This window comes from Xenopus laevis, chromosome 4L (assembly GCF_017654675.1).
Source record: "Xenopus laevis strain J_2021 chromosome 4L, Xenopus_laevis_v10.1, whole genome shotgun sequence".
NCBI lineage: Eukaryota > Metazoa > Chordata > Amphibia > Anura > Pipidae > Xenopus > Xenopus laevis.
The window spans coordinates 93,429,337-93,501,199 of record NC_054377.1 but is presented as its reverse complement, the minus strand read 5'-3'; the positions used below and the strand labels follow the sequence as shown (position 1 = coordinate 93,501,199).

Here is a 71,863-nt window from a genome sequence, read left to right as displayed (position 1 = left end):
TGGGGATACACTGTAATTAAACAGTGCAATGTTCTCCTTGGTGCAGGGGTGATTAGCATAATTAAAAAACAAAACACTGCCATTACTAATGTATCTCTTGTTACTTGGAAAATTAAAAACATTTTCTCATACTTAACTTTGAATTGATTTCCATTAAATTCAATGGCAGGAATCAATTTCAGGCAAAATCTCTCCATTGTGCTGTACATCAAATACCAAGGGTTCTGACAGACAAGGCACCCTACTTCCTATGTGCAAATTGAATTTATTGTCAGCAAGGGAAAGAGTAGAGGCTCAGAAGAAAATTTAAATCCATTTAGGTCCATAAACCATTGATGTTAAAAGGCCTGCTGGTACCTATATCCAGCCATTCACAATAATCATGCTGGTCAGCTGATGCCGATACTTCAAACTGATTGGATATTTTTGCCACAGCAAATACCATTGGTCAAGCTGTTAGCAATTGCATTTTGTTTGGATCTCCTCAATCCCAGCCTCCTTATTCTGGCTTTGGATAATGTAATGTTCCATGCAGGATGCTGCCACTTTGCAGAGTCATTTTTCTAAGTTGGGAAACTGGGCAAAAAACTGGAAAATGAGGTTCAATGTTGTTAAATGCAAGGTTATGCAAAAACACTAAAAACACAAAAACACTAAATGGCAGTGTGTTGGGAGTTTCCGTAAATGAGAAGGATCTAGAGGTTTTTTGTAGATAAAAAGTTGGCTAATTCTGGGCAGTGTCATTCTGTGGCTACTAAAGCAAATAAAGTTCTGTCTTGCTTAAAAAAGGGAATTAACTCAATGGATGAAAACATAATTATGCCTCTTTATAGGTCCCTGGTAAGACCTCATCTGGAGTATGCAGTTCAGTTTTGGACTCCAGTCCTTAAGAGGGATATAAATGAGCTGGAGAGAGTGCAGAGACGTGCAACTAAATTGGTTAAAGGGACGGAAGACTTAAATTATGAGGGTAGACTGTCAAGGTTGGGGTTGTTTTCTCTGGAAAAAAGGCGCTTGCGAGGGGACATGATTACACTTTACAAGTACATTAGAGGACATTATAGACAAATAGCAGGGGACCTTTTTACCCATAAAGAGGATCACCGTACCAGAGGCCACCCCTTCAGACTAGAAGAAAAGAACTTTCATTTGAAGCAACGTAGGTGGTTCTTCACAGTCAGGACAGTGAGGTTGTGGAATGCACTGCCGGGTGATTTATTGGACAGACATAATATCAAAGGCTATTGTGATATTAAACTCTATAGTAAGCATAGATATGGGTATATATAGTTAATGTGAAAGTATGGAAAGGTGTGTGTGTGTGTGGATGCTGGGTTTTCATTTGGAGGGGTTGGACTTGATTTAACTATGTAACTATGTAACTAACCAAACCTCTAATCAAAATACATGCAATAATGCCCTCTCTTCAACTCATTATGCCATGCACTCATTTCTCAGTGACTATTCATTATCGATTAATTTACAAGTATGAGGAGTGTTTGCCTAAGATCAGTTTAACATGTGCATGCTCTGAAAATGCAAGTATATACAGATAAAGGCAACACTGTTAAATATCTAGAACAGTGCTATCATAAGTCCAACTAGAAGCCTTTTGGCTGCATGTAGCCCTGTAGCCCTCCAAAAGGACCTCTATTTTTACCAAAGTCTCCATAAACATCATTGCATGAATATTAGCAATACCATCCAGCCCATGAACATGAGGGTTACTAAATTACTGACCCTCTACATGGAAAACGTTCGACAGCACTGATCAAGTGGGTGCTAGCAGCGTGGACTCTGGTCCTTTGGAAGCTACAGGTATACTGTATTTCAAAGTACAATACAGCAAATATCTTTTAAAAAACAAAATACTATAAAATGGCATCAGTTCAGAGCCTCGTGTTGAACCAACTTTATTTCTTCTTAGTTTAAGATGATTACTAGTAAAGATGATTGGAATCAGAGTCTGCAGTAACCCCAGCTCTCAGTAGTTCAGTCTGCAATGAATAGACTTAACACAGCCATCCTCTTTTATGCTGACATAACGGTGAAATCACTTTCTAAGTGCTCCTATTAAACTTGGACAGGCCACACACTCCAAGCCAACACCATCTCAATTGAAGGCAAGTAGATTCCATATCTGTACTGATAGGGAGGGATTTGTGTATTAATTTACCCTCTAATATTCCAGAATACAGTGCATGAAGAGACATTAAGGGGGTTATTTACTAAACCTTGGTTTTTTCAGGTAAAGGTTTTGAGCAAAAACTCGAATTTTTAGAGGGGGGAAAAAAAATTTCTAGATTTATTTTTCCCTGAAGCTGCAAAAAGTCCAAATCCGAAAATCCACAATCTGAAACTTGACAAGGTCATGTATAAGGCAATGGGAGATGTTTCGTCCAATAATCCAAAAAATTTGAGGTTTTCGTGCAATAACCTGGTAAAATCGAGTGATTCAGGTGTCAATTCTGAACAATTCATATGATTCAGGTTTTCGCTCGATTTTATTGAGTTTTTTCCCGACCTGACTTTTTTTAGTTATTTTATTAATAAATAAGATAAAATTGTGGATGTGAGTTTGGTCGAGCTTGGTTTAATAAAAATATGAGATAAATTCAAGGTTTTAGTAAATAACCCACTAAGTGTTATTTTTTCCAAAAAAGATCAGCATGAGACTGAATGAAAAGTAGTAAAAAGAACAAGCTGGGGTTTCTGTATTATATTACCCCAGACAGGCAACATAAAGTACATAAAATACATACTGTACACTGCACAATTTAAGTATCATTCCTTTTTTTCCTTTGAGACTGTAAGATCTTTAGAGAGGCAGAATGCAATAAATTACATTGGTGAATGATAGGACCAAACAAATAAACTTCTACATGAGATGGATTAGTACCTTATATTCATAAAGAAGGCATTGTAAGCGATATTTATTTAGCAGAATACAATAATACCCCAAAGAAACAAAAATAGAGTACATAAGGTGAGTTTTAAGTATTATATTATCCATGGCTGAGATAAAATCAAAGTGATACACGCCATACTGCATATGTTCTTACAGTGCACATACTGCCTAAAAACAAATATATCCACTTACAGCATAGAAAGATAATGCATTGTATTCAGAATTGTTTCTGAGCATTTCATGCTGCAACGCAAGGCTGGCAATCCATGCAGTAAAAATATCAGCATGTAGATCAATACGATAATTCCTTTTATCCAGAATCCTCAGGACCAGGGGTTTTCCAGATAAGGGAGTGTACTGTAAGTTTGATCTCCATACCTTAAGTCTTCTTAAAACCATTTAATCATTAAATAAACCCAGTAGGAATGTTTTGCCTCCAACAAGGATTAATTACATCTTAGTTAGGATCAAATACAAGATACCGTTTTCTTATTTCAGAGAAAAAGGAAATGATTCTTACAAATTATAACTGATTAAAATACTGTCAATGGGAGATAACCTTTTCATAATTCAGAGCTTTCAGGATACTGATTTTATGGTAGGGATGCACTCAATCCCTATTTTTGAGATTTGGGCAAACCCCATTTGCAAATTAGGGAACAGAAGGGGAAAGAAAATTGATTTTCAAGATTTGGTTCAGCTAGGCTCTTGGATTTGGGCAAATTCTGCTGATTCAGATCCAAAAGGAATCCAAAACTGAATCCAGGTTTTGGTACATCCCTATTTTCCAGAAAAACAGATCCCATACCTGTAGAATATATGCACTGTGTACAACTGAAGGCATGGGGTGCCTAATTTCAGATTGTGCTGTGGGGATTGTCTATTTATGTCCTGATTAAAACCAATTTAGTAGATATACTGATTAACACCAATCCTTTGCAGCATATTTTATTTAAGCGAATCATTTGGTTTCCAGTTAAGTCAAACACTACATCATTCCAGACAGCATTGTGCATATGTTGTTTTTATGAAGCCCATTTTTTATTTTATCTCCATTATGGAAACTTATGGTATGCAGTGCTGTGCTACTGTAATGGTTTCAGGATCTCCTGCGGATAAATGCATCTCTAGTTTCACACTGGATATATGTGCAAGTTGTGTAACAGTAGTGGATGGAAATACTGAATTCTGAAGTTTGGAATCTTATGAATCCAATGGGAATACTTTATGATTTTGGCAAGTTACCATTATTCGTCTATTGCTATAAAATTGTTAACATACGTAAGCGCATATGGAAAACAATTTTAAACGGTGTTTAACCAGTTATTTTATCTTAAATAGGTAACAGAATATTAGGGCAAAGTTGAATGTGTGATTAAAACATTACAGGGCTTATTTATGATTGCGTGGCACAGTGCTAGGTGGAAATATTGGCAAAGAATTACACGAGTCAAAAGCCATAAAATAACATACTTGTACCAGTCTATACTTGCACCAAGCACTAAATACTGGTTTTGCCTGCTGAGCAGAATAGGGACAAAGCAAATCACACTTCAATTTAATTTGAGAAAGGGCCCATGTAACAGTAAATCACCGAATCACCGAATCCTTCATGAAAGATTCGGCCGAATGAACCGAATCCAAGTCCAAATTTGCATTCGCAAATTAGGGACAAGAAGGGAAAAAGTGGAAAAAAATTGACCTCCTTGTTTTGTGACAAAAATGTATGTGATTTTCCTTCAAATTAGGATTCAGATTCAGTTCAGACAAGCACAAGGATTCTTGGGAATCCTCGCATTGAATCCTGGATTCGGTGCATCCCTACTATTAACAGACATTCTGCTTTCTTTTTTACATTCTGCTTTCTTTTTGTGCCATATATTAAACAGATTTTAATTATACTGAAAATAAATTATAGGAAACAGCTTTATATTTGAAACCGGACATATTCCACAATAAAAACTTGATACAAAATTGTTATTTATAGTATTTACATGTCATATACATGCCATATCTGATCTTCTGTAGAAAATAACTAATGCTGCACATATGGACATTCTGCTTTCTTGCTTGCTTTATTGCTGGAATTACTCCGTCAAACTGCAATGATTTCATGTATCTGCAACACTGTTTTGACTAAAGGGGCACTTATTAAAGGTGTGGTTCACCTTAAAGTAAGCTTTTAGTATGTTATAGAATGGCCATTTCTACGCATCTTGGTTTTCATTATTTATTTTTTATAGTTTTTTAATTATTTGTTTTCCTCTTTTGACTCTTTCCAGTTTTCAAAGGGGGGGTCACTGACCCCAGCTAAAAACAAATGCTCTGTAAGGGTAAAGCCACACGAGGAGATTCGGGGAGATTAGTCGCCTGGCGACTAATCGCCTCGTCTTTTGCGCGACTATCTCCCCGAACTGCCTCAGCGTTTTTCCCCATAGGCTGCAACGCAAAGTCGCCTGCGCTAATGCACACATTATAGAAAACACATCGCCGTGTGTGCATTAGCTCAGGCGACTTTGCGTTGCAGCCTATGGGGAAAAACGCTGAGGCAGTTCGGGGAGATAGTCGCGCAAAAGACGAGGCGATTAGTCGCCAGGCGACAAAATCTCCCCGAATCTCCTCGTGTGGACTAGCCCTAAAGCTACAAATGTATTGTAACTGCTGCTTTTTATTTATCATCTTTCTATACAGGCCCTTTCCTATTCATATTCCAATCTCTTATTCAAATCAGTGCATAGTTGCTAGAGTGATTTGGACCATAGCAACCCAATGGCTGAAATTGCAAACTGGAGAGCTGCTGAATAAAACGCTAAATAACTAAAAAAAACACAAATAATAAAAAAATTAAAACCAACTGCATATTGTCTTAAAATATCACTCTCTGCATCATACTAAAAGTTGACTAAAAGGTCAACAACCCCTTTAAAAGCTGTCCTATAAAAGGTAACAAAGTTTTCTCTATATTGATACTGTTATATTTATTTAGTTTATGTTCGATGTTCCCTAACTGTGGGTTAATGGTGGGTTGTTCCTAATGGTGGGTTAAATAAAGAGGGTCCATTCCATGATAACCAGATAGAAAATATTTAGAGAGAATAATGGCAGATTTAACTCTTGAGTTTTGCCCCATTAATAAATGAAGCTTCTATAAATTCCAATTTATGGAATGGATAGGGATTGGTGAAACTTTACTGTGGTGAGCTCTAATTTTCACGGTCTTTGTGTCGATCATATGTTATCTGTTATAACAATCTTTCTACAAATAATAATACTGTTAAAGGGATTATATAATATTCAATTAGGTCATGTTGAAAATGACAGGAAAGATTACAGCTACCACCAATGCATGTAAATACAAATACATTGATAGAGAAAGTTATATCTTAACCACAAACATAAAATGTCAATGTACAGTATTAAGGGAATAATCTAAACAGTGTACACCTTAGTACAGAGTAACTACATGCTAACCATTACTCTTGCACAAATTCAAGTTAAAAATGTACTTTATTACACATCTATTAAAAACTACACCGACCCTGTACTCATCACTTTTTTTAGTTTAGGTACAAAATATGGTGCATACAGGGGCAATTTTTAGAGTGTTAGAAAATAGCCTATGATTAACGGATTTCTTTCCCGAAACGCGTAAGGCCATGTGGATCCATCTCCTGTTGGAATAAATTTTCTATATTCATTTTTATCCAGAGTGCCGCCTCTCTGTTTTCTATTATTATAAGGCACAGCTGAGGCAGTGGTGGCAGAGCACCCGGTACTAAGGTGGAACGAGTGGAGGAGGAAAACCCGCAACGGGTGAGTTTGGATCGGCTACTTATTTTGACAGTGTTAGAAAAGTCTGATTTAAATAGAAACATAATGCTGTAAGCGGTTGACTGTCAGATCTTTAAGGTAATTGTTGGCCAGAGATCAGGTTGCATTTGAGTGCAAAAAATCCATGCATAAACATATTAGAGGTTGTATTGCCAAACATTTATAGAAGCACTGCCAGGATGGATGGACAAAACAAAGTAAATATGTAGTGAGAACACAAGCAGAATTATAGGCCCATGTGATGTAATTATGAAAATGATGCCTTTGTGCAGGATTTTTAATGGACTGTATATACTCAAGCTGAATACAAAAAAATACATTTTAGAATGTACTATAACCCATACTACTTATTGTGATATCTTGCTTATCTCTGATCCAAGGATATTTCTGCTTAGCTGCTAGATGCATTGATACTGCCCTAAATTGTGAAGCCTAAAACACGCACAATGCACCAGCAACCTTACACATTCCTGAGGAAGCTGTTCTTGTCATTCCGAAAAGTGATTCTAAATAGCATAAAAGAGAAAACTGTTGGCTTCCCAAGCTTCCCAGACTTCTGGGTTCCCAAGTTGAATCCTTATTAAAGTGCAAGAACAGGCCTATTCACTGAAGGGTGACAAAATGTTAGGCACATCCCCAGTTAATAGAATGGCTAGGTTTGTTCTTGGGGTTGGTATTCCTGTTAGGAGAAAGATGCTCTTGGCCAGGAAGTTTGAATTGAAGTTTGAATTGTGATGCCTTGCTCTACTGTTTCCCAGACAACCCTCTACTCAGGTTTAGTGCTTTTACACCAGTGCAGTTTTTTTCCTAACAGGAGCACTGGCCCATGAACAAACATAGCAATTTTATTCCTTGGGGGGTGCCTACCATGTTGACACCCGCAATGAATAGGGTTTTCCTTGTCCCTTAATTTTTTTAAATTTTTTTGGAATAACCTTTCTACTTTGTCATTCTGCCTAAATTGTACGTATTTCCACTTCTGCAACAATATATTTGAGGCTACATATTTACAATGTCATGAAATATAGTTTATCTCCCAAGCATGCCAGTTACAGAGTTAGGTCGATCCCTAACCCACTACAGAAGCACTATATAGAATAGGGTTACAACCTCTCCAGTTTTCACCTAGACAGCTTGATTTTTGGAAGGGCTATCCAGGTGAAAACTGCCTGTCTGGATTTTTAAATAAGGAAATTCAGACAGAACTTTGAATTGATTGGGTGGCAATCAGCCAATTGCTGATCGCCATATCATAACTTTACCCCCTGACATCAAAGACCCACCCCAAAATGTCACCCGCTCTGTCATTATCCATCTGCCCCTGTGACGTCACTTGCCTGCCCAGACCTGAAGATGAAAAAGGTGGCAAATCCTATAGGAATGAATAGAAAGTGGGTGGGTTTTTGGTGGTCTTGGATAAATCTGCTCCAAAGTTAACCCATGCAGTCCTAAGTATGCTAATGAATGAGTCGAACCGGTCTCATGTTACCCAGTGGGGCGAGACCCATGAAAACAAAATTAAGTTCTGAATGCAATAAAAAGTGAGCAAGACCAATTATAATTATTAGTGCATTCAGAGCTGAACTCCATTCTCACTAGTGCAAACACACTGGCAAACAGGAAATCAGTTAACTCATATGGTAAACACAGAGAAGCGCACTTACAAATACACCCAAGTAAGCACTGTGTATACGTGCCTTTACTAATCACTTCTGTGTATACGTGCCTTTACTAATTACTCTTGCATGAAGGGTGTTTTAGATGCTCTACAAATTCTTTCTCTGCAAAACATTTGTGCCCAGCACAAGTCTTCGTTTTTCTTTGTTCTTAGTGTGTAATATTGTCCACATGTGCATACAGGATGGGGTGGAACAAGGACCTGCAGTTTATTATGTGTTTCATCAGATGTGTATATCCACATCCATCTTTGATTTCTTCAGCTTTGCGACAATTACACACTACTTCAAACCACACATAGCCAAGTTTGTGGCTTCCTTCACAGACATTTTTTCTCTTACTGTTTTGAATATATTATTTAGATTTGCTTCCAACTAGAAGACAGAGGAGAATGTGGTATTAGCAAGCAAATGTTCCTAAAACCACAGATTTACTAGCAGCACTTATTAAGAAGTAAATATATGCAACAAGCATGTAACTAAGCTAGAAAATGCACTTAATGATGAACCAAAATGGATTGAAGATTATTATGTGACTTTATAAATATATTGGGGATCCCCTAATATTTAATACAATCCCCAAATTAAAACAGATCATTTGAGAATGGGGTGCTAATTGCAGAGTTAATAAACTTTCTGAAACCTGCTTTTTTGTTTTTATCCGGCAAATCAAGTTGTCACTCAGCATACTTGGCAGTAATGCCAACTAGCAACCAGGTAAAAAACAGTCAGACTGTGATGTCAGCATGGTATGCGTAGGCCCCTTTTGAATGGATACATTATAGATTTAGGCTTCAAAATGGGACCAAAATTAGACACAGTTTGCATTTCTTTTTCACCATTTTTATTCACCTTGATGTCAATGAAATAAAAATGAACAAAAACATGCACAAAAGCTTCATGCAGCTTGCAGTTTTCCCAAAAACAAACGGCAAATGAAAAATGGGCAGTTATCTCTCACAAAAGGTATTGTTTTAAAACAGTAACCCATAAATAATGACTGTATTCAATTGTATTTAATTTTTTTCTCTTCTTTTTAGACTAAAATGTCTGGGCACGGTCTCCAGGTCTATAAATGGTTAAATTTTATACGTTGGTTGCTATCATTCCTCTAGACCAGGGCTGTCCAACTGGTGCCTCCCCCCCCTTGTGTGGACCCCCACATGAATGTCTGCCTGCTGTGTCTGTTTACCATATGTATGATTTAAAATATATCACTAGAGAGATTAACAGAGATGAACTGGCCCCTGCATTGTTTAAACCTCAAATTCAGACTATACCATTTTGCATTGTTCACACATGTAATCCCTCCTGTATTGTTCACACCTGTAACACCTCTATTGTTCACACCCTAAAGCCCTGTACTGTTCACACCTCAATCTGAGATTGAAACTGCCCAGATTATTCACCTGTTCACCTCATATGAAGGGGCACCAGCACTCTGTCACTGTATGTAGTACATCTGAAAGTGGTCCTCATAGGTTTCCCTGTCTCTTGCTCTGTTCTACCTTCCCTATGCTCCCTGTGTGTATCATACTCTGCCTGCCCTATGTTCCTTGTGTGTGCCATACCCTGCCTGTCCTATGTTGCCTGGGTGTGCCTTGCTCTGCCTGCCTTATGTTCCTTGTGTGTGCTTGAAAAAAGGCTCTGTGAAGCCTGAAACGTCGCTTATCCAGGTCCTGCCAGTGTTCCAATAAAGGCATTTTTATCTATAGAAAAAACTTGTAGTGCTGTACTTCAATCAATGCTTGTGTGTGTTTGCCATACGCTGCCTGCCCTATGCTCCCTTTGTGTGCCATACTTTGCCTGACATACTTTGCCTGTGTGTGCCATACTCTGCCTGCCCCATGCTCCCTGTATGTGTCATACTCTGCCTGCCCTATGCTCACTAGGTGTGCCATACTGTGCCTGCACTATGCTCCCTGGGTGTGACATACTCTGTCTGCCCTATTCTCCCTGTGTGTGCCCTACTTTGCTGCCCTATGCTCCCTGTGTGTGCCATTCTCTGCCTGCTCTGTGCTCCTTGTGTGTGCCATACTATGCCTGCCCTATGCTCCCTATGTGTGCTGTACTTTGCCTGCCCTATGCTCCCTGTCTGCCATACTATGCCTGCCCTATGCTCCAGGGCAGGCTGTAGCTGTGGGGCCCAGTAATATCTAGTTATGCCACTGAGTGGCAGAATCCTTTTATACTTTCACTCCTGCTTGCACCTGCTAATTTTGTGATGTCAGAGAGGGGCAGGTGTATAAATATAAGCACTTTTCTGCCTTTTATTTAATGAACTATGGGGACGTGAACTGTTTTGCAGCATTGCCACTAGACTAAATTAAGATATAATTATAGATCAGCGCCACTGGCTATGGAAAAGAAACACATAACAGAATGCAATAGTGCAATATTGTTAATATTCAGTGCAGTCACCAGGGTTTTGCAACACTAATCTGTGTGTGTCTTGAACCATAGAAAGTCTATGCACAGACTTTTCTTGTGTGTTCTAAAGTGCTAGTGTCATTTCTACAAAAATTTCCACTAGACTGGTTGAAGCACCATATCTAGCAGTCATTGCTTCCTCAACTACTAAAACTTGTGCATTCTACATAGGATGAACAGCTTGATGGGTAACACAAACTGCTTCTCAGTTTGGCATATAAAGACTTGTGAGGAATTGTTATGACTGTACAGGGTCGGACTGGGCTGGCGGGACACAGGTAAAAAACCCTGTGGGCCCCAGGCTCTTATGGGCCCTCTGGCCCAGATCCGCACCCTGAGCTTCCTTTTCCTGCAGCCGGCGACTGTACCAACACAGTGCGCTCATGTGCTTACATGCACGTGCATACGCGTGGCACTGGGCGGCGCACGGTAAATCCGGTGTTGGTGGAGGTGCATCATGGCAGTGGAGGGGGCCCTGCGACAGCAGCCTGGTGGGCCCCAGGCCCCCCAGTCCGACCCTGTGACTGTACATCATATACTCATACATTCTCATCATGTTTTTTAATGTTTTATCACATGTGTACTTGGCTTGCAGGATTATTGAAATTCAGCATATTTATGCTAGATATGTATTTTAGATTCATGAGAATTAGGATTTTTCATTAATATTAACATTTTTTATCAACAGTTGTATTACCATGTTTTTCCGATTTATTTCACTCTGTGTATATGTAGGGGGACTAATAAATGGTGTCCTCATTTTTAATGCATTCCCCTTAAGTTTGGCCACAGAAGGGTCTCTTAGTTATACAGGAGCTAGGCTCATTTTACTGGATCAAAGCTTGACCCCTAGCCTTCCCCAGTTTGGCCACTAGATGGCAGTGTGTTATAATACATACATGTTCCCAGGGTCCACTTTGCCAGTCCCCTTGAGCATACAGGATGGGTTTGCACTTAGAACCTAAACAAGATCAGGTCTAGCTAGTGATAGGCTACTCACTGTAATAGGTCACTCTAGGAGTGATAAATAGTTAGGGCTATTTATCCAAGCAGCACAGGCTGCACCGAGGAGTGTTGAGTGGGACTAGGGTCGAGTCTGGAGCAAATATTGGGGTAAAGTTAATAGTATGAGTAATGGTGCAGCTCAATTTACTATAGCCATACATATTTAATAGTTTTTGCACTTTTTCATGTTTACATATACTGCATCTCATGGATATGATGTTATACTAACATCACCAATGTTTTTTCTATCCACTAAAGGTTTATGGGGGTTTTGTTTATTTGCACATTGGGAAAGGCTGGAGTGGAAGCCAAAACATTGGCTTTGCATTAAATTAGTATTTTTGACCAAGAATAGGCCTACAAGTGCAGATTTCTTGCAACACATGTATATACATATGGTGAATCCTCTGTATATTTATAAACATATTAAAAGTCACCAAGGAGATCTGTAACTAGAAGCCAAACTAGAAGCCAAACTAGAAGCCAAACTATCATATTCACTAAATTGCTCATCTAACTCCATTTGCATCAAAACATAAGATGTATTTTGAGGGCAATATTGCATATTTACTTAAAATCTGCTGGAGTAAACACTTTGTGTAATAGGCTTGGGCGAATTTGACCTATTTCGTTTCACCTAAAACTCGCTGCCGGCAAAATGTCGCCGACGCCCATTAAAGTCTATGGGCGTAAAAAAAAATTATGTGCGGCAATTGTTTTTTTGACGCACGTCATTTTTTTTGACACATGACGCCAAACAAGTCTATGGGCGTTATTTTTGCGGCGAAAAAAGCTGAAAAAATTCACCCATCCCTAAGGCCAGTGTATGATTTATATAAAATTGTACAGGGGAAAATACACTGGTGAATTATTGACATATATATACTCGAGTATAAGCCGAGTTTTTCAGCCCCCAAAATATGCTGAAAAACTCTACCTCGGCTTATACTCGGGTCAAGCGCAAAAACGGTCGCCGGCATCTAAGAATAGTCACCGGCGCCCAAGAATAGTCTCCAAGAATATTCGCCGGCATCCAAGAATGGTCGCCGGCATCCAAAAACGAGATGCCGGCACCTCCAATGGGAGCAGAAACCCTCAAGTTTTTTGATTGAAACTTAACAGAAGCTGCTGCATTTCTCACCCTAGGCTTATACTCGAGTCAATAAGCTTTCCCAGTTTTTGGAGGTAAAATTAGGTACCTCGGCTTATACTCGGGCGGCTTATACTCGAGTATATACGGTAACTGATGGATGGAGGATATTAGTAGGATATTAGCATTGATGTTAGGACACAGACAATGAGATGTAAAAGTGGCTGATGTGTCTTTATAATGATAATTCACCAAACTGGACCTGACTTAATTACTTGTGGCACAAAAAAGGCATGTTTCATAAGCATAAATACACCAAAAGATGCAAATGTTTGTGAATGTGCAGTTAATAGACCAAAATGTGGCTCATATTAACTCACATTTTAGTCAATTGCAGATGTTGAGGAAAATTTTTATTTTTTTGTGAAAAATACATCAAATTTAGCTAATTATTCCCCAATTTTTGTGGTCTATCCACTTGATTGTGAAACATGGCTTGTCTTGCACATACTCTCTGTTCTGCAGCCAGTGGCATGACTACTCTCACAGTGGCTAGATCTCAGGGAAGGGTTTGGACAGAAAACCAAAATCTTTTGGCACCCTTAAGAAATAAGAGAGAAACAGTCATCTAGACTTTTTCTTCATCTGCTGTCACACAACATAAACCAAACTTCATAACCTTCCTATACACTTCATTTCATGCACAACAACCCTATCTACAAACTTGGAGTTTGCTGCCATCTTCTACACATCCATTTCATGCTACATCAGCTAACTATAATTTTCCTATCCCATTATAACTATCCCATAAGCCATAATATTTCTGTGACAGTTCCTGAACATGAATGCATGCTTAACAAAAACGGCTGGAAATTGTGCATCTGTGGATATAGACAGTCTATTACTTATTTGCATCAGCAAGTGTAAATTGTACATTGTCCATAGATTTCACCTAAAGCTCATACATTTGGGCAGAGGACTATTACTCAGTAGTCTTCAATCTGCTGTGTATTATAGACATCACAGATGATGCCAGAACAACACCTTTCAGCATCTATTGCTTGTTTTATATCTTTACATGAACAACAATATATGATTCTGTATAATATGTAATACGATCAGATTCATTATTAACTGGGGAGATTGTTATTGCTCTGAAAACAAAAATGTTCTACTATGTCTTTGTTGATTCCTTCCCCAATCAGTATTTAAAACGATTTGGTTCATATTACTCTACAACAAAGTTTCCAAAGTCTGTAAAGCCCACTATCTGGAAATAAATGTATTTTACATTTTACTAGTGGTGAGAATGCAGAAAACACATACGTGCGTTCACATCTGATAAACAAATCAAATGTTGAAATTGCAATGATAAAATTTATAGATTTGTATTATTTTTAGAGGACCTTTCTCCTAGATGTGTGCAATTTCTTTCAGCAAAGGTACAGAGGGGATTAACCCAGTGCAGAACATTATCATACATTATTAAACAATCCTACTTACTGGTCTTGACCATGCAACAAGAAAATGTTCCTAATTAACCTACAGACCTTAGGTAAGCTTGCAGACCTTATCATTAACTTTTTTTTTTGGTTTTTAAATTGAGTTTTTTGTTCAGTGATTGTCCAGTGTGGCATTTCAGCTATAGTTTAGCTTACCTTAGCAACCATGAAGTGGTTTGGATGAAAGACTATAAGATAAAAAGGTGTAATAGAAATATAAGTAATAAAAAGTAACAATAAATTTTAGCCTTATATAGCAATAGATTTCTGGAGTAGATGTGATTCTCCTGTATGCTAAGGTACACAAATGTATGCAGCATTCAAGTATGGCAGCCCAGAATGACAAATCTGACTCCCCATAGTTTCGCTGATCAGGAAGTTATATCCTGTTAAAACACTGGGCTTGGGGGCAATTTCAACAGTGTATTTAGGTCCAGTGCTGCCGTAGGCACCAGGCCTTTGAGCACCCCCATCTGCACACATGCTTGACATCAGTGCTGCACTGTTATAGGGGCCCCTCCTCTGCTGCTGCCGTTGGATTTTATAGAATAGTATCTGGCAGCAGGGGAAGCGGGCTTTTTAATTTTTAGGAAGATAGGTTTTTTTTGTTTTTTACTTCTTTTATTTTCGATTCCACTAAGCAGTTGCAGCACAGAGCAAGCATTAAGGAATTGGACATAACTTTTTTTGAATTTGGTACTGACCACCAACCCCATCTCTTCTATTTGAACAACTCTAAGGGGCATAATTATCAAGGGTCGAATTTCAAATTGAAAAAACTCCAAAATTATATTTCAAAAAGACCAACCGAAATTAAGTCGAAGTTTTCTTGGGACAAATAGGTCCGTTTTCAAATAAAAACTTTGATTTTTCAAATTCCACCAATTGACTCCAAATAGGTTCTAGGAGGACCCCCACAGCTGAAACAGCAATTTGGCAGGTTTTAGATGGTGAATGGTCAAAGTTGAATTTTTAAAGAGACAGTACCATATATATTCGAGTATAAGCCGACCCGAGTATAAGCCGAGGTACCTAATTTTACCTACGAAAACTGGGAAAACTTATTGACTCAAGTATAAGCCTAGATACAACTACAGCCCTGTCTCCCAGCAGCGCACATTCTGCCAAAGCGACCCCCCAGCGATCAACCGGACTTCTTTGCAAAGTTGATGGTGACAGAGAATTTCCAACCAGATTACTGTGTGCATTGTCCCACTGTCCACTACCATGTGCAGAGGGTGCTGTGTGATATTGCCATCACTGTTAATCTTTCGAATAACCAACTGAGGACGTTGTGTGATATTGCCATAACTGTTAATCCTTCATATAACCTACAGAGGGTGCCGTGTGATATTGCAGTCACTGTTGTTCTTTCATATAACCAACAGAGGGCGCTGTGTGATATTGCAGTCACTGTTATTCTTTCATAAAACCAACAGAGGGCACTGTGTGATATTGCAGTCACTGTTAATCTTTCATATAACCAACAGAGGGTGCTGTGTGATATTGCAGTCACTGTTATTCGTTCATATAACCAACAGATGGCGCTGTGTGATATTGCAGTCACTGTTATTCTTCCATATAACCAACAGAGAGTGCTGTGTGATATTGCAGTCACTGTTATTCTTTCATATAACCAACAGATGGCGCTGTGTGATATTGCAGTCACTGTTATTCTTTCATATAACCAACAGAGGGTGCTGTGTGATATTGCAGTCACTGTTATTCTTCCATATAACCAACAGAGGGCGCTGTGTGAAATTGCAGTCACTGTTATTCTTTCATATAACCAACAGAGGGTGCTGTGTGATATTGCAGTCACTGTTATTCTTTCATATAACCAACAGAGGGTGCTGTGTGATATTGCAGTCACTGTTATTATTTCATATAACCAACAGATGGCGCTGTGTGATATTGCAGTCACTGTTATTCTTTCATATAACCAACAGAGGGCACACTGCTATTCTTTCATATAACCAACAGAGGGTGCTGTGTGATATTGCAGTCACTCTTATTCTTTCATAAACCAACAGATGGCGCTGTGTGATATTGCAGTCACTCTTATTCTTTCATATAACCAACAGAGGGCGCACTGTTATTCTTTCATATAACCAACAGATGGCGCTGTGTGATATTGCATTCACTGTTATTCTTTCATATAACCAACAGAGGGCGCACTGTTATTCTTTCATATAACCAACAGAGGGTGCTGTGTGATATTGCAGTCACTGTTATTCTTTCATATAACCAACAGAGGGAGCACTGTTATTCTTTCATATAACCAACAGATGGCGCTGTGTGATAATGCAGTCACTGTTATTCTTTCATATAACCAACAGAGGGCGCACTGTTATTCTTTCATATAACCAACAGAGGGCGCTGTGTGATATTGCAGTCACTGTTATTCTTTCATATAACCAACAGAGGGCGCACTGTTATTCTTTCATATAACCAACAGAGGGCGCTGTGTGATATTGCAGTCTCTCCCCAAGCGAACTGTTGGTATAGGAATGATTAAAAGTTACTGCAATCTCAGCTACTGCCTGCTGACTCGAGTATAAGCCGAGGTTGACTCTTTCAGCACATTTTGGATGCCGAAAAACTCGGCTTATACTTGAGTATATACAGTACATGATAAATTTAGAGTTCTCAAAGTTTTTGCAAATTCTAATGAATTTGGACTATTCCATAGTTGAAGTTCACAAAAATAGCTTGAAATTTGAATTTTTCAATTTGAAAATTCACCTCAGCCTTTGATAAATCTGCCCCTAGGTCTAGGCCATGTCTAGCTAGAATTGAGTTACTGTGCTTGACTGCCTCTTTAGCTTGCAAATCTTGTAGCTTTGCCAGTTCAGGATAGTTTGAGAAGTAGTCCATAACTGCTAGATATTATTGTCCACTAAAAGTGAAAATGTCCATACCAATTTTCTCCCAAGGAGAAACTGTATATTCTATATCAAGGTACGAATTTGTTGGTTGTTTATTTTGATACTTTTGGCAAGCCTGACACTGACTGATAAATTGCACAATATCTTCACTCATGGTTGGCAGTAAAGTCATGTGCATGCTCTTCTTTTAACTTTCTCTATTCCTACATGCCCTTTGTGAAGCCTTGATAAAATCAATTTGATCATTGATAAGGGAATAATAATTCCTAGAGCCTTGGATCAGGACACCGACTTCAGAAAATTCATGAAGATATTGGAGGGATGCAACAGGAACACCTGATGCTGCATTATGGTTCTCAATGGCATGTTTGACTTTCATCAGTATTTCATCTTGTTCTGTGACCTTGGCTATTTGAGACCATAGGGCATGACTTAAGTTGTCGTGCAGAAATGTCATCATTAAAGGTATTTTCTGAGGTGTTCCCACTCCAATACACATAAGGGGTTATGTAATTAAAAGCACTAAGTTTGCCCGGGGCAGTAACCTATAGCAACCAATCAGCAGGTAGAATTTCCTGGTCACATGTTTAAAAGCAAACATCTTATTGGTTGCTACTGGTTACTGCTCCTGGGCAAACTTAGTGCCTTTTATTACATGTGGGGGATAGTGTGTTACTACTTGAAACTCACAACCATGCAAATATTCATGAAATTTTTCGCAGCCAAATATGAGTGCAAGGGTTTCCTTGCATAAGCCATGGAAAACCTTGCACTCATATTTGCATGTTTGCATCTCATGGAGGCATAAGCGACTAGCAGCCAAGAGTCCTTCTTTTTTTAAAAAGAACTGCCCAAGGCCTTTCTGTGATGCATCAGTAGACAATTTAATTGGCAAGGAAGGATACTGTAGTATTGGGTTTGTTGTTAAAGATTTTTTAATGTCTTCTAACTCAGCATTGTGATATTCATTCCATTCCTGGTCAGTATTTGCTTTCAGTAAGTCTCTTATGCATTGTGTGCCAAATCGGCCCACAAAGTTACTCATTCCCATTAAGCCATGTACATCTATCTTACATTGCAGAACAGGCATATCTTTGATTGCGGCTATTTTATCTTCTTCTGGACAATGGCCCATGTCAAGTATTCTCCTACGTATTTTATAGAGGATTGGCAAAAATTGCATTTCTGTCTATTAAGCTTTAAATTGTTCTGACTAGCTTTTTCAAGTACTTGCTCCAGTCTAGCATCATGTACCTTTACATCTTTACTCCACACAAGGATATCATCCATATACACTGCAGTTCCAGGTATAACTTCCATCATTTGGCCAATAGCACGATGAAACACTTCTGGTGCTGAACTAAGCCCAAAAGGCAACTGCTGAAAACAGTATCGGCCAAAAGGTGTATTGGATGTACATAACTTCTGGCTCTCTTCATCCAAAGGTATCTGCCAAAATCCATTAGATGAATCCAATGTGGAGAAAATTTTAGCTCATTAGCACAAGACATTTCTCCCAGCATTTCTAGTTCTAGTGGGCCTCTATTTTAAAGCACTTATTCAAGTCTTTATTCAGTTATATCTATCTTTATTTTGATCAATTACAATTTAATTGACCTATTCTGTAGGATCTTCTATTCCCTTTATGATACCTGTTGTTTCCATGCTTTGCAGCTCTGTTTAAGTTTTTGTGTGAGAGCCATTGGCACATTGCTCCTTGCATGCACTACAGGCTGTACACCCTGCACCAGTTTTATAGTGTGGGTTATTGACAGCTTTCCAAGTCCTTCAAAACATTTTTATATTTTGTGAGCTTCATTTGTATGTGATTATTTCCACTTCTAGAACTTGTAACTGCATTTATTTCTTACACTCATTTAATTAAATGTAATTTCTCACATGTTATTATATTCCCTCGAAACATCCAGCTGGACCAGCAAACAAAAGCCAAAGAGGAAGATCCACCCCTTCTCACTCACTATACCAAACTGTGACAGGATGTGGTCATAACACATCTTGGCCAATAACTGGGATATGTAAATTACAACTAGCTACATAGGCATCTACCCAGCAACTAGGGAGATCAGGAAGTGTAGGGATTTAAAGCCATAGGGGCATAATAACCCTATGAGGCCCTATATAATGGTTCCCAAACAGTGGGGCTGTCCCCTGGAACTATGACTGAATGACTTAAATACCAACATTTCCTATGCTTTGGTTGGCTATGGGCTAAGAGGAGCCCTGATCAAATGATGGACTGGCAAGGAGGGCTCTGGTCAAAGGTTATATCTGCAAGGGGATTTGCTTCCAATAAGAATTAATTATATCTTAATTTGGATCAAGTACAATGTATTGTTTTATTATTACAGAGAAAAAGAAAATCATTTTTAAAAATTTGGATTATTTGGATAAAATGAAGTCTATGGGAGATGATCATTCAGTAATTCAGAGCTTTCTGGATAACAGGTTTCCTGATAACAGATCCCATACCTGTACCATACCCATACCATATATTGAAAATGGTGACTGTCTCAGATGTTCCATTTGCTGCTTTAGAGCCATCTGCTGCTGATGTGCATGAATGGCATGTTCCATGTAGCTATATAATCTTGTATTCCCCTGGTTGAAACAGAAGGGTTCTGAGGTATATAGCTCTGGCCCCCTGCCAGAGCTATATACCTGCAATGGGAGGGAGCTCCCAGTGTGAGCAGCCATGTCCACTTATTAAGAACCTGCAATAAGCCTATAAAAGGCTTACATCTTATCGTCAGCACCCCTTCAAACAATAGACCATCCAAATGCCTTACCGCAATTAGTTCGATCGAACGATTCGAAGGATTTTAATCCATCAATCGAACGATTTTTCTACGACCAAAAAAATCTTAGAAAGCCTATGGGGACCTTCGCCATAGGCTAACATTGAGGTTCGGTAGGTTTTAGGCAGCGAAGTAGGAGGTCGAAGTTTTTTTTAAAGAGACAGTACTTCGACTATCGAATGGTCGAATAGTCGAACGATTTTTAGTTCATATCGTTCGATTCGAAGTTGAAGGTCGAAGTAGCCAATTCGATGGTCAAAGTAGCCAAAAAAAAAACGTATCAGTTTTTTGCATTCGAATCCTTCATTCGAGCTAAGTAAATGTGCCCCATGGTGTTGAAGTATGTGCGTGTGTGTAAGGGCAACTGTGTTTAAAGGAGAATTCAACCTGTGAGAAAAAAAAACTGTACCCCCCACCACAGGTAGACCTCCCTCCATCCTCCCCCCAGGCTAACTACCCCCCCCCCAATGCCCCATAATGTGTACTTACCCCTTGGTGCAGAGTCTTCAGCGGAGTTCCACGCATCCATCTTCCGAGTATCTACTTTTCTTCTCTGGGGGTGAGCTAATGCAACATTAACCTGCCTCTAGAAGCAGCCTATGAAATAAAGCAGTGGTCATAACGTTTTACCAGAGTATTTAGGCAAAAGCGAGGCTTTCTCTAGCCCCATCCCTTAAAGGAGAAGGAAAGCTACTGAAGCAGTTTATTGCCAATAGATTAACCACAACATTGCAAGCTATAACACAATATTTATTCTGTAGAATGCTTTACCATACCTGAGTAAACAGCTCTACAAGATCTCTCTGGTTGTTTAGGATAGCAGCTGCCATATTAGCTTGGTGTGACATCACTTCCTGTCTGAGTCTCTCCCTGCTCACTCATAGCTCTGGGCTCAGATTACAGCAGGGAGGGGAGGAGGGCAGGGGAGATGGAAAGAGGAGCAAACTGAGCAAGCCCTGCCCTGGAGGTTTAAGCTGAAAGAAGGAAGTCTGATACAGAAGTTGTAAGAAATGTGGTGTTTCTTTTGACAGAGGACTCAGAGCAGCATTACTTTTAGGGTTTAATGGTGTATTTATATAGACCTTTCTGATAAAGCTTACTTAATTTTAATCTTTCCTTCTTCTTTAATACTAGAGTAGCAATGACCTCCACCGGATTCTAGGACACACTTCCCATAGGATTTCCATACATCTAAACTTAAGATTTGCTGCCACCTTCTGACGGAATAGCATATTTCTTACCTATGTAAAAATACATTCCCCATGCTTCCAAAATACTGGTCACGTTATGGAGCAGCTGGAAACTTTTATTTCTTTAAAACCACAGTTATGTATAATATTTAAATTAAACTGGACAAAAAATGGTAACTCACAGTCATGAACATGCTAATTAGATAAAGAATCTACGGGCAATGTCTTGCACTTTCGTATGTTCAGGCACACCGCTCTTGAGTAATAAAGTTGCTAATTTTGAATAGGGTCTGAAAACAAGATGACGACTTCCGTGCTGAGAAGTGTGTTTTGAGGTGCTCGCCAGGTGAGGTCAAAAAGATAAAATTGATAATAGGCTGGTAGTCATTAAGAACTGGAGGGAGTAAGACAAGGTGTTCTAATGAAGAAAATCTGTAGACAGCCATGGGGGAAGCCATTCAAAGATGTCAAAGGAGAAAGGGCACAGGATATACAACAGATAACAGGTAAGCTCTGTAGTATACAATGGGATTCTCCAGGACGTTTCTGTTATCTTCTGTGTACCCTGTGCTTGAATGGCTGCCCCCATGGCTACACAGCAGCTTGTTTATATAAACTATAGTTGTGTTTCTGATGCAAACATGCCATTTTTACCAGTGCAGGGCAACAGTACATTAATTACTGTACATAAGGAACATGCATTTTTTTGCAGATGAACTTGTCTCAAGGATTGTTTCTAATGCAGTAGAATTTATTCAGTTGATCTAAATTACACCCATCACCACCCAGGCATTTGTTACAGTAGCTTATAGGGATGACCATATTTCTTTTCCGTCGGAATGCTGTAAGTCTCCATAGACTGGTGCTTTATATTGGGCCTTTGTGGGGCTGTTTGGGTGCAGTAGGCAGAAAACTGTGGGTATATGGATAAACCTTACCTCAATAAAGACATCTGTTCACTTTTACTTTATACAGGTGCACAGTAGTGGTGTAGACAGCAATATAAAACATAATCCTTCTTTTGACTTAGAGACAAACTTGAATGTTAGAAAAAGTTCACAAATAGGAGGTTGCTGGAAACAAAGTCTTTATTTCTGGTCAACTATCTGAAACCAACTGAAATGAAAAAAGTGCTGAAAGGTGCACAGCCCCTTTAAGAAGCATACTTTTTACAGAGGTACTGCAGTGAGGTTAAATGTGGCCCTCACCAACAAAAATGTCATTAATAATGCAACTAAAGTGGATCACTATACGTTGCATTATATTTTATGGTTTAATGTCACAGATATTTTACTCAAGGAGTAGCTATAAGCTATCCTAAAAGATCATTAGTATTGATTGTAAGGTATTGAAATAACTTCAGGCTAAATAATTCCAAATGTATTACTTGAGCATTTGTCTTTCCTTAAAGGGGACCCGTCACCCAAAAAAATTATTCAAAATCCTATTTTATCACATTAGTCAAGCAAAATGAACTTTAATTACACTATATCAATTATTTGAATCTTGCTTCCTTCAGTCTGGGATTTCAAAATTATAGCAAACAGGCAGCAGCCATTTTGTGGACACTGTTATTAAGACAGGCCTTGCATCATCTCAGAATCTTGTTTGTGCACCAGAATGGGGGACCCGATGTCCATCCCCATGCCCTGGCTACACAATTAAATGGTAAAAAAAACCGGGGGGAATATATGGAGAGCAGTGACATCTAAGAAGTGCAGAATGGAAAGTGAAAGTAATTGTCTGCCCCGCCTCTATGCCACGGGCATAGAGGAGGGGCAGACAATATTTGATTGACAGCTGAGATTTTTAAATGAGCTTACAACAGCTAGGAATGCTTTAATAAAAAATAGAAATTGGATTTCATGTTTAATTTGAAAAATACTTTTATTATTATACAGATTTTTGTGTCTGGGTGACAGGTCCACTTTAAAATGTAGTTTTTATCTCAGTTCTTGTATCAAACGTTACAAGATTAGAGGATACAAATTGTCTGTCGGTGCTTAACGTTGTCTGCAGCTTCCATTATTTTACTGCAATACCCTGGTCTATCTGAGGGAGAGAGAAGTTAGTTACATCCTTACAGATCATCATAGTGGAAAGAAGATTAATTTGAATCCATTTTGATATTGTTTGTTGAATTTATCACATGATGGTGATGTAAAAAAAACTGGGTGCTACTGGGTACTGGAACATTGCTAAACATCTGTGGAATATAGACATTTGTCATGCCTATTGCCTTTGTTATTCCTACTTATAATTGTCATGCTATGGTTTGAACAGATTTTTTCTCCTTCAAGCATTTTCCCCTTCTTGAATCAGGCTTAGTGTGACCATACTAATTTTGGCTCACTTTGGGCATATTTATAAAGCCGTGTAAAAGATACTGTTTCCTGTGCCTCTATTTACACAGCTCACAGTGGAATAACACATTGTGTATTTTAGAAGATTTAAAACATGCAACATGCAGGGAATGTGCATTAAAAAGTAGCACTTCCATTATACTTAAATATACTTTAACTTAGCCTTTTGAGTGCTCCCACAACCCCCCATTTTTGTATAATGCATACAAATTGGCATAAATCTAGCATAGAAAATTCGATAAGTAAAAGACCATCTCCTGTAGTTCCATTAAATTAAGGCTGACCCCTTATGCTATAAGAATACTGGGCAAGATTAAAGGAGAGATTTACTTAAATATACATAATTCATGATTATGTAAATTGTGAAAGAAATTGTAAACTATAATAAGTATGTCTATGCACCGGACTCTCCTCTCACAGACACACCTGCATCTACTCTACAACTTCCTGTGCTGGCTTCCGCCCCAGTCTACTCAAATCCAATTTTTGCAAACTTAGGAAGTGTCTCTTAAATCACAGATTAAAAAATTAAAAGGCTTTATTTCCAAACTTTTAAAAACTACATACAGGTACCTTCAATTCACATTTGTATGAACAGGTATGATAACCTGACGCATTTCATGCCTAGTTCTGGCTCTGATGAAGTGTGAAAAGCGTCAGGTGATCAGTCACGTCATATTCATACAAATACGTGATTTTAAAAGTTTGGAATTAAAGCCGTTTCATTTATTAACCCGTGACTTGAGACACTTCCTAATTTTGCAAAAATATAACAAGTATGGACTTTCCTTCCTGAAGGGAATCTAACACCATCCCCCCAAAAAAAATAATGAATTATCTTACTAAGGTTGCTTTTCTGAGCACTTATGAAATGTATAATCATTTTCTATTTGTAGTGGGTTTTTCATATTTGCTGTTGGCTCAACTAAGGTTAATTAAATCCAGGAAGTGCATATACAGTTAGGGTTTGCTTCAGAGCTGTACAATATCTCAAAAGCCACTAAAGAGAAACTGAATGCAAATTACAAAAGTGCTTGGAAAAAGGGGTAGATTTCTTAAGGGTCAAATAGCATATTCAAATTAGAATTTATGATTTTTTTGCTTGGTGTCAAAATTCACACATTCAAATTTTAATCCCCCAATTCATATGTAAATTTGAATGTGAAATTTATCACACCTTGACCTTGGAAACAGTTCTAATTCAAATATTCGCCACCTAAAACCTGCCCGAATTCATTTAGAAGTCAATGGCAGAGGTCTGTTGAACCATATCAATATGTTAATAGTCATCCTGATATTTTATTCAGAGAAAAATTAGATTTGCGTTTCGTTTGTATTCGATTCAGATACAAAAACAACATTTCGGATCGTTCCCATTCAATCAAATGTTTTTATAACTAACCTTCCATTCGAGTTGTGCGTACATTAAAATTTGTAAAAAAAAAAACAAAAAAAAACAACAATTCACATCAATTATAAATTCCACCTTTGATAAAACTTTGATAAGTTTACAATATTACTATAATTATTATATTACTATTATTTCTTTTGTGTTTAGACTCCCTTTAAAACAAAATGAACTTGTCACAGATGTTCTATACTATACTGATATTGTAAAATCTAGTGTACAATTTATTCTTATTCTTCTCTAAAAAAGCTATACAGTGTTCAAGTAAGATACATTCATTCATAAAAGATTTGCACTTGACACATGAAAATGTATGCCATTTTTGTTATGGGTCTCTTTAATTAACAATTTTTAACCCGACATTTTAACAAAATTACACATTGAACACTTCTATGACACCGACATTAAGAGAGCACCTCCAGGCTGAGGTCAACATTTACTCTGCATGTAATTGCATGCACAGTGAGCAGCATCCATGGTGCAAAAATAAACCTGTAGCTGTAACGGCTTCCCATGAGATGTTTACATATTCCTCCCATGAGATGTATACATATTCCCTGCTCAAGTGCCTGTTAAAGACACAAAGATAGAAATTCATTATAGCCAGTAATCAAAACTGTTACTAGGTAAGGGAGGTATATAAATGAATCTTTCAGGAATATAAACCATGCAGCTTCTAATCCAATTGGGCATGAAATGCAACAGCAGCAGTTTCCATGGCAGGGCATTAATGAATTGTAAACAGTGGACTTAAAAAAGATTCTCCAGGAGTTACAACTAGGTCTGTCCCTGAACGTAGGCATTGTTTAAGGCATAAGCTTATGTTCAGAATTCCTGATCGCCTTTCATTTGTTTTTCTCGTGATTCCACCCAAGCTTTGTTAAGTGTTCTCTTCATTTCATCATCTCCTTCATCATATATCTTCTTCAAGACATTCATTAACCCTGCACTTGGGTCTCCATCTGTGTCTAATGGTGGTTTTCTAAAGGGAAAAAAAGATGATATATTGTGATGTTACACTGAGTTTAATATACAAAAACCATGGCAAACACCAAGTATTAAAATTAAGCTCAATAGTCGCGATAACTTGCATCCACTGTACAATAAAAATCACGTGGGACCAAAATACCAGTGTAAATGAACATAGGCATTTTAGCCTACAGTCTAGAGTGAAAAGGAAATAGGTAAAAACAAAAACCTTAGTCTGTTAACAAATAAATTCAGTTTATTTTGTAAACGTATAATTCCTTGAAGGGCAACTCCATTACACTTATGGCATTAGGCTATTCTGTTGCTTCCTGTGACTTCATAACTGACTTGACAAATGTCCACTAACCCCATGTCATAAGGGTTATAATGATCCAGTCCCGGATTCTAAATGATAACATGAAATAAGGTCTTAAAAATACCAGAAGGGCATCTATCGACCTACTGCAGTGTTTCATGTGCTTTTTCAGGGTAACTAAATTAATGAAGTAAATCAGCTTGACAAACAGATTGATCCAATTTTATACAATACAATACAACATAGCAGTCCTATGCCGTTATTAAAATTACATAACATTAATATGGGCTTTTAAGTTGAACATTATAATAGAAACTGCTCATTATTATAGAAATGCAGTTAGTTTGTTCTCAGGCAGTCCCTTATTAAAAACTGTTTTAGGCAGACTTATCAGAACCTTGCAAATTTTTATATGGGCAATAACCCCTGGAAACCAATCAGTGATTAGGTTTTTTCAGTCGTTGCAGGAAGAACAATAAAAGCAAAAATCTGTTTGCCATTGGTTTTTGACCATATCAGACTGTAAGCCCTAAAGGGTAGGGTCCTCTAGCCTTTTGTTTCCTTGACACTGAGCACTTAATCTGTATTGTAATTATATTTTATATTTATGTGAATTGTATTTCTAATAATGCAACTATTGTAAATTTTTACTTCAATGACCCCTTGTTTGTCAATACAAATTTATTGTTTTGCTGTACAGTGCTTTGCCCTCAAGGAGCGCTATAGAAATAAACATACATACATACATACATACATATTGATGCATGTTCATATAAATTCTGCCTGTTTATATTTAAAATCGATTAATGTGTAAATGTGATTGTAATATTTGTGGGTTCCAATACTTTCCAGGCCTTCCAACATGAACATATTGAATAAACGTTATGTCCATAAATTATCCAAACTTGGTACAGATACTCACTCTTTTTCTTTTGTTTGTTTCTCAACTTGTGTTAGAAATTCCCATTTCTGTTCAGATTTCTTTCTACACATTATCAGCACCGTGTCTGTCTTCACCTATATGAGATGGAAATTGAACAGTGTGAGTTTTGATTATATATATATATTTTTTTTTTTTAAGTATCCAGAACATATTTAGATTGATGCCATTTTTCAGCTTCTTAATGCCCCAAAAATTGTGCGTCTGAATGTAGTGCAAGTTTGGGGGTGGGTAGGAAGACATGGTGCAAAACAAAACTTTTAAATTGCACCTTTTTTTGAACTCTGCAACCTGCCTTCCTGCTCGTAAATAAGCCCTTATATGTCAAGGTATAATGGAATTTATTTTTCTGTTGCTGGCCTTGTGATGGTCCCAACAATACATATATGCATGCTGATAAGTGCATAATTTTTACAAAGGAGAAAGACTTACTTTTTTTGTGCTACCCTCTGGAGAAATGGGCTTTAGTAAATTGTTTACAGTCATGGTGTGATTTTTCCCATTGAGATCATTCACTAACAATTCAAATGACCTGCAAAATGAGAGCTTTGTATCAATGAACTATCCTCTGGGAGCAGGGCCTTATGTACTCTAGGCCAGACAAGGCTTCAAGGAAGACCAAAACGTTGGAATAATAATTGTTCTGTAAGTACTCACACTCTTCCTCTAATAATCGGTGGGTGCTGTGGTCAATGAGAATATATAATCTTCTATGTGGACCAGCACTCCAAAGTTATGTAAATTAAACAATTTTATTGAGACATCACACAAGTGATGTCTCAATAAAATCGTTTGATTCACATAACTTTGGAGTTATGCTTATTCTGCCTGTGTTTAGCATAATAAATTGGGCTTGCATTACAAAATCATTCAGTATATTCATGTAATATTACAAATATTCAATAATTCTGCATTTTACTTTCACTATAAAGCAACAACAGATCACTGTTTTCTTATCCATGCTATTTCCCCTTCACACCCTCTAAAGAGAAAATGTGCTCGGTATGAACAAGGCCCTCCAGTTTCTGCTTTCATTTATACAGGGATGTGACACATACAGGTTTCTAGACCCCAAAGTTGCAACTGGTTTTGTCTCAGAATGGCACATTAACAGGTATCTCTATTTCTGTATGCAGTGCTACCTGAGGTTTACATTGATGGGTACAGGAAGCAGAGGACATGGCACGGGCATAGCTTTTACTTAAAGGGATACTGTCATGGGAAAAAAAAATGTTTTCAAAATGAATCAGTTAATAGTGCTGCTCCAGCAGAATTCTGCTCTGAAATCCATTTCTCAAAAGAGCAAAAAGATTTTTTTATATTCAATTTTGAAATCTGACATGGGGCTAGACATATTGTCAATTTCCCAGCTGCCCCAAGTCATGTGACTTGTACTCTGATAAAATTCAGTCACTCTTTATTTCTGTACTGCAAGTTGGAGTGATATCATCCCCCTCCCTTTTCCCCCCAGCAGCCAAACAAAAGAATAATGGGAAGGTAACCAGATAGCAGCTCCCAGCTGCCTGGTAGATCTAAGAACAGCACTCAATAGTAAAAACCCATGTCCCACTGAGACACATTCAGTTACATTGAGAAGGAAAAACAGCAGCCTGCCAGAAAGCATTTCTCTCCTAAAAGTGCAGGCACAAGTCACATGACCAGGGGCAGCTGGGAAATTGACAAAATGTCTAGCCCCATGTCAGATTTCAAAATTGAATACTCTTTTGAGAAATGGATTTCAGTGCAGAATTCTGCTGTAGCAGCACTATTGACTGATTCATTTTGAAAAAAAAATTTCCTATGATAGTATCCCTTTAATTTAGAAATGTGCAAACCAGAAGCACTAGAGGAAATTAGACTAAAAAGCCCAGTACTTAACACCTGATATTGGTAAGCATATCAGTGCTGCACCTTGCACCTGATTGGCAAAGAGCACAGTGCAAAGACTATGTGCAAGAAGCTTTGTGTATGGGGCTCTAAGGGCTGTGAGAATAACTCTCATGCACACTGCAGAATTTGCAGATTGATGTTACCTTGTTTCATGGATATGGAATTCCGCTGACTAGGGTCAGATTAGTGGACTACATATTGCACAACAGATTGTAGGAACTTTTGTTTAATATAATTAAAGGGATTCTGTCATGATTAGTATGATGTAGTTTTTATTTCTAAATTACACTGTTTACACTGCAAATAATTCACTCTATAAAATGTATTTCCTGAACCAGCAAGTGTATTTTCTTTTAGTTGTAATATTGGTATGTAGGCAGCTCTCAGGTCATTTTGCTTTCAGAAAGCGCCAGCACTTTAGGATGGAACTCTTTTCTGGCAGGTTGTTTTTTTCCTACTCAATATAACTGAATGTGTCACAGTGGGACCTGGATTTTACTATCGAGTGTTGTTATTAGATCTACAAGTTTGCTGTTATATTGTGTTAGGGAGCTGCTATCTGGTTACCTTCCCATTGTTCTGTTGTTAGGCTGATGGGGGGAAAGGGAGGGGTGTGATATCACTCCAACTTGCAGTACAGCAGTAAAGAGTGACTGAAGTTCATCAGAGCACAAGTCACATGACTTGAGGCAGCTGGAAAACTGACAATACAATATGTCTAGCTCCATGTCATATTTCAAAATTAAACATATAAAAAATCTGTTTGCTCTTTTGAAAAACGGATTTCAGTGCAGAATTCTGCTGGAGTAGCACTATTAACTGATGTGTTTTCCCATGACAGTATCCCTTTAAACATGGTTATCAAGGTTGCATGGAAAAAAACATTGTTGAAGCTATAAGTGATTAACACATAGTAGATATTTAATCAGATTCAGTTCTACTACTACTCTGCATGCAAAGTTAACATGCATTGAACTAAAAAGGAACACATTAAAAAATTAGGGAGCACATGCATATCTACTTACCTCTCTGAGAAATGGACTTGCAAATTATCAGCAGAAATATTCTGCACTCCCTTTAGAGTAATATAGATTTTAACAAACTTGTCAGATTGATCCCACCCTGCAAAAAGAAAACATGAGACACAGTTATTAACAATTCTGTATTTGGTAAACACCACCCTAAAGCTGGTCATAGACGCACAGATTCGATCGTACGAATCCTCTATTCGTAAGGTTTTCGCATTGTGTGTGGAGTGTCCCGACATTTATATTGCCATGCCGATCGGTCGTTCAGTCGATCAGACAGGTTAGAAAATTTCTGCCGAGTGGGAGACTGTCACCAGCTTGGTCAGACATAAACTTTCGTACGATTGCTGTACGGGTGAGAACATCGCCTAATCTGTTCTTTTACTGCTTTATTTGGTCTGAATGGTTAGTGGCAGGTCGGGAGATGAGGACGTATGATCATTGGTCTGTTATTGAGGTAAAATCTTTGAGTCTATGGCCAGCGTAATATTAGGTATAAACATATATACCATCCACACACTACATGAGTCAACATTAGAATAGCTGTGAAAAATCTGATAAAAACTATTGTGTATAAACACATGGCAATGATAAGTAACCCAAAAGTGTATTGTTGGGTTGTTATGAGTCTTGTCAGACAATGTTTCTACTTTATACTCAGAACATTTGTCTAAAAACCACTATAGGCAACATTTAAATGGATTCTGTCATTATTTTTATGATGTTGTTTTTATTTCTAAATTACACTGTTTACACTGCACATAATTCACTCTACAAAATAAATTTATTTCTTCAACCTGCAAGTGTATATTTTCAAGTTGTGATATTGGTGTGTAGGCAGCCATCTCAGGTAAATTTGCCTGGTCATGAGCTTTCAGAAAGAGTCAGAACTTTAGGATGAAACTGCTTTCTGGCAGGATGTTGTTTCTCCAACTCAATGCAAATGAATGGGTCGCAGTGGGACCTGGATTTTACTATTGAGTGTTGTTCGTAGATCTACCAGGCAGCTGTTATCTTGAGTTAAAGAGCTGCTATCTCATTACCTTCCCATTGTTCTGTTGTTAGGCTGCTGGGGGGGGGATGATATCACTCCAAGAGACTGAAGTTTATCAGAGCACAAGTCACATGACTTGGAGCAGCTGGGAAACTGACAATATGTCTAGCCCCATGTCAGATTACAAAATTAAAATCTGTTTGCTCTTTGGAGAAACAGATTTCAGTGTAGAATTCTGCTGGAGCAGCAATATTAACTGATGCATTTTGAATTTTTTTTTTTCCCATGACAGCATCCTAGATCAGTGCTGGATAGCTGGATCACATATGATCCATATATCTATGGGCACTTGAACAGGCTAAAGGCTACATGCTATTTTGCATACTTCTTTCTGTTACCAGAATTAACTTGTGGTTGGATTCTGGATGAATTGATGGCTCACTGGCCTAAGTCAGTAGTCAGTAAAATATTATGATGCAAGAAAAACTATTCTCTCCATTGGATTTTTTTGTGTTATGTTGTATAGGGTGGTGGCAACTCCTTTCGATGTTAGATGAGCCCAAACCTGTATGTGTGTAGTACAGAACTTCCCAAATGTCTTTATTGTGCATAAGCCCAGCTGCAATAGGTACAAGGGATGTCTGAGACACCAGAACAAGATTGTGGTGTGATGATCAGCTGTCTAGCAACAATATATAATATAATAATAATAATAATAATAACAACAACAACTGACTGAGGCGCATTCCAAACAATTTGACCCCCCAAGTGATTTTACATTTCCTCCTCTACAGTTATTTTTAAATATGTAGCATGGGGGACCAGTGTCACATTTCAATCAGAACCCCTACAAAATGAAACATGTTATTTTTTTCAGAATGTGTTTTTTTTCTCCTCACCATAGTTGTTTATCTTGACTGTGTATGTGCTAGTCATTGGAGGAACAATGGCTGATGGTTTCTGGGTTTCCATAGATTCCCCTGCTTGTTGCTGCTGTTTGGTAGATATTTCTGTCTCCAGCTTACGCTGTTCCACAAACAACACATCACGCACATGTTTCCTTGTGGCTTTCTCAAGCAGCTGCTTCACCTCTTCCAAGTCTTTCTGAAGCTGAATAACAAAGTGGCATCCAAAGGGTTATAGACAGAGTTCCTTTAATTAATTGAATTAATTAAAGGGGACCAGTCACCCTAAGAAATAATTTGATATCCATTTCTTTCATGTCAGTTTAGCAAAATAAGCTTTACTTGTACTATATAAATTATTTACATTTCTTCCCTTTAGTTTTGGAATTCACAATCACAGCAAGCAGGTAGGGGCCATTTGTGGACACTGTAATTAAGGGAAGTTTTGTATAAAGCCAATATCTTATGTATAAGCCAGAATGGGGGATTTAGGGTCAGGCCACACTAGCAGATCCGGGGAAATTAGTCGCCAAGTGAAAAATCTCTTCATCGGGGCGACAATCTCCCCAAACTGCCTTCCCCCTGCCCTCCGCAGGCTAAATGAAAATCGTCTGCGGCAATGCACACGTCTCTTTGTTTTCCGAAGTCGCCAGAAGTTTCCTTGTGAGGCAGTTTCGGAAAACAAATCACTGCGTGTGCATTCCCGCAGGCGATTTTCATTTTAGCCGGCGGAGGTCAGGGGGAAGGCAGTTTGGGGAGATGGTCGCCCTGAAAAGGAGAGGATTTTTGTTGCTGGGCGACTGATCTCCCGGAATCTGATTGTGTGGCCAGACCCTTAATGTCCAGGCTACACAATAACAGACCGTAAGAAGGGAGGGGGAATATGAGCGGTGCACTGAATGAATGGAAAGTGAATATGTAATTGAATGAATGGAAAGTGAATATGTAATTGAAAGCTTAGATTTTTTTAACACATATATTACAGTTACGGATGTTTTAATAAGAAACTAATTTGGGTTTTATGTTTAATTTGCAAAGGACTGTTATTATGCCACTTTTTATGTGTGGGTGATCGGTCCCCTTTGTTCACCTTCCAATACTTTTGATCAGTTCAGTTGGTTTCAGATAGCTACCAGAAATAAAGCCTTTTTTCAAATACTTTCCATTTTCTAATTATGACAGTTCTGGGACCGGGGGGGGTGGTTGCTGATTCTGTAAACTGTTCTAAATTGATTAGTTGATACATTTCTTATCTTTGGCTCTGCTGAGCAGAATAATTAAAGGCAGCTGTTGATAATCGATACAGTAGTTGCTATTATTCCACAAATATTGCTGAGAAATGTAACAAATTGTAACAGTTCAAAATCTGCATCTGGATTATTGTGCTGCCAGACAAACGCCGGAGACTTAAATCTTTAATTTTGGGGAAACTGTGAACAATAATAAATAAATAGAAAGCAACTGACGAAAGTCTTGATCAAATCAACTGAAAAAAATGTTTTGAAGGTGAACAATCCCTTTAACAGAAACCAGCATACCAGACACTAGGGAAATAAGATGTTTAAAAAAGTTTAATGTCCCTGCCTCTGGCATTTCAATGTGGCAGCTCAGTCATTCAGGTGCAGATTCTGAACTGTCACAGCTTGATACATTAGTCAATATATTTCTCAGCAGCATCTGTGGAATATTAGCAACTATTGTATCAATTCTAACAGCTGCCTTTAAAAGGGGAACTAAAGTCTAAAATAGAATAATGCTTGAAATGCTGTATTTTGTATAATAAACATAAACATGAATTTACTGCACCAGAAGCCTAATTAAACAAATGATTTATGTTTTCAAAGTTGGCTGCAGGGTTCCGTTATCTTGTAACTTTATTAAGCATCTAAGCAAGATCAAGACTATGCACATGCTCAGTGTGGTGTGAGCTTCAGATGGGAGGTTAAGCTTAGGGATCGTCATAAATTTTCAAAACAGCACAAGTCAAAAAATATCTGCAATAGAAGCCAATATAGCAATACTGACTAATAATCAGATAATGCAGGATGCACTGGGTCTGCGGATACAAATCTTTACACCGTCGCTGGCTGCTTTATAGGGAAACAAGCAAAGCTGCTCGAGGTCAGGGAAGTAAGATGGCTCCCACCTGCAGTTTGAAAGTATGATTGTTTCCCTGCAGAGCAGTTAGGGACTGAAGTTTCCTATCCTCAGCAGTCAGAGCAAGTAAAACAAAGTGGGAATTTCACTGCATACAGTCAGGTGTCTTGTAAAAAAGGTACACATTTTTTGATTAAAGCATATTGGAGATAGATTTATTTTTCATTATAGAAAGTAAAAATGGGATTTTATTTTTTTAGCCTTTACATCCCCTTAAATGAAATGAAGTCTGCTCAGCAGGGACAAAGATAAGAAATGGATCAACTTAAGGTGGCCATACACGGATAGATCCGCTCGTTTGGCGATGTCGCCAAACGAGCGGATCTCCCTCCGATATGCCCACCTTGAGGTGGGCAATATCGGGCAGATCCGATCGTGGGCCCTAGGGCCCAACGATCGGATCCTAGCATTCGGTAAACGGGCGGTCGGATCGCGGGACCGCATCAACGAACAGATGCGGCCGCGATCCGACGGGATTTTCTGTCCCATCCGATCGAGATCTGGCCGACTTTCGGCCAGATCTCGATCGGGGGCCCCCATACACGGGCCAATAAGCTGCCGACACAGTCTGTCGGCAGCTTTTATCGGCCCGTGTATGGCCACCTTATATGTATCCGTTTAGAACAGTTTACAGAGTCGGTGACCCCTTCCCAGGGCTGCTTCAGAAAGGGAAAATGAACCTTTAAAACTTCAATATTAGAAAAACCATCACAAATATAAAGTAATTGAAAAAAGTCTTTATTTCTGGTGATCTATCTGAAAAACAACTGAACTGAAGAAAAAGTGTTGGAAGGTGAACAACCGGTTTAAACAGTTTCGTTGGATTGCCAAGAAGAGGAAAAGAAGGAAGAGGAACAATATATTGTCCAGACTTAGCAGCTTCTTCCCCATACACATACACACAGTGGGTTTGCCATAAGCATCAATATCTGTGATCCCAGCGATCCTGCAGATTTTTTTGCACTAATTGAGTCATACGTATAACTGCTGCTTCCTATTACACGCACCTTTCTATAAAGGAATAGGGAGGCGCCCTGCTGGGGGGACATGGGCTAAAAGACTTGAACAAATGGAACCCAGAAAATGTGTGTGTGTGGGGGGTGCATGCTACCACTATGGAACGTATTAGCCGTTATTAACGCAAACATTGCGCACTCACATAGAACACTGTACATAAACATAACGTTTCAGACGTGCACAGCTTAGTCCCATCTTTACATGCAGGCGGCGGAACAATGTTCTCTTTAAAGAAAGGCAGCCACTTGCCTACTCACCTCTTGCAGAACGGATTCCATATCTTGGCCAGGCGCACGGACACTGTGATGCACACTCACTGGCACTACAATGCCAGTGGAACCTTCCGCAACGACTAGTGACGTCAAGCAAAACACCCCTTTCCAAGTCCATACCTTCCCACCAGTGATGGCCCCGCCCACGCATATTGCGCAAGACTAGGCCTATTCCGGGTGTTTTGGTCCTGCCCAATAGTGCTTCCGCGTGTCCCTTCACTTCCCCAACCACGCCCCTATCGACACTGCTTAGAGCTTCAATGCTAAGTGTAATGCAAGTCGCAGTAAGCAGGTGCACATATAAACAGCAATGCTAGGGTTGCCACCTTTGCTGATAGCTAAACCCGAACACGGGGTGGGGCAGTGATGTAGGAACGGGCATGACATCAGAAGTGGGCATGTTGGTAGAGTTATGACACCAGGGCAAGGTTATTGCATCACTCAGATGCAACTGGCTGGATTTCTATCCAGTATACTTAATGTTTTTAAGTGTTGATGCCCGGTTCAAAACCACACAAATGGCAACCAGATTTGTGGAAAACTTACCAAGGCCCGGGGCTAGGGTAGGGTTGCCACCTGCACACCTCTATTTTCGTGGCAGCGCACTCAAGGGTCCAAAGAATCGCTCAATTCAAAGATTTTTCTTCAGGTAAAAAACTTTACTTTATTAAATACACCTTGGTACTAAGAACAGTGTCCGAGGTCTGACGCGTTTCGTGTCACTGCACTTTCTTAGAAACCTCTGCACTTCCTCAGAGACCTTTGAGGAAGTGCAGTGACACGAAACACGTCAGACTTCGGATTCTGTTCTTAGTACCAAGATGTATCGATTCTTTGGACCCTTGAGTGCGCAACCACGAAAATAGAGGTGTGCAGTGCATACGGACATTCTTCTTAGTGACTGACTCAGGGCGGGAGCACCTGGGTCACGCCGCCGACTGCGCAAGACCTTCAACGGATAAGGCAGTATTGAATTCTATATTGGAGGGGAGGTGTAACAGCTCCACTTTACAAGTGCTGAGTCCGGGGCTAATTGCACCCGGGCCATTAAATGGGAATGGTGAGCGGCCCTTGTTTATATTGTGAATAAAGTACCCCCTCTTGTAAAATATAAGGATATTATAAGTTACTGAGGAGTTTCATGACAATATAAAAACACAAGGCTGAACAGCAGTTGGCCTAGGGGCATCCACTATGTAAATCCGGCCCTGGTGGAAACCCTATCTCTAGCTATATTCTGCTTGATGATTAAGCCCAATCCTTTAATTACAGTTATGAAATCTATTATACAGAAATCAGTTATCCAGAAAGCTCTGAAATTTAACAATGCAAATTTAGAAAAAAAACACTTATTTTTGATTGATTTGCTTTTTTTGTATCTGTAATAATAAGAAATTAACTGTACTTGATAGTAACTAAGCCATGTTGAGGTGAGTAGCTTAGTATTTAAATGCTTTTGATGTATTGGCCAGATTATTGTTCGGGTTTCATTAGGCTGAAAATCGAACAGAAAGTTCAGACTCGAACAGGCCTTATAAACCAAACAGGTGGCAACCCTAAGCAATGCCCAAAAGACTTAAAAAGTTTTACTTTAACAAATGCTGCAGGCTTCAGCTAACTGGGAAACAATAAAAATGCAGGTGTCCAATAAATGGATTTAATGTATTGAATTAACCCTAGCCAACATGATTGCTGCAAAGCTTCCAATAAGGTTGTTTATGTAACTGCCACATAAACATTTGGACTACTTTGTGGACATACCCACAAAATGCCCCACTAAACACTTCATGACACACTAGAGTCACCAATCATTTCATGACAGAGAATTGCATCCCAATCTGTGCTCTATGTTATACTGGTTTCCTGGCAACAGTGCATTATCTATATTATTATATATCTGATGCAGCAAGTTGTAATGCACACAGGATGGGACTAGCAGGCTAAAACAGCAGCAAGGACTGGAAATGGGACATGTCATGTTGGTTATAGTAGTTTTTTTGGCAGTAGGTAAATTGTTAAACAAAATCTACATTACCAAACATGCACTCATAAATGTAGTAGAAACCTGTTGAAGCTCCAATACCTAGCCCAAATCTGTACTTTGGCAGGTTTTTACTTGGAAAACCAACCTGAGCTCTAAATTAGTAGCCCAAACCTGGCAACTCCTTGTGACTTTGTATTTGCAAGTGTAATTTATGGGGTTCACTGACCCATCTAAAAAACAAATGTAAGCAACTGTAAGGCTACAAATGCATTGCTGCTTTTATTACTCTCTTATACAGGCATGTCCAAAGTGTGGCCCGGGGACCAATTGCAGCCCCTTTTTCAAATTTACACCGGCCCTCCATCATGAAATTAATAATAATGAAGCCCCTCAGCACAGTGTGATCAGGAATCCCACAGCTGTAATATTAAAGGGCATGTAAAGGCAAAAAATGAAATCCAATTTTTACTTTCTTTAATGAAAAAGAAACCTATCTCCAATATACTTTAATTAAAAAATATGTACCATTTTTATAAGAAACCTGACTGTATGCAGTGAAATTCTCCCTTCATTTACTGCTGTGTATAGGAATTGTTACATGGTCCCTAACTGCTCTGCAGGGAAACAATCATACTTTATAAACAGCAGGGGGAGCTCCCTCCTTACTTCCAAGCCACGCAGAACTAAAGCTTGTCCTGGTTTGATGATTCATGACGATCCCTAAGCAGCTGAGACCACACTTGAGCATGTGCACAATCTTGGTCTTGCAAAGATGTTTAACAAAGATGGTGACCCCCTGTGGCCAACTTTGAAAACATAATCATTTGTTTGATTATGCTTGTGGTGGAGAAAGGTCATGTTTAGTACACAAAATACAGCATTTCTAGCCTCATTCTATTTTAGACTTTACTTGTCCTTTAAGGAACATTAGTGAAATGATCTGCCACTTTGTCTATACTGCTTCCTGTGTGCTGAAGGTGTTAGCAATAGACACATACTGGCACATAGTGATGCACCACTCTCACATACTTCTTTAGGGCTGAAAGTCTCAATAGGCATACTGACCTGCCAGTACAGTAAACTAAAGAAGTATGGCGTCACTACGTTCCAGTACGTGTATTGCCAACACCTTCAGCACACAGGCAGCAGTATAGACCAAGTGGCAGATCATTTCACTAATGTGCCCAAATATTACTGCTACGATTACTCATTTCCTGTAATTTAATGTTAATGGTTCAAATGTCTGGCTGAATGGTTGGCCCCCACACATTTTCACCTCACCAAATCTGGCCTTTGCTGCAAAAAGTTTATTCTATGCCAGTCTTATAAATCAATGCATGGTTGCTAGGGTAATTTGGATGCTAGCAACTGGATTGCTGAAATTGCAAACCGGTGAGCTGCTGAATAAAAAGCTAATCTCAAAAGCCACAAATAAAAATTGCAAACTATCCGAATATTACTTTAAATCATAGTAAAGTTAACTCAAAGGTGAAAACCCCCTTTAATAGAAAAGAAACTACATCTAATCAAGAGATTGTATGTAAACAGATTTAAAGGGGACACGTCACCCAAAAAAAAGTATTCATAATCCTATTTTATCACATCAGTCAAGCAAAATGACCTTAAATTACAATATAAATTTGAATCTTGTTTTTCAGTTGGGAACTCATAATTATAGCAAGCAGGCGCCATTTTGTGGACACTGTTATTAAAGGACAAGGAAAGGCAAAAAAATAAAATCCCATTTTCACTTTCTTTAATGAAAGAAATCTCTCCAATATGCTTTAATTAAAAGGTGTACTGTTTTTAAAAGAAACCCGACTATGCAGTGAAATTCTCCCTTCATTTACTTCTGTGGATAGGAATTGTTAAATAGGTTTACATTTTTAAGTACAAGGGACGGTTTTATTATAGAGAAGTGTGCCCTAGGGCTCCAGCATTGGCACTGGTAAAGTGAAAGTGAAATATTTGGAAAGTGTAGCTATTTGGAGTTAAAAAAAAAAAAAAAGTTAGTGGAGGGAAGTTATTTCCTGGTACTATTGACTTGTCTGACCAAGAAAAATAAATAAATAAATAAATTCACTGCAGAAAGGCATAATTATGAACCACATATTTTGAAAAGAATAATAACAATCTAGGTGTTTTAAAAGAAGCTTGAATTTTTATTTGTAAGTTTCTTTTAAACAAAGACATGAACACTTTTTTTTTAAAGCGGTGCTAGTTTCTAGTATGATATTCCAAGTTGCTTGATAGTCTTTGCGTCTAGTGTAGGTTCAACAGTGTGTTGCAGAACTGCCTGTAGAAGAGTAGGAAAGAACTATGAATATTAGATGGTAAAACTAGAATGGTCAGCATTTAGACCATGGAATCAGTGCTTTGTTTGTCATCTCTGTCTCAGTGAGAGAGTTCAAAGTGATTGTCATCATTTAACCACAAGAAAGTTACACTACAAAGAATCAATCTTACTTACCATTGTCATTTAGCAATGGTTATTACCTAGAGACAAAAAAAATAAAAGTTAGAATACCAATACAAAGCTGCCACCACTTATGTTATCAAGCTCAACCTTTTATGTCCATATAAAACCTGCCAGTTGGATGGGTTTTCTATAATGACACCTGAGTGTGAAGTATACAATCTAACAGATGAGCCAAAAACTAGGTCCCTACCACAACACATGTATAGGACTCCTCTGATGGCAGACATGCTAAACTGCTCAGCTTATCAGTGTAACCTCAGAAAATTTGGAACGGTTAAAAAGTGAAATCAGTAGTTTCATATGGCAGAATCATTTTCATCATTGGTTACAGGACATTTAAAGGCCCAACTACTGGTATTTTCAGACAGGCATGGCCGAGCCATCTTCAGCATGAATACTAAAGGGGAAACAATGCGTCGCCATATGCAGCCATTAAAGGTGTTGTTACCATACAAGCACAAGAGTTCACTTTGAAAGATTCCTATATTACAGAAAATGCTGTAAACACCTAGCTTTTTACACTGGTGTGCATAAGCATATTGCCCAGAATACAGGAGATCATGAAAACATCCAAAATTGCTGCACTGTGTGCCTGTACACCAACATATGTTGGTTGTCTTCAAGCAGAATTTATAATGGAACAAAAAAACACCCACTTGTATGTGGGTTAATACAGTCAGTTTGCCACAAATTAATTCAATTCAATATTGATTCAATCCAATATTTTGAAAGGGCAATATGTATTTGCCCACCACAGAAATGCAATGTGCCCTTTGACCAGGTCATGCAGGGTGTTATAGACCTTTAAATAAAATTAGTATTGTGTAGACAGTGAGACAATTTGCAACAGGTCTTCCATTTATGGGTTTTTGGCCATTAAAGCTCTGTTTAGCAGCTCTGGTTGCTTGGGTCTTTACCCTAGCAACCAGGCAGTGGTTTGAATGAGAGCCTTGAATATATGAATAGGAAGTTGAAAGTAACATTGTATAGGGGCAGTGACCCTATCTGAAAGCAGAAGAGAATCAGAAAATAACTGAATAAAATCATGAAGACCAATTGCAAAGTTAATAGGAATAGGCCATTCTAGAACATATTAAAAAATAGTGGTAAAGGCAAATTGCCACTTTTATCAATCATAAGCCCAACTGTTACAGATTTTATCATGGAAATCAAAGAAAGGGGGAAAAAAAATTTGAAGTCACTTACTTGCCATACACTCTTCTAGAAAACCTGTAACAGATTTATAGAATCAATGTCTTCCCAACATCAAAGTAATGTTAAATTTCTACTGTGTATCTTGCCATATACTCCCCCAGCAAGAGCCTGTAACAGATTTATAGAACGTCTCCCCAAAGAGTAATGTTAAATTTCTACTGTCTGTATCAGTGTGGGGTCAGGTTATCCTCAGAGGAGTCAGAGACCTGATTCAATCATCATCATTTACAGAACAGTGCTGTGGATTTTTATACACTTAGAAATCTGCCATAAGGTTATTTCTGTCTCAAGCAAATTATTGATCTGATTAAAAGCCTGAAGTAATATAATTTTGACTCATTAGATCCCGTCACTCTAAATATGCAGAGGCCAGGCAGTTTACAGAGCATGTTCTGAGGGCCAACCAAGTAATCTGATGGGGGGGGTGAACAGAAGCAGACTGACTAAGTTGGAGGACAGACTTTATAACCCCTAATAGTTTTCTATGTATGATGCAATGTGTTCAAGGCTTTTGTTGAATGAGACTCTACACACACTATAATTGTGTTTAGCCTACAAATCTAATGTTGACAGAATTAAATTAAACGGTTATTCCCTACTGTTCCAAGTAATGTTGGTGTTCTAGTGAAAACCAAGCCATTTGTCAATATGTAAATGTATGGAAGGTTTTTTTATATCCCCCCCCCAAAGACTTAACAGGCTTGTCAAGAATCTTACCTGTACAACAGGCTCCATATATTTGTAGATATTCAAGAAACAAATGGCTGGAAAAAGAAAAGAAAAAAAATCAAAGTGTGAAGCTGACAAGATGTTGAAGACTGTTACCAGGTTAAGCACTCATTATAAAGGCAGTATCTGCCACAGCAGCAAAGATACATCAGATAGGAGCGAAAGATTGTTCTTCACAAGAGGTCAGCTGAACTATGTTTTCATCACATGCATCTTGCTCCAGCAGGCATCTAAAGTATTTTATGGTGTTAAGTCACTTACCAGTGGCTCAGTTGTGTTGCACCTAAAAAAAAAATTGATAAATAAAAACCAGAGCTTTAAGCAAAAGGCTGTCGTAGCTGTTTTCCTGCAAGCATCAAGGATTAATATAGAAGACATGCTTTTTGATACATCAGATAGGAGCGAAAGATTGTTCATCACCAACACTCTGCTGAACTATGTACTCATCATTGTATTCAAAAGGCTTGCCTAGCAATTTCCAGGGGGAAGAAAAAAAAAAATTACCTTATTCCCCCCAAAAAAAGTGTTGAACCAGAAGTCAGTTTCATAGTACATTCCCTGTAAACAAACAAAGGATGTCAAATATAAGGCTTTAAAAGCCAGCTTATTTCCTTCCTCTGAGACATGCACAGTTATCAGTTATAGTTTGTCTATCACAGGTTTCAGAGAGATTCCCATTGTAAACAAAAATCACATACTGCAATCAAGGATTAAGTTAAATAAAACATTACTTACAGTACAAAGGATTCATCTATTCTCAATCTGGGGAAAAACAAAAAAAAGCTTTAGAAACACCTTAAGAGCATTTGTTGCATTACTAACAATGCCTCTCAGGGAATGCACAAGTTAAGAGTACACAAGCCTCAGTTTTAAAAAGTTGTCAGAAATCACTCCTGTCCACTACTCTTTGAAGCATCATTGGCAGACAAAATCTTTGCATATCAAGTTGGTCAGTTTTTGCAAGTACTCACCCAATATGATTTGGCTGCATAGGAATTCCTGAACAGAAGGAGCCACACACTAAGTGGGTTGAAAAAGAGGCGCATTAGGACATACAAGTCTACAATATAAATGCAGCATTTGGACAATCAAGGAAAAGTTCTATAGCAAGGATGCCTGTTTTTGGAGCGAGGCACATGCCCTCTCCACGAGAGTCAAACTGCACTTCAGATGCCAAATTAAACAAAGATCCATTCACTACAAACAGAACAGCACAATCTATACTAGATTTATGCCAAAACCCAATCCTGCCCATTAGTTAATTGTACCACTAACCACATCATGAACTAGAGAACTAAAGGTAGTCAAGACAAGAGTAGCCGATTCCTCAGAAATAATGGAACGGTTAGGGATAATATCATCCTTATCATTTGGCAGAATCTCTTCATCACAGGTTACCAGCAGTCTTGTCTTTATTGCTTAGGCTTTAGAGGTAAATGCCTAGGTTGCAATAGACCTTTAACAGATAACGCAGGTATGACAGGAGTTTCAGAACACTGGTTTAGCAACAGATACACTGCTTATCCAATAGCTTTACCAGGGTCTACAGCTACTGTTTAGATAATTTGATATTCACTTTCTCCACCATAATTTACATATTGCCATTTTCCAATTACTTTTAAAAAAAAAAATTACATAGAAATACACTCACCAATATATACATTGTTGTGCAGACCTAGAACAAAAAGTCATAAAATTAGACTCAAGAATCCAAATGTCAAATTGCAATTTTATAACCGACAGGGTCAGATCAGTGTTTATACTTCCACATATTGACTTCAGGTCAGACATTTGAGACATCATTACAAACCCTCATCAAATCAGCAGCGTTACAGGGAAATCCAAACCCACAAACACTCTTTCACCATAAACAACTACTTCGATTCACTATCAGGAAATTTGCTATGACACTTATGCACCTGAGGGATATCCACTACAAGCATAAACCTGAGGGATATCCACTACAAGCATAAACTACCATACTGGAATGACCTTGAAATGAAAGGCGTGTCATTACCTCTTCTTCCATTGTCGCACTGAAGTTAATCTAGTTCATCCTAAAGGGGGTAAAAAAAATATAATAAAATGACAACTAAATCCTATGCCATCAGGTTATAAAGTTAACAAAACCCCAGAGTCAGATAGAGCTAATTACAGACCTCCATGGAAATGTCAAGCCTGTTAATTCATCATATTATGAGGCAACACTAATCTTATTTTAATCTTTGCCCATTTCTTCCTGAACATATTTAATAATCTCAAAAACACCTATGACAGTCAGAGGCCTTAAAGGAGCAGGAAAGGCTTGGTTCACTTTCAGTGCCAAATGTTAAGGCACCCCCAAGCGATTGTATGGACTTACCTGAAACTCTGGGCCATTGCTCCTATCAGCAGAAAACTGCATCAGCCTGGGGTTATACCAGAGAGCACCACTGAGCAATCCACTTCAGTATTCTCCTTTCTTCAAACTTTCTGGGGCAAACACATGCGCAGTTTGACTAAATAGCCGACTTTAGTTTAGTTAAGCATGCACTGGTATAAATCTTGGGCTGGTGCAGTTTTCGGCCGATAGCACTGGCCCAGGGTTTCAATCTATACGATCATGTGGAAGTGCCTAGCATTGGACATCCTAGAGTGCACAAAGTGTTGCCATCTCCTGTAAAGCCATAAATTGGATCCTTAAGTTAACCAATACTCAAGTGTTGCTTGCAAGACCCACTGCCAAGTGGTTTTTGGAACAATCCAAGATAAGCTTATGAAGTTATACATCTAGAAATGAATGTACCTGCTACCACCCAATGACCACAAGTTCAGATGCCCAAAATCAAGATATATTCAGTCAGACATGTGCAAATGACTAGTAAGTGTTTTCGCATGTTTGTAGACAAATGCTGCTGAATGTTACTTACGGACAAGCTCAAGTTGTTCCAGAGTCTTCACATCTTATCCACAGCCTTTTCCATGCACTGGCTGTAAACAAGAGACAATAATGTATATGTTGCACAAGACCACTGCCTAGATAGACTTTTGAAAAGCCAACACATCAGATAGGAGCGAAAGACAAGTTCATCAGTGTTAGTCTGCTGAACTATGTGTTCATCATTATGTCAGACATTTTGCCAGCAATACCAGAAAAGTCTATTATATTGGTGCATTTAAAGTGGACCCGTCACCCAGACATAAAATTCTGTATAATAAGTCCTTTTTAAATTAAATATGAAATCCAATTTCTTTTTTTTATTAAAGCATTCATAGCCGTTGTAAACGCATTTAAAAATATCAGCTGTCAAATATTGTCTGCCCCTCCTCTATGCCAGTGGCATAGAGGCGGGGCAGACAATTACTTTCACTTTCCATTCAGCACTTTCTAGATGTCACTGCTCTCCCTGCATTCCCCCAGCTCTCTTAACGATTTAATGGTGTAACCAGGGCATGGGGATGGATATTGGGTCCCTGTCCCCTGGTGCACAAACAAGATTCTGAGATGATACAAGGCTTCTCTTAATAACAAGTTCCACAAAATGGCTCCTTCCTGGTTGCTATAATTATGAGTTCCCAGACTGATGGAAACCATATTCAAATAATTTATATGGTGTAATTAAAGTTCATTTTGCTTGACTAACATGATAAAATAGGATTTGGAATAATTGTTTGGGTGACGGGTCCCCTTTAAAAAAACATAAAAAAAAGTGTGATTCTAGCATAGCTGTAGGCATATTTCAACACTGGTTTTAATTCCCCAAGTGGGGCACAATTACATTTGGAAATAGCCACCTTTAGTGAGGCAAAATATGAACATTGCATTAGTAACCTGTAACCAATTTACACTAAACTGTAGATTTAGCATTTAAGACTAACCTGTTCACTGTGCTGCAGGTCTGCTTCAGTAGTATATTTCAATGCATCCTAATAAAAGAAAAAAAGCAAGAAGTTAGAAAGAAGACATTTAAGGCAAACAAGTTTTAAAGATTTTCAGCTGTACTGGCTCAGTGCGAAGAGTTCCCTCATCATTGTTCGGAGAGATTCCCATTGATAATTCAAAATCATCATACACAGTACAGGAAACATAAGCTAGCATATCTACAAATGCCAGCACTAAACACTGAAGAAGTCTGAAGAGTATATTCTGCAGCAAAGCAAAATGCTGAAACATTTAGAAACTTAATTAGTCCTACAACAGGTTTTACCTGCAGAGGAATATCAATGGCCTGCAACATTACTTTAGATTGCAAGCTCTATTGAGAAGGGCCTTCTGTTGCTTTTATCTTGCAAGTTATGTATTGTATAGGGCTGCAGAATATGTTGGCACTTTATAAATGAATTAGTCCAAGTCAATCTGACAACATTACTCTGCAATCTGTTACATACCTTTGAGCGGTCTCATGACACTGCAGATCCCAAGCATAGACTTCTGAAGGAAAAAAAAGTGTAATGTTACAGTAGGCAGTGCTATTGTAACCAAAATGAACACCAAATGACTACTAATGCCTCAGATACAGATAAGGTGGTTTGCTATCTCATCATTCCTGCTGTCAAGAGTAGCAAATAATTGTCATCCTTGTGGCATTAAAATTTCCATATCAAAGTAAAGGCATTGCTTATTGAGCACATGTTTACGCAAATGGAAGTTCTTCATTTTTGAAGGACCAGCAAAAATTTTAAACTAAGTCTCAAACACTTAGATTTAATCAGTTTCCCCACTTGTTATTTGTTTGAGATTAACCGATCAGGTCATCTGGTTGGCCATTTCAAGGCATCATACTATTTATTTTCAAGTTTTAGAGGGGATCAAGTGCCCCCTTAAGCATGAAATTCCTAGTGCTTTTTCTTTACATAGAGTATTTAATGCAGCACTTTAATTGATCCAGCTTTGTGCCAGCATGTCTAATTCTATGGACATTTACCTAAACCTTTTTACAGGCTAAGCACCTAAAGGGACATGCACCAGGACATCACATTGACTACTGTGACATGCTAGATTTAATTTAGGAAAAATTTTACTTTCAAATTTGCATTAGATGGGGCATATACTATAAAAGGACATTTTAGTACTGGACACTTAAGTGTTAAAGGGGTGGTTCACCTTTAAGTTAACTTTTAATATTTTAAAGACTGGCTGGCCTGTGCTAAACAGCTTTTCAATTGGCCTATTGCTTCTATAGTTTTTGAATTATTTGCCTTCTCGTGACTCTTTCCAGCTTTCAAATGGGGGTCACTGAGCCCATCTAAAAAGATGCTTTGTAAAGCTACAATTGCATGATCACGGCTACTTTGTTACTCATCTTTGTATTCAGGCCCTGTCCAATTGACATTCCAGTCTTATTCAAGTCAGTGCATGGTTACTAGGGTACTTTGAACCCAAGCAAGCAGATTGCTGAAATTGCAAACTAGAGAACTGCTGGATAAAGAGAAAACTCAACCACAAAAAAAAAAGTTTAAGCCAAATTCTCAAAATATTGCTCTACATCATACTAAAGTTAAATTTAAAGGTGAACAAACCCAACAGAGACTGTCAGGTTTTTTTCCCAGCCAGACACCACTAGTCTTTCCATTTTCTCATGGTCACAAGGTAGCCACTGAGATGTATGTATGTATGTATGTATGTATGCATGCATGCATGCATGCATGTATCTCCTTGAGGGCAAAGCACTATACAACAGGAGATGCACGAAAAGTGGAATATTAGTGATTTTCCAATGCCTGAGCATGCACAATCAGCAATATATGCACTAACCCCCAAAACTAACAAGTCCCTATTAAATAAGCCTACAGTTTCAGCAGAACTTACATTTTCAGGCAGGTATTCTTTTGTCAGCAGACAAGCCTAGAAGAGAAAGCAATTTTGTTATCAGTGACAGGTCTCAAAACTCTACAAGGAGTATTTCTAATTCTGATGTATGTCTATAGTATGACAGGCATGAGAGTGCAGAAGGACACGGGGCAAATACAAAGCGCTCGAGGCAGAGAGTCGCAGAGGTGACCGTGTGGCCTGGGCACAAGTCGCTGTTGCAAGACGCAGCCCGATCAGAGAAGTTGGTAAACATCACGGTACTCAGATGTCCCTACCAACATAATTTTCATCATTCTCAGGCGTTGGAGCATTTGGAGAAAAAACGCATCCTGTTGCTGGGACTACCGTGAGGAAGCCATAAATATATATTATTATATAATAATATTGCAAGGCTACATATAACAAGAAGCCCGAAGAGTTCTATAAAGGAAGCAGCAACACTGTCACACGCCGAGAGGCAGTAAAAGCCCTGATGCACTGTACGAGAGCTCGGCCTGAGCAAGGCACGTCTGCACAATCCCTCTCCATCCGCACGCCAGCATGGCCCGACAAGCGCAACGATACACATCTCCCTTACAATATTGGTTTAGATTACTAACTATCTATAAATGGAGTAGAATATCACAGGCCAAAGGCACAACCCCAACACTTCACTCACCATGGCTGAGTCCAATCCCGGATACGACAGCGCACAAAGAGAGAAATGGAGGCGGCGAGCTGGTCATTATATACCCAAGTCACCGGAAATCGCCCCGCAGCTATGGCTCGCCCACAGGAAGCTATTTTGTCAGCTACAAAGTCCGCCTAGCGCATGCGCCTATTTTACACTAAGGGAAGTCGGAAGTCGTAAAACAAGCAGTACTCGCTGCCTGTCATAGATGATTATAGCTTGAAATGGCGATCTGCTTAGCCGACGTATGACCAACGTGCTTTTACCAAAAAAGTTAACAAAAAAGTAAAATGGAGAGAGGCACTTGTGCTTTCTAACATGGAGCTGTAAAAAGAAATACAGGTTCTAGAGATGAATTTGGGCTGGGGATGCTGCAGCTGCACAAAGCTGCTTCATTTGCAACGTCTGCCCAACCTACTGTCCCTAAGCATGATGTATATAAAGCTGACTCCATAGCAGCATCTCTGTGCAATGCACGTTCTACTCACTCCTCAGACTGGCCCACCGACCACTACCTCTAGACCACTGACAACTGAAAATCCATCTTTTTCCCCCACATATGGAGAGCGCTCCCACTTTTGTGTGGTAAAAGCCGCAAGGAATAGGGCAAATTCCCCCAACCCAGCTCTCTTATGTATGTCCACCCTGCTTATGAATATAAGGTTATGTAAGTAAGGTTACCGGTATATAGGCATCAATTATGAAGCTGATAAGTTTGCTAAATCCTGTCATATGTTGTGCTAATTGTAAGCAAAAGTGGATATTGTTTTAAATGTTGTACTGGATAGCAGCTCTAGTGTAGCAGCTCCATAGTAGTATACAAGCGCCTTTTCTTTTACAACCCTGTATTTCTCTTCCATTATAACAGTTAGACCAGGGGTCCCCAACCGCCAGGCCGTGGACAGTCTTCAACTGGGCCACCGAGCCTAGGGGCAATTAACGCGGTGCGCCCGAATTGAACGTCTGCACTAGAGATGCCACCCGGCGGGTATTTTACCGGCCTAGCCGGTAAAACACCTGCCAAGGCTGTTATTACAAATTTACCAGCAATGCAGTTGCCGGTAATTTGTAATACCCTTTAAAAAAAGCCCCTGGCCTGCCCCCAATTCGCACAGAACTTACTTTTTCCAGCGATTTGGACATCTCTGCGATGTTGCTCTGCCCCTTTTGCGGCACGCCACATAGCCCCGCCCCCTTTTGCATCATGGACCGCCCCCTTTTGGTGCCCGCCCCCCACTGGCCGGTAATATTTTTTAGTAAAGGTGGCAACCCTAGCCTGCACACCAAACTGGATGCCGGCGCTACAGAATTGGACGCCCCTCCCCCGGCCTCCGGGGCAAAAATGTTTGGGGACCCCTAAGTTAGGCTAAAGCCTGAAACTTGTCAAGTGGGTCTGTGGTCATGTGTGAGTGTGACTCTCAAAACTGTATGACTCAAATGGGGTCAAGTGTAGTGCAGCTCCGGAAGAATCCATAGAATCAACTTATAAAGCCTTTATTGGTTTACATGGCTGGAATCTCCAACAAGCAACAACGTTTCAGTCCCAAACACTGCCCTTCCTCAAGTTGAGAACATCTGTAACATCTAGGGTTGCCAACTGGCCGGTATTTTACCAGCCTGGCCAGTAAAAATGATGGTTGATCCTAATGTTATTAATAGGGAAGAAAGATAAATAGATAGGAATAGGGTTGCCAACCTTTTCCAGAAAAAAATACCGGCCTTCCTATCTATTTATCTTTTTCCCTATAAAGACTGAGCAGATCAACGACAAATCTAGGAGAATGGGAACTGCATCAGGCAGCCTTTTACTTTACCAGGAAAGATAGGGACCATTTTGCCTAGACCTGATAGCTTCAAGCAGGAATGCGAAAGTAGCAACCTTTGTGTCCTGGACTACAGACCAGAAGTCATTAATGACTTGTTTTACCAATATTTATTGAAACTGTATATGAATTAGGGCCTCATGGGCCCCTATACCTCCAGGCCCCCCTGCAGCTGCAGGGTCTGCTTCCTCTGTAGTTCCACCCCTGGCATACCTATTCCCTCCCATCCCCTTGCTTCCAAGGGTCCTGAAAAAGATAAAAAAGGATCAAGCAGAAGTAGTACTGGTAGCCCCCTGGTGGCCAAGAAGGTCGTGGTTCTCCCAGATCATGATGCTCTCCAAAGACAGTCCACTCAAGCTTCCATGTCTGAGAGATCTACAGGGCGAAATAATCCACCCTCACCCAACCAAATGGCCATTGACGGCATGGCTCTTGAAAGGCTGAACCTGGCCTCATCAGGACTCTCAGAAGGCTCCATTTTCCAGGTTGTTGTTTGGGTTTCATAAGGCTTAAAACCAAATAGAAAGTTCAGACCCGAACAGGCCTTACAAAAACTGATATACAATAAACCTAAGAATCATGAAAAAGCATGAATCTATCAAATCATTGGGATAAGCTTACCGCTTTCCAAGTTGGGCCCGAGTGCTCATGCCCCAGACCTTCAGCATAGGGAAGTAATTCACAACAAAAATAGCAGTTAGGCAGGCACCAGTCTGAAGCATCCAACAGAAATAGAGTCCAAGAGCCCAAAAATTTGAATATAAAAATATGATACTTTATTTTACACTACATCTAAAAGAATAATGCCTGACGTGTTTCGTGTCACGCAGGGACACTTAATCATAGGCTAAAATTTAGAAATACACACAAAGTATTTAAAGGAGAGGGAACCAATGAGAAATCACTAAGGCAGAGTTAGTAAAATTGTCTCAAAAGTAGTTATCTCTAGTGGCCAATTTGTAGAATACACATAAATGGATAAAAACATTTTTTATAATATTGTATTGTGTCCCTGCGTGACACGAAATGCGTCAGGCATTATTCTTTTAGATGTAGTGTAAAATAAAGTATCATATTTTTATATTCAAATTTCTTGGCTCTTGGACTCTATTTCTGTTGGATGCTTCAGACTGGTGCCTGCCTAACTGTTATTTTTGTCTTACAAAAACTGAACTGTTCGGGTCAAAACTGAAAAGGTGGCAACCCTACCCCAACCCTAAACCTAAATGTTCACTGGGAAACAAAGCAGTAACTGAACTGCAACTTGTCCCTACCAAATGCCTTTATTGTACGATCCCTACATTTTTAATAATATAATGTATTTTCAAAATGTGCCCTGATTTATGTACAAACCAATCTCCAATTTTGTGTGCCAACCAGGGATACAAATATGGTTCATATACAAGCAGAAGACAGAAACCCCCAGACAACAACCACTATTTAAAGGAGTTGTTCACCATGAAATCAACTTGTAGTAAAGAGTGTAATTGGTCATCATTTTTTATTATTTGTGTTTTTTTAGTTTTTTTTATTCAGCAGCTCTCCAGTTTGCAATTTCAGCAAGCATCAGGTTGCTAGGGTGCACATTACCCTAGCAACCATGCATTGATTTGAACAAGAGACTGAAATATGTATAGGAGAGGCCTGAATAGACAGATGAGTAATAAAAAGTAGCAATAACAATACACTTGTAGCTTTACAGAACATTTGTATTTAGATGGTGTCAAAATTACCTGTTCAGGCAAGGTCCTACCACTGCTGTGACAAATTAAGGGGGTTAATTACTAAAATCTGAATTTAGCTCATATTTTATTGTAAAAAAAAAACCACGACTACACACTCCCATGCCCACTTTCAGCTTATTTATTAATAAGAAACTAGATTTAATTGGAATGCTGAAAAACTAGATAAAATGGAGCTAAAATCTGAATTGATCTAATTGTTTGGTGTTTTTTCCCAGAATCACTCAAATTTTTTGAGTTTTTGCAAAAAAGTCAGATTTTCTGGCTAAACCCAGCACAGACCACGAAAACTTCAAATTGAGATAGGGACCTCTGCCATGACTTAAGCTCCCCATAGACGCGACGATTCTTCTTGCCGAATGACCGATTTTAGGGAAGTCCGACCAATCCTTCGAAGTTATCATGCGGTTAGTGGTATTCAAACGATCGTACATCTTACGATTTTTCGGCCGACATCTGTCGGGAAATTGATCGGCCAGGTCAAAAAATCTTTGTCGGTCCCAGTGCAATCTATCTATGTTTGCAGGGCCAAGCAGGCAGCTCCCCTTTGTTTTCCTGGCAAATTGGTATTTTTAGTTGATGGTCAATTCGTACGATGGTCTCAGGATCAGGAACTGATCTTTTAAAAATCTCAACATCTATGGCCAGCTTTATACAGAACCTCGATAGGTCTGAGATGGTGGATTTTTTTGGGTTATAATAAATCTCCAAAAATTTTATGTTTTTCTTCCCCTAAAAATTCAAGTTTTCTAGTGAAATTTTTTTTTTGAGATTTTAACATTCAGATTTTATTAAATAACCCCTAAAATGTAAAATACATGATCATATAGCCGGAGGAAGGTAAAAAAAAAAACCCAGCCTGAAGCCAGTGCCAATTATGCCACAAGAGAGAAAAAAATCCTTCCTGACCCCAATGGCGAGTGGAAATATTAAAGGGGTGATTCACCTTAACATTAACTTTTAGTATATTATAAAATGGCCAATTCTACACAACTTTTCAGTTGGCCTTTGTTTTTTTCTTTTTATAGTTTTTTCTTAATTATTTGTCTTCTTCTTCTGACTCTTTCCAGCTTTCAAATTGGGGTCACTGCCAGGGTGTATACATGGCCTCACTGTCTATAGTGCCCCAATATATAGCTTAGTTACCCATCAACTGGCATGGCACTATCCAATACTAATAAGTACATGTATGGGATACATTATCCAGAAACCCATTATCTAAAAAGCTCCCAATTACAGAAAGGCCTTCTCCCATTGACTCAATTTTATCCAAATAATCCAAATTTTAAAACATGATTCCTTTTTCTGTGTAATAATAAAACAGTAGCTTGTACTTGATCCCAACTAAGATATAATTAATCCTTATTGGAAGCAAAACTGAAATCCATTTCTCAAAAGAGCACTAAACAATGATCTATTTATTTTTATTCCCCAGCTCCTTTTAGAAGACAGTGCTGGATGAAAAATGTAGATCCTGCCTGGAACCCACTGGTGAGTTTTATGTTTGAGAAGGATAATAACTATGGTTTTATTCTGCTCGTATATTATGTACTGCTTGCCTTCATTTTAGTTTGTTTCATTTTCTACTTAACATTATCTTTGTTTACTTGCCTTCCCTATAGGACTATAGCACAGATATTGCCTCTATACCTGTTTGCTACCAGGAAGATGACTATATTGAAGTCATTTCACTTGATGACACTGAAAGCTAGGAGATCGAAATAGAAATACTTAGACCCATCACTCCAGGTAATGTTTATAGAGAATAGGAGATTAGGATCAGAAAGGGCAAATATGATCATAATCATATTTATGTAAATACATCATTTAATATGTAGAGTTTCTAATGGTGTTTGGTACAAACTGATGACTAGTAGTTGAACCATTGTTTGTCTTTTTCTCTAGTTTCTTTTAGAAGACATTGCTGGATGGAAAACGAAGATCCTGCTTGGAACCTGCTGGTGAGTTTGGTGCTTGGGAAGGATAATGGTATTGAGTAAGTGTGCTTCTTTCATTCATTGCAATGTTATTTTCTTCATTAATGCTTAATGTTTTTTTTTTATTTGCCCTTGCTATAGCTCTCTAGTAGCAACATAGCATCTATACATGTTTTCTATGAGGATGATGATATTGAAGTCATTGTGCTTGATGACAAAGACAAAGAGTGGATTGAGGAAGAGAAAGAGATAATTAGACCGATCACTTTAGGTCGTGTTTGTAAGGAGTAGGATTTTCTGATTTTAAAGAGCAAATATGATCATTATGCCATTTATGTAAATGAAATGTAAGTGCTGGGGAAATGTAAGGTGCTTACATATTTCCTACTATAGTGTTATAATGTCCTTATTGGAAGCCAGTGGTTTAGTCTGACACCTTTAGACTGGCTGATTGAAAATTGCCAGTTATGGAATATGCCAGGCTATTCCTACACCAGCCTAAAGCTATTATGTCTACTCCTATTTTCTAATAGTTGAACCATTGTTTTTTTTTCTCTCCAGATTTAAGGAGACAGCGCTGTATAGCTTCTTTTAGAAGACATTGCTGGATGGAAAATGAAGATCCTGCTTGGAACTCACTGCTGAGTTTTGTGTTTGGGAAGGATTATAATAGAGATAAGAAAAGAATAATATCCATGAGAATTGAATAATATCCATGAGAATTTGATTTTGTCTAAATTATAATGATATTAGATCACATAAAAAAACTAGACTGCTAATGTCTTTATACTGGTCAGGGAACTGCAATGTGGGGGATAGGGGGGGAATTATCTTTAATTCATTAATAAACTATATTGGATTATTGTTGTACTGACTTTATAACTTAGTACTTATAAACTGAACTCAGTATGGATCATATACTATGAGCTATGGTTTTATTATTCTCATGGTATTAAAACAGTGTGCATTCATTTTAGTTATTTTCTCTCCTTATTTTCTTAACACTCTCTTTTTTTTATTATTTGCCCTTGCTATAGGTCTGTAGTAGCAACATAGAATTTACACCTGTTTTCCACCTGGAAGATGATGAACCTGTAGTCATTTCACTGGATGACATAGAAAGAGAATGGATCGAGGAAGACATTATTAGACCAATCACTCCAGGTAAAGTTTGTAAGAAACAGAATATTAACTATATTACATTCATCACCACAACTCTACTGACACTATATTACTTTTGTATTGACTTAATAACCTGGTACTCATGAAACAGGCTTTATCTTTTCAATACATTGTAGACTTTGATTTTATTAAATAGTGTACTTTTTAGCACTAGGTTCTGAACATGCTTTTTTCTTTCTCCTGACTACAGCTCTGTAGTAGCAACATCACACCTATGCCTTTTGGCTCCCACGATAATGATGAAGTTGTACTCTTTAAACTTAACGACAGTCAAAGAAAGTGGATCGAGGAGGAGCATGAGCGAATTAGAATGATCGCTCCAGGTAAAGTTTTTTTAACAGCAAATATGATCCAAACCCCATTTAGAAGTGAAATGTAAGATATGGGTTTGGTCTGGCACCACTCGGGACTGGTTAGTTGAGAATTACCAGCAAAAGAATACATCCAGCACAAATCACGTAATCTGCACAAACAGAACCCATAAATGATCACTATGGACACTGCAGGGTTAACATGTTCCACTAGCAGATCAAATGCCTGGAACATATTTAAATTTCTCAATTGAATGTCAGATTCTTTCATTTTCCAATCATTCCATCTGTATATTTCCTAATAGCGTTTGGTAGAAACCAATGCCCAGTAGGTTAACTGCTATTTGTTCTTTTTTATTTCAGCTTCTTTTATTCAAAGTTACAGCAATGAACATGAAGTACCTGCCCAAAATGATTCGTTGAGTTTGATGTTTGTAAGGGAAAATCCTAGGCTGTGATACCCCAAAATTACTGCTTATACTGAGCTATAGAACTTCTTTCAATAGTGAGGCTTGATGGCAGCAAGTGCTACACATACTCTAGTATTCTCTTCATCACATCTATATAAACTATATATATATATATATATATATATATATATATATATATATATATATATATATATATATATATATATATATATATATATATATAGGATAGATAGCAAGAGAATAGCTCTGACCCCTCCAGGTGCAGTTTTTTAAAAGAAAAATATATATATATATTTTACAAAGGGACTAAGTTTTACCTGCAACTTACTAGCTGCTTTCAAAGTAAAACTCCCAAACTTGGCTGCCCTTTTATTAGACACCAGTGGGATCATCTGACTATAGCCGGGAGGGGTGGGAGCTACAACATGGAGCTGGTCACTGCTCCTGTATAACTATAACAAACAAGGGAAAGTTGTGCTCACCACTATTTTTTAAAACCATTAGGCGGGGGTGCAATGAGGCTGTGACCACAAAATACATATAGTCAACTACAAGAGGTCCTCTGCACTCAACCCATTATCAATATATTTAAGACAGAGACATTTTGTGCATACTGCTACTAAAAAATGCCTTACCCTTTAAACAACACAGGGATTGTTTGTCCATATATTGCATATATGGGATGACTTTGACGTAGTTGGCCAGCTTAAATATATTGCAATATATGGACAAACAATCCCTGTGTTGTTTAAAGGGTAAGGCATTTTTTAGTAGCAGTATGCACAAAGTGGTGAGCACAACTTTCCCTTGTTTGTTATATATATATATATATATATATATATATATATATATTCTCATCACAGACAGAGCAGTTAAACTTTAAGTACATGGAAGGTGCAGGTATAGGTTTGGGATCAGCCCCTCCTGGACAGAAGTCCTGTGTAGCCAAGAAACCTACAGACTTTAGGCAGGAGTAATTAAAGAGGAAGCAGATGCTATGGCTGCAGGAGGGCCCAGTAGGTATAGGGGCCCCATGAATCCCTAATTAATGAGCAATTTCAACATATATTGGTAAAACAGGATAAAATCTGTTTATGCTGTGGGCCCTAAGATTAATTTGCTTTGGGGCCCAGTAACACCTAGTTATGCTACAGACTTTTTAGTCACACTCACTTAAAATATTCTGGTGTTTCCAGTGGCTTCTTTCTGAACCATTTCTTTTTTTTTTTCTTTTACAGGACTTCTAAGCTTTGCTCATCCTGAGAGCCAGAGGGTAAGTCTTCATATTTGTTATTTTAAAACAAACTTCCAGGAGATTTTATTCTTAAATGACATAATGAGCCTAAATTAATGGTATTCCCTTCTACTCCCTAGAGTCCTAGCTTTGATACTACGATTGATACTGCCCTGAACCACCAAGGTACAGATATCTTGTTGATGATGGATATATGTTCCATTAGATTGCCTGTTATACAAAGTATTCTTAGTCTAGAACGGTGAAAGTTCTACCAGTGAAACAAACAAAAGGGTTAATCAAGTGTATTTATTTGCTTTCAGGCTTGTGTGCGGAACCCCACCATCTATCGATGACTTCAACGTCCAGTCACTTCTTGGTGAGGGTTCATATGGAAAGGTGAGTTACTTTGCCTTTAAATATGATTGATCTATATGAACATACTCAGGGGTTTTACACTTGAAGGGTTATTTACTAAAATCCAAATTTTTCCGATTTCCGATTACTTAAATAAAAAAAGTCCAACCAAACTAGAATCCACAATTTGACCTAATTTATTATTGAAAAAGCACAATTTAATTGGATTGGGGGAAAACTTGATAAAACTGAGCGAAAAACCAGAAAAGCCCATATTTTTCATATTTTTGCCTGAAATAGGCAGATTTTTGGGCCAATTGCAGGTCTGAGATGCCGGATTTTCGGATTCAAACTTTTTGCAGCATTGGACTTTAATAAATTTGAGTTTTGCACCAAAAAGCCCAACCGGACTTTAGTAAATAACCCCCTTGGACTTGAAACACATGAGTAATATTTTGCATAACATTCTACGCTGGCACATTATGGGGGACATCAAAAGTCTGCATAAAGTTCAGTATCCCCTAGTGGCGATGAATTACTATGGATTACTAGGCCCGGTGCAAACTGTCATTAAATGAACCCCTAAAATACCAGTTTTGCAGATATGCATTACAGACACGTGTGATTAATCTACATGAGCAACTCTTGTTGCTAATTCATTTAATTGTGTGTAAGATGAAACATGCATTGTGTATAAACGCTGCACTTTTTTATTTCAGGTCTTTAAGGCAAACTAATGAAAAATAGGAAGGGTCGCTGCCATTAAGACTATTGAAAGCTTTTATATGGATGAACCTACGGCGTTTGCTGGGTGAGTTATTCTTAAACCAAATCCTAAAAATTAATGTGGCTAAAAATGCCATATTTTATATACTGAACTTATTGTACCAGCCTAAAGTTTCAGCTTGTCAATAGCAGCAATGATCCAGGACTTCAAACTTGTCACAGGGGGTCACCATCTCGGAAAATGTCTGTGACACTCACATGCTCAGTAGGCTCTGAGCAGCTGTTAAAAAGCTAAGGGGTCGTCATTAATTATCCAGCAGAAAATTAGGTTGATCTGTAATATGAGCTGTTGCTACAGGGCTGATTATTAAATTCAGATGCTAATTGCACTGGTCTCTGTGCTGCCATGTAGTAATTATCTGTATTCATTACTAATCAGCCTTATATTGTGACATTTATATTTCTATGTGTACTGTATATTGTGAGTGGGTCCCTGAGCTCAAGTAAGTGACAGCACTACAGAACATATGCAGTGAATCTGCAGAAAAGAAGATGGGAAACTACTAGAGCATCTTTGATCTTTGGAGACACAGATATTTACTGCTTAAGGGCTATGGTTGCCTTGGGCTGGTACTAAAGCATAAAACATAATGTACAACATTTCTAGCTACTTCTTTAGTTAGGCTTTAGTTTATCCTTTAAAGGCTCTTAGTCCTGCACATGGGAACTGGTGCATCAAATAAAAGTTCCTACCTTGGCTGAGCACATTAGTTCCCTCTGCAGTAGCAGAGCAGGAAGTGTTCCTGGAAAATGCAGTCATACAGGAAACAAATATAAGTAAGTGCTGAACTTGTTTTATTGCACAAATTTTATTAGGGGGTGCTTTACTTTATACCTCTTACATATGCTCTCTATGAAAAGTTCAAGTTGCAAACGTTATACTGAGTTCTATAAGGCAACCAAGTTACTGTTCACACAGAAGTCGGTGTGTCTGTCCTCACTTACAGAGAAGCTGCACATGCAGTTCAGATCAACTCTCTGCTAACAATAATAAGGAATAAATTGCTGCATTAACAGATTACAGCCCTTAAAGGGCACGTAAACCCCAAAAATAAAATGTAGCCCAATGAAAGAAAATATTCAAGCAACTTCCCAGATAGGGTTGCCACATTTTCTGGAAAAAAATACCGGCCTTCCTATATATTTTTCTTTTTTCCCTATTAATAACATTGGGATCAACCATAATTTTTACCGGTCAGGCAAGTAAAATACCGGCCAGTTAGCAACCCTATTCCCAGAACACATTCATAGACGTTCTCATTAGATGTACAGTTATGTGCAAATGTTAGCGCTATTGAAAGTTGTCTTTTATCTGTCATTTGTTCTATCACTGAAAATGTTGCACAATTCAGCTTTCCTCCAGCAAATACAGGGATGTTATCAGCAGCTCCCGGTAGCCATCAGGATAGAGAACACAGAGTCAGACTGGAGCTTTCAAAATCAAAGACTGGACCTTTACACATAAGTATAAAATCAGTGAGAAATATTGGAAAGTTGCTTAGAATTTTATTTTCTTTCATTATGCAAAATGTTTTGGGATGTAAATTTTAATAAAGTTAACTTTGATAAATTAATCTAAATAAAGAAAAAACTCACACTTTGGGGCTAGGGTTGCCACCTGGCCGGTATTTTACCGGCCTGGCCAGTAAAAATGATGGCTGATTCCAATGTTATTAATAGGGAAAAAAGATAAATATATAGGAAGCCTGGTATTTTTTTTCCAAAAAAGGTGGCAGCTTGGAGCCACTGTACAAAATACAGAAGTTAAAGAGTCTCACATGTAACATAACAGCTGAACCACCCAGGCAGTCTGATAACACTAAGACCAGGATGTCTCAGAAACTAGAGGCATTAGAAAATGACCACAGCATTCCAAGCCTCGATCTAGTGTAAGGCACAGGAAGACTGTACGCTGTGCGTGGCGACGATTTGTCTGATTCCCCATCTAAGATGGCGACCAAATATTCTACTGTACATTACTAGCAGGGGGCGCAACGAGAGGTGGGGAGAGGACCCTCGTTCGTTTCCGGGTGACTAGAAAGGCCGAGTGAAGGTATGTTGACATATCACTTCCGGAGCGCTGTGTTCCGGCGGTGGCCCCGTCCCGGCCAGCCTGCAACCCCGGAGGTAGGTAGCAGTATCCAGGGGGAGGAGAGAAAGCGGAGGGGGGATGGGTGTCAGGGCGCGGTTTGGTCGCTCACACCCTTTCTCCCGTGAGAGGGCGGGGCTATTCTTATTCCAACCCGCCCCTTGAGAGTCACTGTAGATGTGGGTTTCATAGCGATGTTTGCCCATATAAAGCTGGGTCGCTGCAATTGTGTAAGAGTGAGATGTCAGCTCTTTATAATAAAACTTCTATGAGACCCACTTACCCGTTCCTTTAAGTACGATCATGTATCATACCCTTTCGTGTTTATGTTCGTGTCCATTTATATTTTGCCTTAATCCAGTTTAGTGTTCCAACACGCTGTTGTCTGAATTTCTGTGCAGCAATGGGGCGTTTTGAACATTATTTTGTTAAAGAGGATGTAAACCCTAAAATTAAAATATAACTCCAAGTGACTTTTCTGTACATGTTAATAAAACATTTTTCAGTAGTCTTAAAGGGGTTGGTTCACCTGCCAAACACTTTTTTTTTTTATCAGTTCAATTGGTTTCAGATTAAGACTATTATTCAATTACTTACCATTTTATATTTTTCCAAAATCTAGGTTTAAAGTTGAATGTCCCTGGTGTTTGAGTCTGGCAGCTCAGTAATTTAGCTGCAGACTCTAAAAAGTGTTATAATTTTGCAACATTTTGGGTTAGTCCACACGAGGAGATTCGGGGAGATTTTGAAGACTAATTGCCTCTTCTTCTGGGCGACAATCTCCCCAAACTGCCTTTGCGTGTCTTCCAATCAGCCATAATGAAAAGTCGTCTGCACTAAAGTACACTTCGTTTTCAGAAGTCGCCTGAGTTGCCTCATAAGGGGACTTCGGAAAACAAAGCGCTGCGTGTGCTTTATCACAGGCTACTTTTCATTATAGCAGATGGGAAGACACGCAAAGGCGCTTCTGAGAGATTGTCGCCCAGAAGAAGAGGCAATTAGTCACCAGGCGACTAAATCTCCCTGAATCTCCTCATGTGGACTAACCCTTAGTTGATACATTTCTCAGCAGCATTTCCGGCGCATTACCAACTATTGTATCAATTCTAACAGCTGCCTGCAATGGAACCCAGAGATTCTGCTCAGCAGGGACAAAGATAAAGGGGCAGATTTACTAAAGGGTGAAGGGACTGATGCTGGCAAACGTTACCATTTTCAAGGACTTTGCCGATTTACTAACGGGCGCAGGCGTCACTTTGCTAGCGAAGGAGATAGATGCTAGCAGTGATTCGCACTCTAACACCAGTCGAATTTTCGATCCACAAATTTACTAAGATACCAATTTTACCGAACTTTTGACCATACTTGCCCTCGCCAGCTCAGACCAGACAAAGTGCATTAGAGTGCATAGATCTTCCTCATTCTTCTGTTACTTACATCATATTTTTTAGTGGAAAAAGTTTCTTTGTCCAAAAAACGCTGGCGTCTTTTCCTTTTTTCAGAATGATAGCCTGCAAAAGTCCTTAAATTTTTTTTTGGGTAACCGGGTTCCCCATATATTTTCTAACATATCCAGTCAGGGCTGGATTTACAAAGCGGGCGCCCGCTGTCATTCGTTGCCCCCCGTACCTCCCCTTTATTCTCGAAAATTTTCAGAGCTATGGGTATTGGCACACAGGAAGTTTAAAAAATGATTGTATCTCATGATCGTATCAGTGTTTCTGAACCAATGTGGGTGCGGTTGGGCAGCATGCCGCCCCCTAAAATCCTGCTGCCCTAGGCCCGGGCCTTGGTGGCCTTTCCACAAATCCCGGCCTGTATCCAGTGGGCTCATGTGTAGGGCATTATTACAAATCTATTTTCTTTATTAAGGTTCCCTGGACTTGTGTAGTGTAATGTATTTGCTGCAACATATACGTCCATTCAACTTTAAATTTCCCGTCATATGCAAATTAGCATGAGCAAAGACCTCTAACGAAGTTGCGCTAGGCAGAATTGAATGCTAGCGTGTCTTCGCTTTAATTTGCTCGCATTGCCGAAGTAACACTAGCGAAAATGTGCCAGCGTTCTGCGCCCTGGACGCAACTTTGCATTTTAGTAAATTAGCATTGTCTGAGCGAATTTTGCCTGGTGAAGCCGTCGCTGGTGAATTTTCACCTCTTAGTAAATTTACCCCAGAGTATCAACTAATGTATCAATTCAAAACAGTTTACAGGGTCGACGACCCCCCCTCCGAGAGCTGCTTTGGAAGGTGAAAAATGACACTTTACACTTCAATATTAGAAAAACAGTCACACATAGAAAATAGAAAGTAATTGAAAACGTCTTTATTTGTGGTGAAAAATCTGAAACCAACTGAACTGGAAAAAGGTGTTGAAAGGTAAACAACTCCTTTAAACTTAATTACTATTGAAAGCACAATTTATTGGGGTATATTTATAAAAGAGTGAAGTTAGAGATCGCCACAGTCTGCTAGAGTGAAATTCCTCCACTCTCCATTAATTTCTATGGGATTTTGAAAGGCGTATTTATCAAAGGATAAACTTTCACTATTTCACTCTTTTCACCTATTGATAAATACTCTTTTAAAAATTCCATAGAAATGAACGGAGAGAGCAGAATTTCACTCTAGAGGACCATGGCAATCTCTGACTTCACTCTTTGATAAATATACCACATTGTATCACAACTCAGATAGCTTAGTTGCTTAGAATTATATTTGCCACCTAGCTGGTAATTTATATAATTTATATATTTTATGCCATTATTATTAGTATTATAAGGCTGTTAGTGCATGTCTTCTTGCATTTGCAAAGGGCTCTTTGTTTCCTTTTAACCCTTCTTACCCTAACCAATATGGTTCTTTTTCTTCTATACTATTCTATACTATTATTAGAAGTTGTAGCAAGTTGGTGGTCTGCAGGACAGACATCTTTTCTATAGTATAAATGTAAGTAGTGACTGCCAATTAATATTTTTCTAGTGCAGTTCAATCAATATGTTGTATCTGGGTTAAAAATATTCGTATGAATTTATTATATAGATGGTGTTAATGGAAATAAAAATGTATATTTTGCAGAGCCGGGCCAACCCAGCCAGGCGCCCTAGGCAACCTGGCCGGCCACAGCACTGGCTGAGTGCGTGCTCTGGTGTGCGAAACTGCGATATGGTGCGCATGCGCGAAAGTGTAATTACGAAAAATAGCCACGGCAGTCGGGGAGAGCCACGGCAGTCGGACAATGGGGTAGGCGACAGCAGGTACGTGCCTGGCGCCCCCCCCCAGCTTTGCGCCCTAGGCACGTGCCTATTCTGCCTACCCCTAGTTCCGACCCTGGTATTTTGAGTAATCGCTTAATAGTGATATTAATCAATAAACTGGTAAAACAGATACAGTCAGTGTTCCCTATAGAATCTTCTGTGAGCTTCAATTTTTTGCCTTCTCTGAACAACTTTCTGAAAATGAGGCCATGGCTGATCAGTCAGAACCTGTATTCTGAGGTGATGACCATATTGCACTGATCCTATCAATAAGATCCAATTGCCCATGGATTACTGAGAGAAAGCCAAAGAGGCAAAAATAGTGTAAACACATTTATTAGCAGCTAGCACTGCCTCATTGACTTTCTCTCAGTAATCCATGGATTATTACTTGCATTTTTACATCTGTGGTGAAGGGATATACTGAGATTGAGAGCCTATATAATTCTCTGCAGAAGCGCAGTCACCTCTTTCAGTAGATTCACTTCTAAAATATGGCCATGACCATGGCCATGTTTTCCATTTTAAGCAATCAACTGTGAAGAGGTTCTTGCCAAATTATGATTTTTTTTTTTGGATTCCTTGTCTGTGTAGGAGAAAGGCACTTTTTCCCTAATAATTCCCATGTTTTCTATAATGTAATGTATAGCCACTGAAAGGCTCTGAAAGTTTTGAGCATCATGGCCCTCTCCGAATCAAGGAGGTCAAATGATTCTGACTGCCCCTTTCCCCTAACTCCATTGAGAAAATGCACTATTGGGTGTATCAGTTTACTTCCTCGTTCCTGAGCAAAATCAAATTGTCATAGCAGCAGACATCCACACGTTTTCCAGCTAAACAAAAACATTATTTCAAATTACACGTGACATGTATATAAACATACTGTTGCCATACAGATGAAGTAAAAATTTAAAAGTGATGGCACTGAAATTGCAAATGCAGATGGACGCAAGGTCTAAATCAGAACATGGTTACTTGAATCCAACATTTTTCTGTTTCTACAGGGTTGAGTACCAGAAGGAGGGCAGCCATGGAGAAAGGAGGTAATATACAGCTAGAAATCCCAGAGTACAGCAACTCTGTCCTGAGCCACCTAAATCAACTGCGAATGCAAGGCAGACTGTGTGACATTGTTGTCAATGTACAGGGACAGTCATTCCGGGCCCACAAAGTTGTTCTAGCTGCTAGCTCCCCCTATTTCCGTGACCACATGTCCCTCAATGAGATGAGTGCAGTCTCACTTTCAGTCATCAAGAATCCTGGTGTTTTCGAGCAGTTGCTCTCATTTTGTTATACAGGACGGATCTGTTTGCAGATTGCTGATATTATTAGCTATCTGACAGCTGCCAGCTTCTTGCAGATGCAACATGTCATAGACAAGTGCACTCAAATACTGGAGGGCATCCACTTGAAAATTAGCTCACCAGAATCTGAGGAAGAATTAAGCCAGAGTCGACCGAAACATGCAGAGAGGGCACAAGATGTTCACCGTGTTAGCCAGAGCCTGAGCCGTTCCATAAGTCCAAGACACAGCACTCCTCGTAGTTCGGGGACTAGGAGGGGTCAGGTAAGCACTGTGTTGGACATTCGGGAGTTGAGCCCAGCTGAAGAATCCACAAGCCCTCAGATGGTTGAGCAGGGATCTGATGTGGAAAGCAGAGAACCTATCCTGAGAATCAACCGGGCGGGTCAGTGGTATGTAGAGACAGGGATAGCAGACCGTGGAGAACGTAGTGATGATGAAGTCAGAGTGATGGGGGGAATGCGAATTAAGTCTGAGAACCTTGAGGAGTGGCTGGGACCAGAGAACCAGCCGTCTTGTGAAGATGGGAGCAGTGCAGAAGAAGTGACTGCCATGGTGATTGATACCACAGGACATAGTGCAACTGCACAGGAAAGCTACAGTTTGGGGTCATCTGGAACAAAAGTATCTAGACCAACAAGCAGTGAAATGGACAGGTAAGTTGTTATCCAAAATGATACTGAACTAACCAATTAAAACTAAACTCAAAGTATGCATTTCTATGCTAGCAAATCTAACTAGTAAATTGACTTATCATTTCCCCATGTGGAGCTGCTGTCTTTATGCAATTATTGCACACTGTAGTTTCCCCTATTGCTGCATGTAGTAGGTAGTCAGCCAGAGAATGTAGGATAACAAGACTGTAGCAATTTGACATGGTGTGTGCCAGTTCATTAAAGCATTAGGCAATCGTAAAGTGTATGTTCTGTTTTAAAGGGTATACTGAATTAGTTTGTCAGTGACAGAGCTTCAGCTGATGTGGTTAAGGGATCCACGTATTGGTCAATCATCTATCATACCTATCAACTGATGGTAACATGGATACAGTACAACATATTCCGCAGCAGTGTACCCAAGTATACTGTATATAATAAGTTACTTACAGGAAAGCACAAACAGAGGGTAATGGGGAACCTACCAGCAATGGCTTACAAATCTATAGGAGTGGGCATAAGTGAGGCACAAGGTATAAAAATATATGTAGCTGCATGGGAAGCTTATATTGGAGAAATGTTAATGTCTGTGTTATGACTGTAAGGCTGAGGTGTTTTTTTGCTAATTCATCACTGATATAAACATGGAGAATCTGCAAATATCTGACGTGGCAGATCATCACTGATTTGCCTGGATTGCAGGATGTCCTATAGAAAAGCTCTCACTAACCCTGCATTTATGGGCAGTAAATAAGGATTGTTGGTCCATATATTATAATACAATCAAACCTCAATTTTACATCCCCTGCTTTTATGTTTTCCTTAATTTTTACACCGTTTTTTTGTGGTCCCACAAACATATAATGCATTTCCCTGACCTTTTCCCGGATTTTACACCATTTGTTATGGATCCTTGAAATATGTAACATGGGAGTGCAAAATGGGCCATCCACTGGATTGAAAATCTGGTGCAGAAGGCAGAACTGACATTCTTTGCTGCCATGAGCAGGGTGTAAATAAAGGGGGTTCCCTCCTTGTACCCCATGACAGTCCTGGCTTGCACATTCTGAATAACATGAAAGCTATTGGCATGCCAGAGGAACCCCCCATGTGTCACCCAACTTGTACACCTACTGTAGGCACCGCTATATAGAGAGAGAGTCACAACTGTTTGGAGTATTTTCAAAGAGCACAAATAAATGTGTCTACTAGTAGTGATAACACATTTCATGAATTTATGTAATACCTAGAAATGATTTGTATATGAATCTGAGGTTGACTCAGAAAATTGTAAAATGGGGAATGCAAAATCCCCTTTGCCATTTATTTATCTAATCTGTACACCTTTTTATTTTCTATACAAGGTTCAGCCCCTCTGGCAGCATGGTTACTATGACAGAGAGACACAGAGCAAAGAGTGAGTCTCCAAGGAGGATGGAGGAATCCAAGCAGAACAACTCACAGGTCTGTAAAAGAAGAACCACAGTCATAAACGTGATTAACGAGTTCTTATTTTACTTTGCCTAGAAACGAAGCAAACTAAACAGAGTTAAAGAGTTAAATAGACATGATGTTTCATGTCTTTCATGTTCGTGTTTCTGGTGTTCAAATCTGGCAGCTCAGTAATCCAAGACAGGATTCTGAACTGTTACAATTTGCTACATTAGTTGATACATATCTCAGCACCATCTGTAGAATATTAGCCACTATTGTATCAATTAAAACAGATTAATAAATGTATCAACTAATGTATTCATTTAGAACAGTCCGATTTCAGTCCTTCACCGCAAACAGTATCCTCTTCTTTCATGTCTGGAAGCCTTGTGTCGGCTCCAGCACAGTTTAGGTGAATAAACAAGAGACTTTGCCTTTCACGCCTGACTCCACTCAGTGTGTTCATGCTGGAGCATGAACACAAGGGTTCCAGATAGGAAAGAAGAGGATACAGCTCGCGGCGAGGAGCTGAAATCAGCCTGTGGATTCAGCAGGCTGATTTAGGCCCCATCTGGCCCTAGCCTTAGCGGTGTATAGATAACAACACCTTCTACAACTATGTAGAGAAAAAGCAGTTTGCAGTAAAGGCTCGCTCGCTCATCATCTCTGGCCCAGGTTTAGTAAATGTATATTTTCGTTGTTCGTCAGCAGCTAATTATTATTCTTTATCTAATGCTGACATATTACAAAGTGTTTAACATAGATTATAGATTAGTCTCTCTCTGAATGAAACTTTGACGACATTATCAAATTCACACACAATATGGCCAGTGTTAACAGAAGCCAGTTCATCTGCCTGTATTTTTGTAGCGAGAGGGGAAAACCAGAATACATGGAGGAAACACATACAAGCACAGATATAACATATGATCCTTCTTGCAGATGCTTTTATATTTTATGTTTTTATGTCCAGATTGATAAATGAGGGGTCAGCATCTACAAATAGCTTTTTTTCTACTGTAAATGGCTGCTTGACAGCATCACTTGTATCTAAAGTATTATTCTAATGTTTTCTTTAACATTAATATCACTCTTGAGGAAGTCTTCCGTTTTATCAAGGTAAAGCACACGTTGTTTCTAGAAGTCTTTTCTGTTTCCTGTGCAGGGAGATGAAGCGGGGGTTATTGGAGTGAGTGGATATGTGGAATATCTCCGTGATCAAGAGGTGTCGGAGCGGTGGTTCCGTTACAACCCGCGACTGACGTGCATCTACTGTGCAAAGTCTTTCAACCAAAAGGGCAGTCTAGATCGCCATATGAGATTGCACATGGGCATCACTCCATTTGTTTGTAGGATGTGTGGGAAGAAATATACACGAAAAGATCAGCTGGAGTATCATATCCGAAAGCATACTGGAAATAAGCCCTTTCACTGCCATGTGTGTGGAAAAAGCTTCCCTTTTCAGGCCATACTTAATCAGCACTTTCGCAAAAACCATCCTGGCTGTGTTCCACTTGAGGGGCCACATAGCATTTCCCCCGAAACCACCACTGTTGTCACCTCCAGGGGTCCAACAGGAGAAGAATCTCCCTGTCACGAGGAAGCAGTGGGTGTGGCCCCTTCAGCAACAGTTGAGGTGGCATATGGAGGGGAGTCAGCTCATGGCTCTGTTTCTACAACAGGACCAGACTGAAAAACAGCATTTTATATTTAAGGATGACCTAGAATGACAAATTTTCCTCCCTTTTACCTCAGCTGCCCCACCATTACTTATTGTTCATCCATACTTCACATATGAGGCATCATGAGTTGGCAGCAGAAGAATGTTGAAATGTATTGCCAAAATCAATATAAGGAAAATTTTGTATCAGAATCCGCTGGGCTCTTTTCCATCTTTCCAAAAGCAACCACATTGTTTGTTAAAAAGACAATTGTAGGAGGAGAAGTATCTTTTTAGTGACTCATCAGTGCATTTTTACATATACAGGTTTCATTTAATAGATATGGGAGTATAAATGGTAATACTAAAGAGTTTTATATAACATTAATCAGTGATGCATCTATTCCCTGGAAATGGCAGGGTAGAAGCAGCACATATTTATTGCAAAAAGCTTCCTTTTAAACATGGTATAACAGAAGTGTTCCTCTGCCCCATTCAAACATTAAGGGAAAGAAGTTAATATTAAGGTGCTTTTTGTGGATTTTCCGACACACACAGAAGTAGGAAGTAGATATAGTCTAGCTGGTTCATTAGGGATTTACATGTAGAAATTAGCAAATTCTCACTAGATGCACATAAGGACCCAAGTCACAACATGTCTGTTAGTTTGTCTTTCTTTTTCTTCCATAAACCCTTTGTAGCTCTTACTGTAAAACTCAAACACATACTGTACACATTTTGTTCACCACAGTAAGAGAAGGTTCCTTAAGAAATTCTAGTTGGAGGTGATAGGTTGTACTAAGCATTAGAATGAGGTGCATGATGCATACATCCTCGATTCATGTCAACAACATCTCATAGATTTTCCTCTTCTGATTCCAGTGATGTTTAGAGATTCACCTTTGACTCCACCTAGAAGGTTCCAGGTGGATTTTTTTGGTTTTCAACAGCAATGGAGATTCCTTTAATAACACAAGTTGGAATTCCAAATGAATTGCACTTAATGGCTTAATTAAACACCGTGATGGAGCCCAAAGACTTTGCTGCCAAACCTACCTTCCCCAGCAATGTTGACTGGGTGATTCTCTTTTTTTAAACAAACTGCAGAAACAGAAACACAACACAACACTGCTTTTTACACAATCTAGTTTATATAATATGCATTTCATGAACCCCAAACCACCGAAAATGTATTGTGCTGTATGCCTCTCAGGAATGGGATAACAGCAGTATTTCAGATAATATGGCGTGGCTTATTTTCTTACCAGAAACAAGCAGCATGTTTGATTTATTAATACATATTCTTGCTTTCTTTTGCAGCTTCTCTCTTTAATATGGCACAACATTAATTCTGCTTGCTTTTCAGTTGTATATTAATTTGATTTCACTTTGTTGGTGTCTCATTTTGATTACTCTGTGGAGCTTGTGTAGACTGAAGAACAGACCCAATTCTCTTTACAACTCAGGGTATTTAATCCATACTATACAATGTACCTCTTGAGCTTAGAATTTAGTATTGTGCAATGGGGAGAAGTATTACAGAAGTTGACATTTTCTTCCATCTAATACCTGCATGCAATATTCTGACTAGTTGGGAGTTAACATCCCACTTTTTTTTTTTTTTAAATAATTTTAGAAAAGTTACTAAATTGTCAGAATTATAGGAGATCGTATTAAAAAGGGAAGTGCTGGGCAATTGTTGGTTTCATGTTATGAAACAAATAGTAAATATGTTCATAGTGGAAACGAATACTGTAATTATCAAGCTGGGCACAGTACTTTAATCACTTGCCCTTTGATAGAAAAGCAATTTTTTCTTACAGGTTGGGGTGAAATGGAATGTTTTATAACTGTAAAATTGCACTTTAAATACAAGCTAGCCTGTTCAATGTAGGCAATAAACTCACCTCAATTGATTAGGTTGATAAATTCGGTGCTGTGATTTTAGCACTGCAATAATAAACGTGTTTGGGGAGTAGAATTACTGTAATAGTCCTGAAACATTTCAGTATTTTATACAACAAGGAGCAAGTCAAATCATACATTTAATTTGGATTGGGCAGACAACTGCCCTTCCAGCCATAGTGGTCCTATTGAATATATGGGTCACATCAGTAAATGATTATCTAGATCAATGCTGTTCACCTCTTTCTACACAGCAGCCCAAATATCAAGTATACCAATTTTTTTAGTGGCATCAAAAAGTGAGGTTTATGGCAGCCTTGCAGCCACTAATTTAACTTGAGCCTACAAACAGGTTTAGAGTCTACCAAATGGGCAAACAGAGTACAGTAAAGTTGAACTGTCCTGTAGCATAGTACAGTATTTAAACTTTGTTCCCTATTAGACTTTCATGTTATCACTTATGACAAAAAATCTGGCTGTATAATTTCTGGTTTGTATATTTCAACAAAATATAATGTCTAGACGTGTTATTTTCTTCTGCTCCATTTATGTACAGATTTTTAGTAAAGGGAATCCAGTAAAGGGTTGATTCATTCTTGTTTACAGTGTTTTGGACCTGGAAATGCAGCTGAAATAGGTTTCCAGTTACCTCATTTTGGTATGAGCTCTTATCAATCGAAGGGTTAAAGTTCAGACACAGTTCAGTTCCTTATCAGGACCATCTAGCTGCTGATTGGTTCCTATCAGGCCTGGATTGGCAATGCCAGAGGGGCTGCTTTAATTTGCCATATAAAGTCACTATGTATTGGGCTTGTGGAGGGCTGTTTGAGCCTCAATGTATTTGGAATGCCAGGGCCTATTTTGACTTCTAGTCCAGACCTGGTTCCTATTCTACAGTGCAGCTCACAGCTCCTCTGCACAGCCTGGGAAATGAGGTAGCAGGAAGTGGATGGACAGGGTTTTTGGAGATATTTTCAATAAATAACCCAAAACACTACTTTTGAAGCACATTTTTTTCTGTATTTAAGAGAATACAATGCACTGGCGCATTCTTGGTTTTTTTACACGACATAACTACCTTTAAAGGTTATACAAACCAACACAGATGCCAGAGACCAGGGTTCCTCAACCTTTTTACCCATGAGCTACATTCAGTTGGAGAGCAACACAAGCATGCAAAAAGTCCCTGGGGTTAAGGGCTGTGATTGGCTTTTTGGTAGACCCTATGTGGAATTGCCATCTAAAGGAGGCTCTGTTTGGCAGTACATGTGTTTGTAATGTCTTAAAGCCTGGAA

At 38.8% G+C, this 71,863-nt stretch overlaps 2 protein-coding genes, 1 long non-coding RNA gene and 9 other non-coding genes across 16 annotated transcripts; 1 reads left to right on the top strand and 11 right to left on the bottom strand.

The window, feature by feature from the left end:
* Positions 1-25,421: 25,421 nt before the first annotated feature.
* cacybp.L (calcyclin binding protein L homeolog) lies at positions 25,422-36,272 on the bottom strand. 3 transcript variants are annotated; one of them, XM_041589319.1, is made up of 6 exons: positions 35,581-35,735; positions 32,144-32,354; positions 30,248-30,344; positions 27,765-27,864; positions 27,315-27,409; positions 25,422-26,089 (listed from the first exon to the last, which is right to left on the bottom strand). In XM_041589319.1, exons 1-6 carry the CDS (start codon positions 35,599-35,601, stop codon positions 25,933-25,935), a joined length of 681 nt encoding a protein of 226 aa, XP_041445253.1. In that variant the 5' UTR covers positions 35,602-35,735; the 3' UTR covers positions 25,422-25,932.
* Positions 36,273-39,718: 3,446 nt separating this feature from the next.
* xetrov90011961m.L lies at positions 39,719-48,576 on the bottom strand. 2 transcript variants are annotated; one of them, XR_001935357.2, is made up of 15 exons: positions 48,452-48,576; positions 47,791-47,826; positions 46,371-46,413; positions 45,861-45,908; positions 44,912-44,972; positions 44,020-44,059; positions 43,654-43,677; positions 42,974-43,022; positions 42,738-42,764; positions 42,507-42,560; positions 42,264-42,285; positions 41,991-42,037; positions 41,265-41,288; positions 40,050-40,075; positions 39,719-39,875 (listed from the first exon to the last, which is right to left on the bottom strand). It is a non-coding gene; the product is annotated as a Xetrov90011961m L homeolog (long non-coding RNA). The 2 variants fall into 2 exon arrangements; XR_001935358.2 differs by lacking the exon at positions 42,507-42,560.
* On the bottom strand, positions 40,311-40,385 carry LOC121403538. Its single transcript, XR_005967389.1, has one exon. It is a non-coding gene; the product is annotated as a small nucleolar RNA SNORD47 (small nucleolar RNA).
* LOC121403541 lies at positions 42,143-42,218 on the bottom strand. Its single transcript, XR_005967392.1, has one exon. It is a non-coding gene; the product is annotated as a small nucleolar RNA snR60/Z15/Z230/Z193/J17 (small nucleolar RNA).
* LOC121403542 lies at positions 42,386-42,460 on the bottom strand. The gene has a single exon (XR_005967393.1). It is a non-coding gene; the product is annotated as a small nucleolar RNA snR60/Z15/Z230/Z193/J17 (small nucleolar RNA).
* LOC121403561 lies at positions 42,862-42,926 on the bottom strand. Its single transcript, XR_005967412.1, has one exon. It is a non-coding gene; the product is annotated as a small nucleolar RNA SNORD75 (small nucleolar RNA).
* LOC121403539 lies at positions 43,326-43,398 on the bottom strand. Its single transcript, XR_005967390.1, has one exon. It is a non-coding gene; the product is annotated as a small nucleolar RNA SNORD47 (small nucleolar RNA).
* LOC121403559 lies at positions 43,749-43,810 on the bottom strand. The gene has a single exon (XR_005967410.1). It is a non-coding gene; the product is annotated as a small nucleolar RNA SNORD78 (small nucleolar RNA).
* Positions 45,038-45,113, bottom strand: LOC121403543. Its single transcript, XR_005967394.1, has one exon. It is a non-coding gene; the product is annotated as a small nucleolar RNA snR60/Z15/Z230/Z193/J17 (small nucleolar RNA).
* Positions 45,982-46,060, bottom strand: LOC121403518. The gene has a single exon (XR_005967370.1). It is a non-coding gene; the product is annotated as a small nucleolar RNA SNORD79 (small nucleolar RNA).
* Positions 48,018-48,097, bottom strand: LOC121403540. Its single transcript, XR_005967391.1, has one exon. It is a non-coding gene; the product is annotated as a small nucleolar RNA SNORD74 (small nucleolar RNA).
* An 11,569-nt stretch (positions 48,577-60,145) lies between the features above and the next one.
* Positions 60,146-71,565, top strand: zbtb37.L (zinc finger and BTB domain containing 37 L homeolog). 2 transcript variants are annotated; one of them, XM_018258475.2, is made up of 4 exons: positions 60,146-60,319; positions 64,618-65,572; positions 66,934-67,033; positions 68,169-71,565. In XM_018258475.2, the coding sequence occupies exons 2-4, from the start codon at positions 64,644-64,646 to the stop codon at positions 68,694-68,696; spliced, it is 1,557 nt and encodes a 518-aa protein (XP_018113964.1). In that variant the 5' UTR covers positions 60,146-60,319; positions 64,618-64,643; the 3' UTR covers positions 68,697-71,565. The 2 variants fall into 2 exon arrangements, with proteins under 2 accessions (XP_018113964.1, XP_018113963.1); XM_018258474.2 differs by having other exon boundaries at positions 60,146-60,393.
* Positions 71,566-71,863: the final 298 nt, after the last annotated feature.

What these genes read in the sequence shown, in the direction of transcription:
- cacybp.L (XM_041589319.1), bottom strand. Translation starts at nt 35,601, where the DNA reads ATGGAATCCGTTCTGCAAGAG. An exon ending in TGGAATCCGTTCTGCAAGAG is followed by an intron (nt 32,355 to 35,580) that starts GTGAGTAGGCAA and finishes TTTGTTATTCAG; the next exon opens with CTTCAGAAAGACTTGGAAGA. An exon ending in AGTCAAGATAAACAACTATG is followed by an intron (nt 30,345 to 32,143) that starts GTGAGGAGAAAA and finishes TTCTTTTTGCAG; the next exon opens with GGTGGGATCAATCTGACAAG.
- zbtb37.L (XM_018258475.2), top strand. Translation starts at nt 64,644, where the DNA reads ATGGAGAAAGGAGGTAATATACAGCTAGAAATCCCAGAGTACAGCAAC. An exon ending in ACAAGCAGTGAAATGGACAG is followed by an intron (nt 65,573 to 66,933) that starts GTAAGTTGTTAT and finishes TTTCTATACAAG; the next exon opens with GTTCAGCCCCTCTGGCAGCA. An exon ending in CCAAGCAGAACAACTCACAG is followed by an intron (nt 67,034 to 68,168) that starts GTCTGTAAAAGA and finishes TTTCCTGTGCAG; the next exon opens with GGAGATGAAGCGGGGGTTAT.